Consider the following 72,089-nt stretch of genomic DNA (forward strand, 5'->3'; position numbering starts at 1 on the left):
AAATGGGGTATCTCGCAGGACGCCCACTATAGCCCAGCATCTGTCTCTAATCATCAGTGGGTAAAAAATTTTGAGGATCAGTTTAAGTGTCATACAGTTGAAGTGACTATACCCTACTGTCTTGAGCCCGTCGAGCCGTTAATATTCTCAGTTACTGAAGTTATAAATTGCCTGCAAAACATTCCCAAAGGGAGGGCCCCTGGCCCTGATGGTATTCCAGCTGACATTTTTTTGGAAGACCAGGACCTGTGGGTACCTTATATACTCCACCTGGTGAATGCAGTTGCAGCAGGTGCTAAAATTCCTGACTCATGGTATGGGGCAGAAATCCTTCCTATACACAAGAAAGGCGATCGCTCAGTACCCTCAAATTACCGGCCCATCAGCCTTATTGATGCGATCCAAAAAATCATAGCGCGCCTCATTTTAGGGAGGATACAGGAATGGATAAAAGACTCAGATATTTTGACTCCGTTGCAGGCGGGTTTTAGACCTCATGTAAGCACCCTTGATCAAGCCTTTCGTTTTGCCCTTTTATATTGGAAAACAGTTTTTTTGGGTAAGGGCAAGTTGTATGCAGCTTTTGTGGATCTAAGATCTGCATTCGATTTGGTCCCTAGGTCTAAATTATGGGATTGCATACTGGAACAGGGAATGCCCAGGGCTCTAGTGCGACTCTTAATGAATCTTCATGCACACACTTATGCCCAAGTCCGCTGGGGTAAGCCTGGCGAGGTTACGGACAGGTTCCATGTTTTGAAAGGTGTTAGACAAGGATGCGTCCTGGCTCCCACTTTGTTTTCCCTGTTTATTAACGGGGTTACCAAATATTTTGCAACACATCCCACGGATGCTCCCCAGATAGCGGGAATGAAAGTACCATTGCTCATGTTCGCGGATGATACCTTGTTATTATCAAAGACAAGGTAAGGGCTCCAGCAGGCCCTACTCAGATTTGAGTTATTTTGTGATGAGCATGAGCTAGAAGTAAATGTTTCTAAAACAAAATTCATGGTACTAAGAGGTCGAACACAAACTGTGGCAAGGGTTAAAATGGGTGGTGCTTTTTGGAGCAAACTAATGTATTTACATATCTGGGTGTGAATTTTAGTGATAATTTTAATTGGAAACCTCAGATCGATATCCAAGCACTTAAACATGTTCAACTAGGTGGTGCCCTTCTTAAGGAATATAAAAGATCATTTACCCGCCCGATGTCCCCACTTATGGAAATCTATGGGTCAAAAATTCTTCCCTCAGTCTTGTATGGGGCAGAGCTTTGGGGTTATAGCAATCTGGACCGACTGATGCTGGCCCAAAATAGATTTACAAGAGGGGCGGTTGGTCTTCCGAGGTCATCCCCACGTATCCCGCTCCTTTATGACCTTGGGCTCCAACCGGTGGAAGATCAAGCCAGATTTCGGCCCTTGGCCTTCTGGCGGAGGTTGTGTTCTACCCCAGAGCTGTTATTATATGCGAAAGCATGCCTCGAGGTAAGGGACACCCTAGGATCCGATAAGATTGGTTGGTTTAAGGGTGTTAGAACCACCCTTTGTGCCATGGGTCTAGGTGCCCTTTGGCACAATCCAGACTCAGCTACTTTTCCTTCAAAAAAAGAGCTGAAACAACTATATTGGGAATGAGTGGTAGGCATAAGACACTCATCCCTTATAGGTAGTTCCCTTACAACAACCTTTGTACACATGAAAGATGTCTCTGCAATTGAAAAGTACTGGGATGTTATTACAAAACCTCTGGACCGCAAATTATATCACCAAGTTAGAGTGGGCTCAATACCTTTAAGGTGTTTAACCTCAACCTGGGGCACTGGAGGCCCAGATAAATGCCCATTGTGTACTGAAATGCGGGAAAATGTGAGCCATTTGTTCTTTGTCTGTCCATTATATGCTGCCCCAAGGAAGAAGTGGTTGGTACCCCTATGCAAAAGTCTGGGCACACAATCGGCCGAGACTGCTTGTAGGATCCTTAAAACAGATCTTTCACCTACTATAGCAATAGGGGTGGCCAAATTCCTGGGGTGGGCATGGATAATTCGTTCTGAACTACTAAAACAGCTATATGTTTTAGATAAGTAAATTATCTTGAACTTTAGAACTGAGTTTTTAAAGTAATGTTCTTCTTTTTTTTTTTTTTTTTATATGTTATAATATTTAACAAATGAAGCATTAGATAGATTTAATAAGTTTTTAGTAGCTTTTATGAAATATTGTATTTAGTATTTTAATCGTTAGCACCAATAATTTTATGAGTATTATGACGTGTAGCATGTCTTTTATGATGAAATATCGAATAAAGACTTCATTGACTGATTGACTGACTGTTATTTGTGCTTAAAAATAGTCATAAATGGGATTGGTTCTCTCCAGGATCCACCTGGGTCTACATTTAAAACATGAATAAAGTGACATGTGCTTTTCAAATTGCAAAAAATATAAACAGGCAAAAATATTATTTATATTATTTCTCCATATTACTAAATATGTCTAAAAATGAGAATTTGTTAAATAGGAATTGTTTACATTTTATTCAAAACCAGAAATTGATATTCTATAAAAGGCATGTAGTGAGTAAGGTGCTGTATGTATACATTTGCTACCCATATGCTGTTCTCGTACTTCGCATATGTGCATCACATGAATGTGCTCCTGATGTGTAGTCAAATTGATGTTATACAATCTTTGGTCTCATCTCAAACATCTTTATTAGTCTATCTCAGTAAAGAGCAATAACTTGATAAAACAACATAAATACACGTTTATGTGCAAAATTCACAGTTTTTCATCGTCATTGTGATCACATTAATAGTTCACTGGTTTTGCCAACCGACAGGGACTTCCATACTCAGGTCTGTAATATGTACAATAAGGTTCCATTTCTCATATATTTCTCATTATTGGATGCGAGTTGCCCTTGTATCAAACATCTCTAATTTAAAGGGTTTAGTTTCTTTTTAATTTCATTCTCTCTTTCTAAGAGATGCACATGCATCTCAGCATTCAAATTAATACCCCACGCTTTCCCCGTTCCGAATGTAAAAATAATTCTGGATTCTGCTCTTCTGAGATCTGATGTTCTGTCTCCCATCCTGGGACCCTACTTGATCTGTTTGATCCCATAAAAAGTTAATCTACTGCAATTTCCTTCATGAACCTCCCAAAAATGTTTAGCTAGTGGGTATGTTCTATCATGATTTTAAATTGCTCGAAGATGTTGCAGGAGCCTAATCTTTAACTTGTGGATGGTACTACTCACATATTTTTTCTGACAACCATATTGTATGATATAAATTACAAAATCTGTTTCACATGTAATTCTTTCTGTGATTGTGATCTTCTTCCCCTCCATCTTCTTCTCCATCGACTGCGCTGATCCAAACACCACTGCTCTACTCAGCAACCTTGCCACCCTCAGCCTCAAACAGCTGGTTTCCGCACCCACACACATTGCAGGACACACACTGGACCCCATATTCACCTCAAGCAACCGGATCCCCATCAAGACCATCTCCACCCAAGACCATCGGTGCATACACTTCACAATCACTGCATCCAGCAGCCACACCCACACCCCAAGGACCCCCACCCCAAGGACCCCCACCCCAAGGACCCCCACAGGAAATTGAACAAAATCACAAATGAGAAAGTCACCTCATCCCTCGCCAAATCCCTCCCTCCGATGATGCCAACACAGCAGCGCAATCTCAACGCCTGGATCACTGAATGCGCCAACACTCTAGCCCCACTTCGGCTGACATCGGCCAAACACGTACCTAAGAAAGCCAGTTGGTTCACCACCGAACTCCAAGAATCAAAGTGTACCCACAGATGTTTAGAGAGAAAATGGAGGAACAGCCAAACCAGTGAAGACCTCACCTCCTTAAGAGCCGCAACCACAGCCTACCACCGAAAAATCAAGAAAACAAGGTAGAATGCACTCTGGGAGTGCATCAACTCCTACACACATAACTCTAAGGAACTCTTCTCAGTCTTCAATGAGTTCACAGATTCCTCCATTCAAAGCCACCAGTATCCCCCGTCACAGGACCTCTGCGACAAAATTGCCACCTTTTTCCACCACAAGATCCAGGACATCCATGAAAGTTTCCTCCTGGAAAATCCTGGTAGCAGAACCTGTGACTGACTCCCCCCCTGAACCCACCCAGACATTCCACAGCTGGTCCACGCTCACCATGGAGGAAACAGTCAGCATCATGAACAGCACCTACTCTGAAGCCCCCACAGACATCAGAGCCAGCGAGCTCCGAAACACAATCAACTGCTCCATCAACACTGACAACTTCCCCGAGGACTGGAAACACGCCAAAATACGCCCTCTCCTGAAGAATCCTTTGGGCCATCCATCAGAACTAAAGAATTTCTGGCCCATTTCTCGCTACCCTACCCCACCAAAGTAATGGAGAAAGCAATCAATGCACAACTACGGAATTTCATTGAGGCCAACAACTTCCTGGACAGCTCCCAGTCCTGCTTCCGCAGCAACCACACCACAGAGGCAGCCCTCCTGGCAGCCACCGACAACATCTGATTACTTCTAGACCCTGGCCACACTTCATCGCTCATGCTCCTCAACCTCTCAGCAGCCTTCAACACGTTCTCCCACAGCACTCTACACACCAGACTCCATGACATAGGAATGCGCAGAAGAGCCCTGCAATAGATCCACTCCTTCCTCTCTGGGAGAATGCAGAGGGTCAAACTCCTACCCTACACATCTAAACCCACAAGAGTCCCCCAAGGATCATCACTGAGTACCACACTGTTCAATGTATGCATGGCCCCTCTCGCAACCATTGTCAGAAGCCATGGTATGAACATTCTGTCATGCCGATGACACACAACTCATCATTTCCTTCACCGAAGACCCGGACACCGTGTCTCCTTCCACACCCCCGTCAGATCCCTCTGCTCTGCAGAGATGACCCTGGCCACCATCCATCACATCCACAAAACCACCATCGGAGGATGATCCTTCACCTACATTGCAGCAAAGATCTGGTACAACCTCCCCCTGCACCTCAGACAAAGCCCGTTGCTTACCATCTTCAGGAAGAACCTCAAGATGTGGCTCTTGGATGAGGCCCCTCCCCTTCCCCACAGCGCCTTTAGACCCTCATGGGTGAGTAGCCGCCCTATACAAAAACTGATTGATTGATTGTTGGCATATTTACAGGCTTTGCAGTGCCCAAGTCCCCAGAAACCTAGGCTATTCCTTGTTGACCAAATCATTTTGTCCTTTTCGATAAATAAACTCTGTGTTAAAAGGTTTCCTAACAATTTTGTTTTACAATACATTATTCTTGGATGTTGAGCAATGTTGGTTTTAATATGTTGGCAACTGTACTGCAAAAACAACCTGGGACCAGATTGTTCATCATTTTCATTTTTTGCTTTTTTTGTGTGTGCACTGCAGAGTTTGTGTTTTTGAAGTAGAACCTCCCTTCTCTTACATTTGACTCTCTCATATGCATAAGTGAGGACCTGTTGTAGATATCCTCCCTCTGGAAAGCTTTTTATCATTGCTGATATTTCACTTTCAAAGGTGTGATCATCAGAACAGATCCTACGAGCACGTAAGAACAGACTGTAAGGCATACTCCTCTTTAGTGCTTTTGGATGTCCACTGTTGCCATGTAATAATAAGTTGCATGCTGTTGATTTCTGATATACAGTGGTTTCAAGCTTTTCTCCCTTAAACTCCAGCAGGACATCCAGGAACTCAATTCTGGTTCTATTCCATGTTGCAACCAAATGAATATTCCGGTTGTTTGTATTCAGTGCATTAATATATTCCTGTAGTTTATGCTCATGTCTGTCCCAGATAATAAATAGATCATCTATAAATCTGACCCACAGCACTACATTTTCTATGTAAACATTCATCTTGTCAGTCAGGCCACTTCTTTTTCCCACCAGCCCATAAAAAGGTTGATGTATGTTGGTGCAAATGCTGCTCCCATTGCTGTGCCTTGTTTGTGAATAAAAAATGAGTGATTGAATATAAAAGTTGTGTGGGTCAGACAGAATGATAACATAGTCACCAACATTTGCATATGTTGTACAAATTCAATCGGACGTGTTTGTAGAAAGTACTTGCAAGCTTCAATGCTAAATTGGTGTCTGATGTATGTTTACAATTATGAAACATCCATTGGTACTAAAAAGTAATTTGTTTGCCATGGGATATTGTCAATCTTTGACAGAAAATAGGTAGTGTCCCGCAGATATGATGGTAATTCTGTGAGATATGGACAAAAGAAAAGATCTAAGTATCTGGGGATGTTTTCCAGAAGAGAACCTATCACACTCACAATCGGTCTGCCAGGCAGACATTCTTTGTCTTTATGAATCTTGGGTAAAAAGTAAATACATGGAATCCTTGGGGAATATGATTTCAAATATTGATATCATTTATACTCTATAAGTTGGTTCTCCAGCCACTCAAATCCTATGGTACCTCTTTTGGTGATTCATGATTGGGTTACCTCTTAATTTCTCGTGATGGTCACAATTGTACAATTGATTCTGGGCCTCTTTAATGTATTGATCTTGATCCATAATTACAAGATTGCTACCTTTATCTGAGGATTTAATAATTATAGAGTTGTTGTTTTTGAGTGAATTGATCTCTCTCCAATCTTTGGGAGTAAAATTTCTAAAATTCTTACTCTTGTAGAAAATATTTTTCTTCATCTGTAACTTGTCAATATCTCCTACTGCTAACTCATGAAATGAGATTGCCATTCGGTAATTGTGGATTAAGTTTACTTGGTGGCTTAGATTTGCTGGCAATTGAATGATCTGTGGCAAATCCAGTTTTTCAATCTCCATGTTGACACCCCTCTCTTGATCATTGTGAGAAAACAGGGCTGATTGAAGAGGCCCCCTGACTTTTTCCCCATTTACACTTTTTGCTGGTGTTTTCCTGACTCTGATGGTGCCCTGGGTACTGATAACCAGTCCCAGGGCCTGTGCTCTGTGTAAAATCAGTATGCAAATTAGACTAAATATAATTGGCTATGCCAACCTACCTATAAGTCCCTAGTATATGGCAAGGCATGTAGTTTTATGGACCCCAGCATAGTTAGTGCACCCATAGGTGCACTGCTTAGGTGCCCAGTGTCATTTTAAATGCAAAAAGAACAGATGATAGACGGAATGCTGAACAATGCTAACGTTCACCCCAGTCACAAAGATCTGGGTTTAATCCATCATTTTTTTGCTCACCACTTCACCCCAGTTTGGACCCAGCCATATGCAAATCAGTCTTGACCCTGTTCCCCATGGGAACAGTCCAGCCCGAACTGCCAAGCTAGGTCCTCTCTGGACCGGAAACAAGCATCCTATGACTGGTTTTAGGGATTCACCCTTCATCAGCTAGGCTAGCTTGAATCCAGTGGTGCAGTGAACACAGGACCCAGGTCTGGGCATTCCCTTCCCACTTGGGGTGACAAATGCAAAAAGAACAGATGATGGACGGAATGCTGAACAATGCAAACATTCACCCCCAGTCACAAAGATCTGGGTTTATTCCATCATTTTTTGTTCACCACACCACTCCAGTTTAGACCCAGCCAAATGCAAATCAGTCTTGACTCTTTTCCCCATGGGAACAGTCCAGCCCGAACTGCCAAGCCTGGTCCTCCCTGGACCGGAAACAAGAGTCCTAGGACCGGCTTCAGGGTATCACCCTTCATCAGCTAGGCTAGCTTGTATCCAGTGGTGCAATGAGCACGGGACCCACGTCTGGACATTCCCTTCCCACTTGGGGCAACAAATGCAAAAAGAACAGATGATGGATGGAATGCTGAACAATGCAAACATTCACCCCAGATCTGGGTTTTATCCATTGTTTTTTATCTCACCACACCACCCCAGTTTTGACCCAGCCATATGCAAATCAGTCTTGACCCTGTTCCCCATGGGAACAGTCCAGGGATGTCGGATCAAGATTCAGGTTTGGAGGGCTCCCGCGACATGTATTCGAGTAATAGTTCCAGGAGGTCGGATTGGACTGGCGACTTGGTCCCGCTTGAAAAAATTATTTTGGTGTCATTTTAAAGATAAAGATATAGGGCCTGATTACAACTTTGGAGGAGATGTTAATCCTCCAAAGTTGTAATCAGGCCCATAATCTATTGTTATAAATTGGTGTTGGATTTTTATTGTGTTTTGTGTTTTACTTATTTACTGTTTTGTGATTTTTAAATGCTTTACACATCTGTCTCCTCAGTTAAGCCTTGTCGCTCGTTGCAAGCTACCATGGGTTGAGCTGGGTTTCATTTGTTGAGACCTAACTGGCCCTAAGTAGAGGTTAGTGGCATATTGCTAATTGTAGGTACTTACCTGCCCTTACCATTAATCCATTGTCCAACAATCACCATGTGGATTTTCAAGTCATTGATGGCCATCAGATCCGGAATATCCCTAATATCAAAGTCTGAATTAGCTGTTCTTCTAGTGACTTGCATATCTTGCTCCATGGGAGGATTTATAGCAAAGTACTTCTACAGGGGAAGCTTTCTTACAAATGTATAAATCTCAATCCTTGTCTCAGCATAGCTCCACTTCATAGATGAACAAAAATTTAGGCCTAAGTTTAGGATTCTGTCTTGATCAACTTGTAACATTGTATGAGAGATGTTAACAACCCTGGTGTTTGTTGCGGTCTCAATGGATAGTGCAGGGGGGGCTAATTATTCTTGGTTCATTATTTTTCTTCTTCCCCCACTTCATTTTGTACATCCACAGCCAAGCCCCCGCCATTGCTTGACTGTGGCATGGCCATTTGTATTTATCTCACCTCCTCTTGAAAATCCAGCTTGTTTCACAGTGCTTCATCAGCTGATGATCCTGGATCTGAGCTCACATCTGGACTACTATGAAATGGCAGCCAATTCATTTTCTCTTTTGCTCTTAGAACATTGTATTTGGGAGCAAATGTGTAGATCCTACCATGTTCATAAGCTCGTATTGTCTCTGTTGACTTTGTGTGCTTTTCTAGATTTAATTTCTTCCTCCTGTTTGGTGATATGTTCTTCCATTTTACCTAACAATATTTTAACCTCCTCTTGGTTGGATATCTTCTCTTGATCTTTCATGAGCTTCTCAATAATTTCAGTCTGTTGCTCCATCTGCCTTTTGGCATGTGTTGCTCAAGTGCCCATGAGTTTTGAGCAACATGTGCCCGCGTGCATTCTCCACTCCTCTAGTAGGTCTGGATCCATAACCCCAAACATGGGCAAAATTAGAATGCTGAGTCCTCATGGTACTCCTCTACACTCCATGTATTTAGTCAATGATGTCATTTTCCACCATTTCTTCAATTCTGAAATTCGTGCTTTTATCAAGCGCTTTCATAATATTTTATATTGATTTTATTTGTTTATTGCTTATTTGCCTCACATCCAATGGCCCTTTGTTGACCTCAAACACACTCATCGCTGCTTTTTCCCACATAGCTATGCGTTCCACCATCTTTGACAAATATTTAACAGTTTGGATAACAATGTGAAATGGGTAAATGGAAACGACCTCAAAGATGTTTTTAGAGTTCTCCAGTTCCTATCCTTTCTATAAATGTATATGTCCAATTACTTGTGACCTTTCTGTATCCCTCGTTGTTGTAACTTCTTCTAACCAGAACAGAATTATATCATAGATTATATCATTAATATTCTCTACAGCTTTTGAATTGTCAATAATGTGTACTCATGGTGAGTTTCAAATGATCACATTGGGGTGCTTTGGAGAGCATATTAATATCTATGAAATTCTATCACCAAAATCATATTTCTCCCTTTTATTGGTGAGCTGTTATTCAATAAACACAGTCTGGTATTTTCATATATCCATAGACCCGTGTTATTGGGTTCTGTATGCCGGTCCAACCACTATTGTCAACTCAGCTTCCATGACAGAATCTGGCATTTTACCTAAAAGCCCTGGGCGCCATCTGACTCCCGAGAAAACCGGGGTACTCACTGATCCGTCGATTTGCGTTGTATCCGTCTCATGGCTTAGCGTAGTGCTGCGTCTCTCCCTCAATCCGCTGTATAATTGCTCCTGATGTCGATGACGTGCACTCTTCATGGAGTGCTAGCTGTTTTGTGTACAAGGCAGATGCACATAAGCTTCTTCACATCAATGAAAATCCACTTCATCCACAAGCTGCAACCTCTTGCGCACATTCACGGCACAAATTTACTTAGGAGAAAATGACCATCAGCCAGGTGATTGTTTCAAGAATTCATTTATTTATTCAGGGATGCCCCCTGTAAGTGAAAGACAAGAAGTGTTGACGCGTTTCGGCTGTCGCCTTCCACTGGACACTGATGCTATTCACATAACTGCTACATAAAGATTTCAAGTCCTTTGTTTGTTTTCACTAGTAAAGTGTTAGGAGTCTTGTTTTGGCCATCTTTGAATGGAGAGTATAATGTCAACAACCTAAATCTCTAAGGTAACTAAGAGTATTACCTAGTGGTAGTCACCACTAGGTAGTTATAGTATATATATATATATATATATATATATATATTCTCCATGCAAAGTAAGATTCACCACACTCCAAAAGACCCAATTGATGTCAGGTTGACAAATGCCGAAACTCATTCTTGTTTGGATTGAATAAATGGCATTAGTTCACTTGCTTTCGGAGGGCCTGTCTTTGTTACAGTATGAGAAGAGTGTTTATTTCTAGATGCGATGGCTCACGTTACCGTACAGGCACCGCTGGCATTTAGGTGTGGAGAGGCAACGCCGACCTAGTGATTATGTGGATATATATATATATATATATATATATATATATATATATATATATATATATATATATAGAGAGAGAGAGAGAGAGAGATATATATATGTATATATATATATATATTTATTTATTTTTTATTTGTATTTTACCTAGTGGCAGTCGCCATTAGGTAGTTATAGTTAGGACTATGTTTCCCTTTTTGACTAGCCTATATCTTTGGCACCGCTTGACGAATCTTCACAAGAGTTTTTTTTAAAGTGCCTCTGTGACTGTTGTTGCACACAGGAAAGTTTTGGGGTGATCCGTCAAGCAGAGGCCGAGAATAAGGGGGCGGTCAAAAAAGTTGTGTTTCCAATGTTAATTCCCACATGACCTTTAGCCATGACTACAGCCCGAACCACCGGATGTAATTACACCAAATTTGGCAGAAAATTAGCTATTGGTACACAGGTTATGCTTTTGCTTATTTGGTGTAAATCCATTCAGTAATTTACAAGAAATTAAAGACATTCCAAATTTGTACATCACTGTCCGCAAATACATTGTGAATATTTGCAAATGCACGCTTGAATGAAAGTGCTGTAATTGGTTGGCCCCAACCTGCACAGAAAATTGTGTCCAACATTTTATGTTATTGGAGAGGGTCCCTGGGGCTGAAAAACTAAATGAAAAGTAGCACAAGGTGTCAGGATGAAGGGTCACATTATGGGTTTAAAATGATTTTTCTTCACCAAGCACAATATCTGTGATTACTTGAGATTAACTGAGATTAATCACAAGAAAGCAAAACAAGTTAAAAACATTTCACAGACTCATTTATACACTAATTCATGCACTCATACATGTACTCAGAGACTCACGCGCCCACTCACATACCCACTCAGACACTCATATACCCACTCAGATCCACTGATAGACTCCCACACTCACTTTCAGACCCTCTCAGGCACTCATGCACCCAATCACAAACCCACTCAGACCCTCATGCACCCACTCACAGACCCACTCAGCCAAAGACACACCCACTCACAGACCCACTCAGACACTGAGACACCCAGTCATAGACCCTCACACACCCTCAAGCACTCACTCATAAACTCACTCAGACCCTTATGCACCTACTCAGAGACCCACATAGACCTTCACACACACACTCAAACATCCACTCATACACCCCCCTCACAGACCAACTCAGACTCTCACACACCCACTCAGAGACACCCTCAGACACTGACGCACTAACTCACAGACCCACTCAGACACTGCTAAATCCACTCACAGACCCACTCAGATATCACACATCCACTCACTGAACCACTCAGACACTCATGCACCCACTCAAAGACCCCCTCAAACCCTCATGCACTCACTCACAGACCACTCAGAATCTGATGCACTCATTCACAGACTCACTCAGACACTGACGCACCCACTCACACAATCACTCAGACCCTCACACACCCACATTCACACCCAGACAGACACTCTCACACCCAGAGGCACCCTCTCACACCTGTTCTCACATGAAGAGAGTCAGACTGTTTGGCTGTGTATGGTATGGGGTTGGGTGGTTATGGTGGATAGCAGTAGGGTTCAGCCTGCAAGCCAACTCCACTTGAGCATGGACTAAGTACAATTCTCCCCCCTGCCAACAGTAACATGTACCCTGTGAGAAAACAGGGCTAATTGCAGAGGCCCCCTAACTTTTTGCCCCTATTTTTCACTTTTTGCTGGTGTTTTCCTGACCCTAATGGTGCCCTGGGTAATGAATTTGGTTATTTTCCCTCACAAGGGCTTATAAAACATCTTTTATAAAGTCCCTGCATAAAATTACACTGCACCTAACCCTGGGGAACTTAGGGCATACCTTAGCATGCCATATGTATAAAAATAAGGTACCCTAGGACTTTGGAAGTACTTTTAAGTACAAAGTTGAATTTGGAGTTAACTTTAACTGAAAAGCAGCCAGCTGTTTAGCAGTGCCCAGTGTACCACCAAAGTCAAAAGAACACCAGTATGAGTGAAAAATGGGGGCAGAAAGTAAGGGGGATTCAGCAATCATCACAGTTTTCCCACAACATGAGTGTTGCATTTCACAACAAAGTGGTCCTTAATCTAAGGAAGTTATACCCCATTGGGAGCAGACTAAGGATGAGCATCACTTGGTCTGAGAAGAGAGCCATAAATACACTAGTGAAAGACAGCACCTTAATAATTTTCCCCATCGATATGGGCAGAAATACAGCGGATATGCCAACAGTTGTGTATTTAGTGGAGCACATAGACAGCTTAATGACAAAAGTTGTTTCATGGCTATCATTCACGCTGAATACAGGAAAACCATACATCAATTTTGGGATAAATTGAACATTGGAAAATAAGGGCTTAATAAAAATGGCAGAATAGCAGTTTCTTAAGAATTTCCATCCAAGAACACAAGTACTCTAACTTCTCCCAATGATACATAAATCTACCACTAAGGTCCCAGGCAGGCCCATAGTGTTGTCCATCAGTAGTCTGCTAGAAAATACATCTAAATACATTTGGCCACTTTCTACTCCCCTTAGTTAGGACATTACCTTCTCACATTGATGACACCAAGGATTTTCTCTGGAGAATTGAGGGTATCTCTTAGGGGCCTGATTTTCTCCTGGTGATCCCTGATGTCAAGGTGCTATATCCTAGCATTCAAACGGGGATGGTGTAAAAGCATGTGAGCAATTGTTTTGAGAGCAAAACCACTCTGTTACTTTCCTTACATACAGATGCTCCTGGAAATTATGACATTTTGCCTGACTAACAATATCTTCATTTTTAATAACACCTTAAATAAATAGTTGCAGGGGACTTTTATGGGTACCCGCTTTACCCCTAGCTACGAGAATCTTCTTCTGGGCTGGTGGGAGGAACAGGTGTCAAACGCACCAGAGTTCAGGGATGATAAGACCAAGATTATTCTCTGGGTATGATTCATTGACAATCTCTTTTTGATCTGGCAGGGTAGTGAGTGTGAAGCTGTCACCTCTGTAACATCTCTAAAGAGTAATGATTTAAATTTAGTATTTTCATGTAGTTTGAGCAAAGAACATATCATTCTTTTGACATAGAAACATGTATGGTGAACAATACGGTTGTTACCAAAGTGCACAGAAAACCTACACCAGGCAACTGCCTCCTATAAACCTTGAGTAGTAATCCAAGCCAGCTTAAATGGAGTTTCCCTTACGGGTAGCTAGTTCATGCCAAAGGGAGCTGTAGTGATGACAACACTTTTCAGATTGAGCAGAAGATTATGATTTAATTCTTCAGGGTGTGGCGTTACCCAGAGTGGGTCCTCAAGATTGCCTTGAGTTAAGTTAAGACACAGTCAAGAAATAAAACCCTTTTTAGTGCCAATAAGGGGGCCCTAAACATGGTAACATTGGATCCTACCCAATTGGCATATTTAATTTACTTCTAAGCCCCTAGTAAAGTGTACTATGTGTGCCCAGGGCCTGTAAATTAAATGTTACTGGTGGGCATGCAGCACTGATTGTGCCACCCACATAAGTAGCCCCTTAACCATATTTCAGTCCGGCCTTTGCAAGGCCAGTGATTTCAGTTTCACTGCCACTTTGACTTGGGATTTAAATCTACTTGCCAAGCCTAAACTCCCCCTTTTCTACATATAAGTGACTCATGAGGTAGACCCAGGTAACTCATAGGGCAGGGTTCTATGTAGGTAAAAGGCAGGACACGTTCTTATGTGTTTTACATGTCCAGGTAGTGAAAAACTCATAAATTATATTTCTACTACCGTGAGGCCTGCTCCTCTCATAGTTTAAGTGGTAGATCCTGATCTGGAAGGAGTTCGGTGTCCAATACTCTGCGCTCTCTCCACTGGCTCCCTGTGCAGCAGAGGATTAGATTTAAGGTTCTCTGTTTTACATTTAAAATCTTAAAGGGTACTTCCCCGCAAATCATGGAGAAATTGCTGATTCCTTATGTTCCCTCTCGCACTCTTAGATCGTTAGGCCAGAACTTAGCAGTGGTTCCGCGCTTTAAGCTGAGCAGAATTGGGGGCCGCTCCTTTCGAGTCCTGGCAGCGAGTTGGTGGAATTCTCTTCCTCCACAAATCCGGGCCATTGATGAGCTCCTTCAGTTTAGGCGGGCTATTAAGACCTTTTTATTTGTCTAAGCTTATCTGTTGTGTTTTGTCTTCTTTTGCCCGCTTTTAGTGCTGTGTTGTGTTTACCTTCTCAAAGCGCCGGGACGCCCCTTTGCTGGGGCAGCTGTGCGCGGTACAAATAAAAATAACATAACATAACATAACATAACATATTTAGTATGACCAGAATGGTAATAGAAAGTCCTCCTTATTGGTGAAGTTGGATCTACTATTACTATTTAAAAATGCCACTTTTAGGAAGTGGGCATTTTCTTCTATTACTACCATCTGTTCCTTAGAGCCTGTCTTCAATCCATGTCTGTTTATGCTGGTTGACAGCTCCCCTTGTACATTCCACCCAGACAACCACAAACACAGGACACCCAGTCACATTTGCATTCTTCTGCATACTGAATGAGTCTTCCTGGGCAGGAAGGGTGGAGGGGCTCACACTTACATTTCAAGGCCAGTGGCCTGCCCTCACACAAAGGACTGATAACCCCCCACTAAGATCCTGGCAGACAGGACTGGGCTGAAAGTGGAACTAATGCACTTCAAAACCACTCTTTGAAGTTTCTCCCACTTCAAAGGCATTTTCGGTATATAAACTGAAATCAAACACTTGTTGACCTAAACCCACACTTTGCCAGAGGAACTGCCTGGCTGCCCAAAGGACTCATCGCCGACCGGAGCAACACAGCACCAACTTCTTAACAGAAAATTTGATGCAGCACCTGCCTTGCGACGGGAAATTCAAACCATGGCCTACCGGATCAACGCAGCACCTGCAACTTTCTATCATCATGTCAAGGATTTTCAGCCTATTGTCCCTAGGTGTCGCATTGCAGTGAGGAACCAAGATTGCGTGCCTGAAAAGCGATGCAACCCCTTGCAGTCTGGAAAGAAATGATGCATCCTCTGTGCCGTACTGGAAAATCTGACACAACACCTTATGTTTCCATGCATCCCCTCCTCTGCGATCCACTTGCGTTGGTATTTTTGATGCATCCCAGGTACTGTGTGTAACAAAGAAACAAATATTGACTTCTAAGGATTGAGCTCCTTTTAAACCTTTTAGAAGTTTTATTTCAACTTGTGCTTATAAGATTTTTGTTGTTTTTACCTCATTTTATTCAGATTATATATTATCTATTTCGGTAAACCTGTGTTTTTTTTGTGGAGTTTTCAGTGTTACTGTATGATTTATTGCACAAATCCTTTACACATTGTCTTCTAAGTTAAGCCTAACTGCTCAGTGCCAAGCTATCAGAAGGTGGGCACAGGATAATTTGGATTGTGTTGTGACTTACCCTGACTAGGATTGTGGTCCATACTTGGACGAGAGTGCATACCTCTGCCAACTAGAGACCCCATTTCTAACATAAGTTCGATCCATTCTTGAACATACCAGGGCTATCACTTTCCAAGAAAAAACATTATCTGGTAGCTCATCATTTTGCTACATGTCATTTCAGTGACTGGAAACAACTACATTTTTGGTATAAAACATGTGAGATTAGTTCCTAGTGGTGGTGATTTGGTGGTCACACTTAGAAAACAAGAATCCAATCTCATAATTGAATTGAAAAATTAGAACAGGACCATCAGCGTTGACGTGTTCTGTACCAGGGCGTTGCTCCACTGTAAAGTCCATTCCCTGTAGGGAGATGAACCACCTCTACAGCTTTGGTTTCTCACCCCTCATCTGCATTAACCATCTGGGGGGCCTGTGGTCTGTCTTAAACTTGAAGTGAGTCCCAAACAGGTAGGGGCATCAGCTTCTGCAGTTCCCAGACAACAGCAAAAGCTTAACGCTCAATTCTACTCCACCTCCGTTCCCAGGGAAGTAGCCTCCTGCTAATGAAAGATACAGGCTGGTCTAGGCCCTCTTCATTTAGCTGTTCAAGGACTGCTCCCACACCATGCTCAGTCTGCACAACAAATTCCTGCAAATTCGGCCTGTCAGCATATGCATCACAGTCTGACTGGGTATCTCAGTGTATGTATGATTGTGTGTTTGGGAATCTCAGAGTATGCATGAGTGTATACCTGGATGAGTCAGTGTATACATGATGGTTCTCCTCAGAGTGTTTTTGCATGGATTTGTTTTGGAGTAGCTATATTAGTCGTTATATTAATGTATGCCTGGGTGTTGTTAGTCTTTACAAAGTTTTCTTTCACATGTACTGATCCTTATTTGCATCACATACATTTTTACTGTTTGAGAACATGCTTCTCACTTTCATCCATCTCACATACACTCATACCTTTCCTAACCTATTTTTGCTTGCATACCAGTTAAATGTGTTTGTTGGTCTGTATCTTTATCTCTCAGTGTCACTTAGAATTTCTTCTCACAGAAAATGTGACAAACCAAGCAGACGAATGGTACACCACTCTCACACAAAGCAACCAATAAAGACAACCTTTTGAACTTTGCTTTCAAGGTTACTCAATCAGAAAACCAATCAAATTCTCCCTTTCATATTTAACTCATTATACACCACTTCTGAATAGCCACTATAGTTAACCCTTTCTAACACTTCCCTAAACAAAAGCAAAATTCCATAGGTTTTTCCGTTGGATTCGCGGATCTGCCGTGGCACTCAGCACAGCTCCCTATGTTTCTTAACCGCAGATCCACACGGGAATATAAAAATAATTTTGATATCTGTTCCCAGACAATGGCCCTCATTACAACATTGGCGGTAAAAGCCGCTTACCGCCGTGCAGAAGACCGCCAATACACCGATATGGCAGCGGAAATCCACCACAACTATTATGACCCACATACGGGAATCCGCCGAAATTCAGACACCCACACAAGTCCGCCACACCAAAGGTCAGTGATAAACTGGCGATAACAAAACCTCCACCGTCACGCCAACAGAAACACGCCCATGCTATCACGACCCACGAATCCACGCGGCGATCTTTCAACCGCAGTATTCCATTGGTGGTACACACCGCCGCGCTCAAAATACACACACATCTCCAAAACACCGCCACATTGGACAATTCGAATTACACACACCTGATTCACATACAAACACCACTCCCACACACCCAACACAATATAAAACACACACCCACATCGCCCACAAACCCCTACGACCCAAAATTATTGACGAAGGCCAGAGAGAGAGCACAGAATAGACAACCCCTCCACACAGAGGCACACAACACCATCACCCACACAACATCCATGCACAAAACACCACACACCACTACACATCACCACACTTATCACCACATACACCACCCCACACATCACCTACACCATCCCATGGCACGGCAAAGACACCCCAGGTTCTCCGAGGAGGAGCTCAGGGTCATGGTGGAGGAAATCGTACGGGTAGAGCCACAGCTATTTGGAGCACAGGTGCAGCACACCTCCATAGGTAGGAAGATGGAGCTATGGCGAAGAATAGTCAACAGGGTCAACGCAGTGGGACAGCACCCAAGAAATCGGGACGACATCAGGAAGAGGTGGAACGACCTACGGGGGAAGGTGCGTTCCGTGGTCTCCAGGCACAACATCGCGGTACAGCGGACTGGCGGCAGACCCCCACCTCCTCCCCCACAAATAACAACATGGGAGGAGCAGGTCTTGACCATTATGCATCCTGAGGGCCTCGGAGGAGTCGCTGGAGGAATGGACACTGGTAAGTCAAATCTTAACTATCATATCCCCCACCCTACCTGCATGCTATCACACACCCCCACCCTCACCCCTCCCCTATCACTCCAACTCCTCACTAATGTACTAATAACACAAACCACCCATCCCAAAACCAAGCCCTCCATGACACAACAAAGCATGGACACCCCTCACTAAAGCATGCCCACGGCACATACCCATAACACCCCCCCAACCATCATCACACAAGCCCCCACACAGGAATGCTAGCACTGGCGTACACGCTCACCCACCCATTGCACACCATGACACACACACATGCAATAATCATGCTTTTACACCCCTGCAGGACCACTACCTAACGTCACCAGACAGGAGGGTCGAGACATCTCTACCCCACCCACAGAAGAGGCCTACAGTGATGACAGCAGCTCTGGCCAACTGGATCCAGATGACCAGCCCGGACCATCGTGGGCCTCGGGACAGTCGGTTCCACTCACACAGGCACAGCCCAACACAGACCTTCCACCCTCTGGAAACACAAGCACAGCACCCACCCAGCGGGCCCATACCTCCGTACCCAGGACACGTCAATCAGCTGTGTGTCCACCACTACAGGGAACCCTGGATAACCCACCGCCCCAACAACAACAGGGACCTGGGGACAGTGGTAGTGGGCACACGGTCCAGGGGACGGAGGCACAGGAACACAGGGGAACTGGGAGGGCTACCGTGTGACAGGGGGCGGACAGGCCAAGGGAACCAACTCTCCACGAGGCCCTCTCCTCCATCATGGGAGCATACCACCACTCCCAGGAGACGATGGCTACGGTCCTGGCCAAGTTTCAGGAGACCCAGCGCCTGCAGTAGGAACAGTATTTGGGCTTCAGGGAGGAACTCAGAACCATCAGCTCCGCCCTGGGCACCATCGTAGGGGTGCTGAAGGACATACAGAACACCATGAGGGACACCGTGGCACTCCAAGGGGCCCCTGACACTAGCATGGACGATGAACTGCCCACCACCTCCGCTGGCGCTAGTGGACAGGACGCCCCGCCACAGGACCACCACACCAGCACCCCACCCCCTGCAGACAGAGAACCACCCCGCAAGCGGTCCCTGAGATCCAGGAACAGGACAGAGCAGGATGGCAAGAACCCCACCAAGAAATTAGACCACCCTGATTGTCATCCCACTGTCCCACTTTGTAACCCTGTCCATATTGGAACTGCCCCAGCTCCACTTCCTATGCCCATATGGGCAGTGCACCTGTGAGAGTAATAGACTGTACTCTGCCATGGACATTCCTCCACCATCACCATCACCATGTTACCACCCCCTCCAATAATTAGTACTTAAATAAACACTCTTGAACCACAAAACAATCTGGAGTCAGTCGGTGATTTTGAAAATGTGTATTAGCTATGACAATGACAAAATCCGTTCTCAATAGTAATGTCAACATGCCTATGTCACACATCACAAGTCCATGAAGGATGCAAGCAGATGACACACGTTGGTAACCACACCTGTGAAACCGTAAGGGAAATGTACAACTCAGTTACCAAATTCTGATTGAAATTGACAGACAGGACAGAGGTAGAAGTGTGAAAGTACTTGTAGTAGTCAAGAAAGTGTTCTCACCTGTGTGTCACTGGAAATATTGCTGTATGACAGAGTCCCTGTTGTCAATGTCTTCTTACTCTGCTTCCTCCTCATCACTGTCCACAGGCTCCACAGCTGCCACAACACCGTCATCTGGACCATCCTCCTGCAGAAAAGGCACCTGGCGTCGCAAAGCAAGATTGTGAAGCATACAGCAGGCGATGATGATCTGGCACACCTTCCTTGGTGAGTAGAATACGGAACCACCTGTCATATGGAGGCACCTGAACCTGGCCTTCAGGAGGCCGAAGGTGCGTTCGATCACCCTCCTAGTCCGCCCATGGGCCTCATTGTAGCGTTCCTCTGCCCTGGTCCTGGGATTCCTCACTGGGGTCAGTAGCCATGACAGGTTGGGGTAACCAGAGTCCCCTAATAGCCACACCCAGTGCCTCTGGAGTTGACCCATCACATAAGGGATGCTGCTATTCCGCAGGATGTAGGCGTCATGCACAGAGCCAGGGAACAAAGCATTTACCTGGGAGATGTACTGGTCTGCCAAACATACCATCTGTACATTCATCGAATGATAACTCTTCCGGTTCCTGTACACCTGTTCACTCCTGTGGAGGGGGGACCAGAGCTACATGGGTCCCATCAATGGCACCTATGATGTTGGGGATATGTCCAAGGGCATAGAATTCACCTTTAACTGTAGCCAAATCCTCCACCTGAGGGAAAACTGATGTAGATCCTCATGTGTTTCAGCAGGGCAGACAACACTCTGGACAACACGTTGGAAAACAGAGGCTGGGACATCCCTGATGCCATGGCCACTGTTGTTTGAAATGACCCACTTGCAAGGAAATGGAGCACTGATAGCACCTGCACTTGAGGGGGGATTCCTGTGGGATGGAAGATTGCTGACATCAGGTCTGGCTCCAAATGGGTACACAGTTCCTGGATTGTGGCACGGTCAAACCTGTAGGTGATGATTAAAATGTCGCTCCTCCATTGTCAACAGGTCCACCAGCGGTCGGTACACCGGAGGATTCCGCCATCTCCTCACATGTCCCAGCTGACGGTGCCTAGGAAGGACAAAAGCGACCACAGAGTCAAGCAAATCAGAGGTATGTACCCACAGCTACACAGAACACAAAACATAATCCAAAAAGTTGTCTGTAGGAGTGTTGAGTCCAGGCCTAGGTATGTGTGACGCATTTGAAAATGAAGCCATGTGGGCCCCTGAAATGGCGGCTGCCTGACCTCTAAAGTGGGACAATGGGATGTGAGGCAACTGCGCTGGCGTTGTACACCGTCGCGGTAGGCGGTCGAAGACCGCGGCGCAATGCTGTATTGGTTAACATTGAACCCTATGGGTCCCAGGAGCCAATGAGGAAGTGCGCCGGTGATGATGATACGCACCGCCGCGGACGTCACCGCCGCGGATGTGACCACCATTTTCGATCTGTTGAATCACTCGATACCTGATCTTCGACTGGAGAGGACCTATACTGCAAGTGCTGCTGTGACCTCGGTCTGGAAGAGACAATGGCACGTGCGTCTGGGGAAAGGGCCCCTGCCTTCACTGCACAGGAGTTGGAGAAGCTCGTGGACGGGGTCCTCCCCCAGTACATGCTACTCTACGGTCCTCCAGACCAACAGGTGAGTACACAGGGTGCAAGTTGTATGGGCTATGCCTGGGCGGAGAGGGCTGGTCGTAAGAAGGAAGGGGGCAGAGTTCTGTGAGCATGAAGGACTGTGAATGCATGTGCCACATGGCAAGGGCAGGGATGTGGGCCACTCATTTCGACGGTGCAGTTGGTAATGACTTCTCTTCTTCCCCTGTCCATGTCATGTAGGTCAGCGCCCACCAGAAGAAGGATATTTGGCGTGCCATCGCCAAGGACGTCCGGACCTTGGGGGTCCACCAGAGACGAAGCACCCACTGCCTTAAAAGATGGGAGGACATTCGCCGCTGGAGCAAGAAGACGGTGGAGGCTCAGCTGGGGATGGCCTCCCAATGTGGGAGGGGTGCCCGTCGCACCATGACCCCCCTGATGTTCCGGATCCTGGCGGTGGCCTACCCTGAGTTGGATGGGCGCTTGAGGGCATCACAGCAGACACAAGGGGGTGAGTACACTCTCATTCAGCTGACTTTGCGCGCAGTGGAGGGGTCTGGGTGGGGGAGGAGGGCTGTGGGTTTCCTTAGGCCAGGGCGAGTTCCGCAGGCTAGGCCCCTCCGTAATGCAGGCCATGTGCCACTCCACCCCACCTCTGTAGAGTGCCAAGTACAGGTATACATGCCCCTGTGTCATCTAAGTGTGCAGATGTCCACCATAGCCATGTAGGCCATATCCCAGGAACTGCATCTGTAGAGCCCAACAGCGCGGCGTAGTGCAAGGGGATGCTGTGTCTGTATTGTCCACCAATGGTAGCGGTAAGCCATGCACTCAACCTGCCTTTCTTCTGTCCCCCCCCCCCTGATCTTTTGTGCATCAGCATCTTCAGGCGGAGGTACAGTGGCACCGGAGCGCGAGGGGGCTGCAGCCCACATGGCCATGGAGGGCCACACCATGGACTCCGAATACACCAGTGGGATGGAGGGCGAGGGGAGCTTCACGGCGGTCACCGGATCAGCAACCAGCGACACGGACTCATCCTCCGATGGGAGCTCCCTTGTGGTGGCGGCAAAATCTGTGCCCCCCACTTCTACGGGTACAGCCGCCACCCTCCACTACCAGCACCACCCTCCCAGCAGCCCCTCAGCGTCTGCCCTGTGCCCGCTCACCCAGGAGGGTGGGCATCACCTTCGCCCCAGGCACCTCAGCCCCTGTCACCTCTGCTGCCCTCTGTGAGGAGGCCATTGACCTCCTCAGGTCACTCACTGTTGGGCAGTCTACCATTGTGAATGCCATCCAGGGTGTAGAGAGGGAGTTGCAACACACTAATGCATTCCTGGAGGGCATTCATTCTGGTCAGGCTGCCCATCATCGAACCCTGCAATCTCTGGCCTCAGCACTGATGGCAGCCATTGTCCCTGTGTCTAGCCTCCCCCCTCCAACTTCCTCCACCCAGACCCAGACCCAATCCCCTGTACCTCTGCCTATCCCAAGCACACCATCAGACCAGCCTGCACACACGTCAACACACAAGGGAAGCTCAGGCAAACATAGGCACCACACATCCCACAGGCACTCACACAAGCATCACCCACATACAGACACAGCAACATCCACTGCCTCCACTGTGTCCCCCTCCTCGTCGTCTCCCTCCTCCCCCCCAGTGTCGTCTACACTCTCGCCTGCATGCACTACCAGTACAGCCACTAGGGCTCGCACCAGCACAACCACCAGCACACCCCACTCACCTGCACTCACCACCCCCACTACCATTTACACGTCCCCTGTGTCCTCTCCCAGTGTGTCTGTGACGCCCCCTCCCAAAGTACACAAACGCGGGCACACACACACCCAACATCCATCCACCTCACGACAGCCTCCAGAACATGCACCTGCACCCAAATCATCCAAAGTTACACCTCCTACAACCACCTCCTCTTCCTCCACTCCCAGACCCCCTCCAGCTACCCGTCCCAGTGTTCGTCAGAAACTTTTCCTGAGCAACGTTGACCTCTTTCCCACCACCCCACCCTCCGATTCATAGGTCCCGTACTAGCACCTCAGCCAAAAAATCTCCGGGACCAGTGGTGCCTGTTAGAGGTATGTGGAGTGCACCGGGCACCAGGGCAGCCAGTGTGACACGGAGCCAAAGCACAGCCAGTCCCCCCCCTTTGAAGCACCAGAAGTTGGACAGTGCCCGGCGGGATAGGGGGAAGATTCCAACCGGCAAAGCCGCTCACAAGGGTCCCAGGGGGAGTGTCGACTCAGCTGTGACTCCTCCCAAGGTGGGGAAGGGGCAGAAGAAAGCGCCAAAGTCTGAAAGAGCAGCACGGCGGAGAAGGTCCCCATCATCCCTGCTGCCCAGGAGGCCTCTGCCAGCCCCATCGTCAGTGGTCAGGAGACCACCGCCAGAGTCAGTGCCCAGGAGGGCAGTCCCATCGTCAGTGGTCAGGAGACCACCGCCAGAGTCAGTGCCCAGGAGGGCCCCGGCAGCCACAGCCCCGCTGGGCAATGAGGGACCGCCATGGTAAACACTGCTGCACAGGTCAGAGACAGCAAAGTCAAGCACCGCAGAACAGGGCAAAGACCGCCATGGCAAGCACAGATGAACAGGTCAAAAACTGCAAAGTCAAGCACCGTTGAACAGGGCAAGCACCGCAGAACAGGGCAAAGACCGCCATGGCAAGCACCGCTGAACAGGGCAAGCACCGCTAAACAGGGCAAAGACCGCCATGGCAAGCACCGCTGCACAGGTCAGAGACAGCAAAGTCAGGCACCGCTGAACAGGGCAAGCACCGCTGAACAGGGCAAAGACCGCCATGGCAAGCACCGCTGAACAGGGCAAGCACCGCTAAACAGGGCAACGACCGCCATGGCAAGCACCGCTGCACAGGTCAGAGACAGCAAAGTCAGGCACCGCTGAACAGAGCAAGCACCGCTGAACAGGGAAAGCACGCCAACTCAAGCACCGCTAGCCTATGTGCGGCAGGGGCAGTGACAGAACCAGTGGTCCACAGACATTGAATGGTGCATACCTGCACTACTAATCGTGATGTATATTTTGTTGAATGTGTATATATATCTGTATATATTAGCTTACTGTATTTTTATACATTACAATGGTTGCACTCATTTCCTTTTGTCTTTGCATTCTTCCGGGGGGGTTGGGGGTTGTTACTGTGTTGTTTGGATATGCATTGGTGTGTGTGTTGTAGTGGGTGAGGGTCGGGGTGGGGGTGGGGGTGTTGCATGTTTGTGTCCCTTACTTTTGCCTCCCCTATGTCGTAGGTGCAGTAGTCACCGTTGTCTTCGGCGCCGGAGTTGATGGTCATCGTACAGGAGCAGGAACACTATCGCGGGGAGTATTTGGAGTTCCGGCTCCAAGGTGCCCTCCTTCCTCGTGGAGTGTTTGAGCTGAGCGTTTTCCCTTTGAAATGGCTGTTTCCGCCGTGTTTTTATCTACGATGAATCTGCCCTGGAAAAGGTGGCAGATTGGTAGGTTGTGATACTGTGGGCGGTACTTTGTCTCCCGCCTGTCTGTTGATGGTGATCGCTGCGCTGCTTGTCTGTAACGCCGTGGCGGTCGGAGTGTTAAAGTGGCTGTCTTTGTTGGCGGTTTCCGCCACGGTCATAATTCCCTTTTTTTTCTGCCGGCCTGTTTGCGGTCTTACCGCCACTTTAACACCGTCCGCCAGGGTTGTAATGATCCCCAATGTCTTTAACACTCCACTTTGTATACATGTGTAAATTTGCACCCAAGCACTCCTTATTCAGCATTTATTCTACTGGCACTATGACTTCACATTCATTGCAGTCTTTTTTGCTCCCTTTTCCCCATGCTCCTGTAGCTCTGTTACCATGGTGAATAGTTTTGAAACATTTTCTTCTAGCAGTAGGCCACAAGTTCACGACAGTTTCTGAGAGCAACATGCTAACTTATAATCAACTGTAGCAGCTGTGGTTCAGTGTTTGTAATTATAAGTGTTGGAAAATGGGTTATTGGTAAGGGCAGGTAGGTACCTACACTTAGCAATAGGCCACTAACCTCCACTTAGGCCCAGTTAGGTCTCAGTAAGTTAAACCCAGCTCAACCCTTGGTAGCTTGGCAACGAGCGTCAAGGCTTAACTTAGGAGACAGAGTGTAAAGCATTCAAATATCACAAAACAGTAATCAAATAAAACACAGGAAACAGTTTAAAAATCCAGAACCAATTTATAAAAATAGATTATATTTTTATCTTTAAAATGACACAAAAACGAATAAAATCAGATAAGGGGAACCGGAGATATGAATTTTTAAAGAATTATTATTTTTTTAGCGCCTAGAAACAAAAAGCGCCAATCGGGTCATCTGGTTGCACCTCGACCAGGGCAAAGTCAAAGTTTAAGGCCGACCGCGATGGAGCCCTGCTCGGCTACAGGCCGCGGGAGGCCTCGGTTAAAAGTTTACCTTCACACTTAGTCCCTTTTTCGAAGATTTTCTTCAGCGGGACGAACCTGCCAGTCCAATCCGACCTCCTGGAGCCCTTCTTCGGATACGCGATGCGGGAATCCTCGGTGGAGATTTTTTACCTTCGGACTTAGTCATTTTTTCGAGGTGAAAATCCTTCGACCGGGGTAAACCTGGATCTTGATCCGACGTCCCTGGAGCCCTCCTCGGATACGCTGGCTGGGAGGTCCCGGTCCACTTTTTACCTTCGGACTTAGTCTCTTTTTCTGAGATTTTCTTTACCGGGATGAACCAGCAAATCAGGCCGGGTCGCGGTTGAGGCAAGCCAGCTAGAGTTGCCGCGGTGGGTCGGTCCCTCTATGGAGCTTTTTTTCAAAAGTTCTCCAAACATCTCCAAACTTCTGGGGCTTCTCCCAGATGTCCTTTTAAGGTTATTTTGAGGTCCACAGCTCACCCCAAGGGTCCAGAAGTTCTGAGATGGTCCTTGGGGGTGCGGACTACAGCTCCCAGAATGCACCTGGCGCAAACTCCTTTTTGGCCACTGGGTAGTGGCCAGCTGGTTGATTTCTTCAGGAGTTGGTGCAGGGGACTCTGTTTAGCAATTTTTCACCTGTAGCAAACAGGGAGTCCCTCCTTGAACCAGTTGAAGCCAGGCAAAGTCCTTCTTATGGTGAAGCCCAAGTGTGCAGCTGGTGCAGTCCTTCTGAGTGCAGGTTCCAGGTGCAGGCCAGGGGTCCAGCAGGGCAGTCCTTCTTCTCCTTTGGTTCTTCCTTGTTGGAATCTGATGGGGATCTGAGGTGTGGGTGCAGGTCTGCCAGTTTTATCCTTGCTCCTGGGTGAAAAGCAGGGGGGTCCTGGTTCTCCAATCAGGTGGAGGGTCCTTCCCCCTGTGATGACCACTTCCTGGGAAGTGTGGCAAAAATCAGTCCCAGGAGGCAACATTCTCCAAAAATCCATCATGGCTGAATCTGATTTTTGGAGGTTACATCTGGCTGAGCCCACCCACTGGTGTGGCTAAAAATCATAAACACACCCCTCTCCTGCCCTCTCCGAATCAAATCAAGGGGGCACCTAGTTGTCTGGGGTTGCAGGATGTGGGGGTGTTGCTGGTTGCTCCAAATGTCCTTCTCTGCCCTTGAAGACCAGTTTGGCAGCCCTCCCCCTTCCTGCCTCACCATCTGCTGAGGGGAGATTCCCTCCCACAGGCACATTCCTTTGTGTGAAGGCAGGCCACATCACACCTCATCCATGCAGCCTGGCCAGGCTGCTAGAGGCTGGCAAATCAGAGCACAGCAGCAAAAACAATGCAGGGCTGAAATTGGCAACTTTTCAGGTAAAGTTTTAAACTCTTTACCTGAACAAGTTATATTAAATCCCACAACTGGAAGTTGTGGGATTTATTATAACAATTAATTTGATACCAAACTCTTGGTATCCATCATTTAAGGGGACTTAAAATAAAGTCTCCCCATTCTAGCCTATGAAGGCCATTTACTACAATGAGGGAAAAACAAATTTTAAAGCAGCCAGCAAGACAGGCCTGCCTTTAAAATGACACTGGGCACCTCAGCAGTGCACCTATGGGTACACTACCTATGCTGTGGTCCCTAAACCCTCATGTCCTACCATATACTAGGGACTTATAGGTAGGTTAACTTAGCCAATTATAATTAGCCTAATTTGCATATTGATGTTACACAGAGCACAGGCCCTGGGACTGGTTAGCAGTACCCAGGGCACCATCAGAGTCAGGAAAACACCAGCAAAAAGTGGAAAATGGGAGCAAAAAGATAGGGGGCCTCTGCAATCAGCCCTGTTTTCTCACAATAAGCATATCCCAAACACCAATACGTTTAGTTATTTCTCCAAAGCCAATCAGACATCTACTTACTTTTATCACATTATAATTGCTTACTTTTAAGAAACAGTATATTTACAATAACAAATATAGGCCCTCATTCTGACCTTGGCGGGCGGCGGAGGCCGCCCGCCAAAGTCCCGCCGTCAGGTTACCGTTCCGCGGTCGAAAGACCGCGGCGGTAATTCTGACTTTCCCGCTGGGCTGGCGGGCGGTCGCCTTCAGACCGCCAGCCAGCCCAGCGGGAAAGAGGCTTCCACGATGAAGCCGGCTCGGAATCGAGCCGGCGGAGTGGAAGCTGTGCGACGGGTGCAGTTGCACCCGTCGCGTATTTCACTGTCTGCACAGCAGACAGTGAAATACATGTAGGGGCCCTCTTACGGGGGCCCCTGCAATGCCCATGCCAGTGGCATGGGCACTGCAGGGGCCCCCAGGGGCCCCGCGACCCCCCCTACCGCCATCCGGATCTCGGCGGTCCGACCGCCGGGATCTGGATGGCGGTAGGGGGGGTCGGAATCCCCGCGGCGGTGCAGCAAGCTGCGCCACCGCGGAGGATTCAATGGGGCCGCGGTACACTGGCGGGACCCCGCCAGTGGTGCCGGTCCGACCGCGGCTTTACCGCCGCGGTCGGAATCCCCATTGGAGCACCGCCGGCCTGTCGGCGGTGCTCCCGCGGTCCTCCGCCCTGGCGGTCAAAGACCGCCAGGGTCAGAATGACCACCATAATGTGTTCTTTTGAATTCTTGCTAGTAGCCTCCATTTTAACTGCATTTCATTTCAAATCTGCCTCATTCAATTGCAGCCTTCTTCTCTGTGGCACTCCAGATTCCCTCCAAAACGCTCAGAGTGTGGATGTAGGTTATAACTTTGTGTTTTGTGCCAGCAAAAGTGCTACAAAGAGTGCCATTGACAGGGAACTGAGCTTTTCTAATATGGATATTCCTTGGGTTGGCCACAGAGGCTTAAAGTGGCATCAATTGCTCCCTTTGGTTGAAAGCATTAAGAATTACCAACTTTCACAACTTATGATTGTGCATTGTGGTGGCAAGACCTGAGCACAGTTACTGGGGTAGGATTGGAAATACTTTTGAAAGATTCCCTTGGAAAAGTAATGGTACTCTTCCCACACACTGCCTTTGTTTTTTCTAACATTTTCCAAAGGCAAACTGTTCCTGCATTCCTCAGGGACTATAACATAGGCTTAATATACCACAATATTTTACCCCTTGATATGGATGGTATACATATGAATGATGAAGTTCACCTGACAGATAAAGGTAACAGGGTGTTCATCCAGAACTTGAAAGACTTCGGCCCTCATTATGACAGTGGCGGTAAGTCCCGCTTACCGTCATGCCGACTGTCGCCAACATACCGCGACCGCAGTGGTATACTGCTATCCATATTATGACACACACATAGCAATCCGTCACTACAAAGACACACACACAAGTCCGCCAGGCCAGAGGTCAGTGATAAACTGGCTGTATCCAAACCCACACCGTTACGCCAACAGAACTACGCCCACAACATTATGACCCAAAAATCACTGCGGCGGACATTCAACCACGGTAAACCATTGGTGGTACATACCGCCGCCCTCAAAATACACACAGCCTAACAAAACAACACCACATTGGACAATTCAAACTACACACACCTGACACACATACACACACCACACTCACACACCCACACCACTATAAAACACACACCCACACTACCCACATCCATTTACGACTAACAAAATTTGCCACTAGAGAGAGATACAGCAAGAGTAACCACACAACCAGAGCTACAGTACCATTACCCATACACCATCCACACACCTCACAGCACACACCCCAATACATCACCCCACACCTTCACACACACCACTCACACTACACCCATGGCACCACAAAGACACCCCAGGTTCTCAGAGGAGGAGCTAAGGGTCATGGTGGGGGAAATCATCAGTGTAGAGCCACAGCTATTTGGATCACAGGTGCAGCAGACATCCATTGCTAGGAAGATGGAGCTCTGGCAGAGACTCGTGGTCAGGGTCAACACCGTGGGACAGCACCCAAAAACAAGGGATGACATCAGGAAGAGGTGGAATGACCTACGGGGAAAGTTATACTCTGTGGTTGAAAGACAACAGATAGCTATACACAGGATTGGCGGTGGACCCCCACCTCCTCCCCCACAACTAACAACATGGGAGGTGCAGGTCTTGGAAATACTGCATCCTGAGGGCCTAGCCGGAATAGCAGGAGGACTGGTCTCTGGTGATTACTATCACTCCCCTACCTGCATGCCATAACATGCCCCCACCCTCACCCTCACTCCCATCACTCCACCATCTCCCACACACCCCACCATCACAACCCACCCATTCCAATACCCAGCACTGCATGCAACAATAATGCATGGACACCACTCACAGCCCTGTATGGACACCCATCACCACAGCATGCACACTAGAGAGAGTCACCTAGCCCACAAAAGAACTACTCACACAAGGCAAAGCTGACAGGGTACTCACAACTATAGAGGCCAACATACCCATGCACACGATGTCACAAGCAGAAACAATAACACTGCATTTACATCCCCACAGGTCCCATACCCAACGTCACCGGAGAGGCGGTGCCATCAACAACCAGTCCCACCCCAGAAGAGGCCCACAATGATGACAGCAGCTCTGCTCGTCTTGCTCTGGATGACCAACCTAGCCTATCAGGGACCTCCGGACAGTCAGTTACCCAGGCACAGTCCCATACCACCACAGAGCCTCCCCCTCAGGAAACACCACCACAGCACCCACCCAGCAGGCCCATACATCTGTCCACAGGACACGTCAATCCGCAGTGTGTCCACCACTACAGGGACCCCAGGACACCCCACAAACCCAGGACAATCAGGGACCTGGGGTCAGTGGCAGTGGGCACACGCTTCAGGGAACAGAAGAACAGGACAACAGGGAAACTAGCAGAACTCCTGTGAGACAGGGGGAGGACAGGCCCAGGTAACCGACTCTCCATGAGGCACTCACCAACATCCTGGGAGCATACCAACATTCCCAGGAGACGATGGGCCAGGTACTGGCCAAGTTGCAGGAGACCCAGTGGCTGCAGGAGGGACAGTACCTGGGGATCAGGGAGGACCTGAGGGGTATCCACACCACCATGGTCACCATTGCAGAGGTGCTGGCAGACATGACCAACACCATGAGGGAGGCAGTGGCACACCACCGGGCCCCTGACACTAGCCACACCAATGAACAGCCCTCCAGCTCCGCTGACGCTAGTTGATATGAGGCCCCGCCACAGGAACAACAGCCACCAGCACCCCTCCCCCTGCAGAATGAGAACCACCATGCATACGGTCCCTGCGATCCAGGCAGAAGCCAGGGAACATTGCCAAGACCCCCGCCAGGAAATAAGACTCTATTGAATGTCACCCTTGTGTCCCACTATGTTACTCTGTCCACCTTGAACGGCCATTGCTCCCCTTCCTATGCCCCATTGGACAATGCACCTGTGATACAAATAGACTGGACTCTGTCCTGGACTTTCCTCCACTATCACCCAAACCCATTGCACATCCCCATTTACTTCTCAGCACTTAAATAAACACCCTTTGAAAAAATACAAGTATGTAGTATGTCAAATGATTTAAGTATGTATTCGTTTAACAATCTGTACATATTGCAATTAGACTGTACAGTACTGTATAAATAGGTATGACCTGTATTTTGATGCAGGCAATACACCAGGAGCCAGAGTAGGGCACAGACATCAGTGAATAGACATATCAAAGGGTACAGTAAGTGGCCTTAGTAGTGGGAACAGCAGCCTGCCAGTGAAAATTTACAACCCAAAATTGCAATGGAATGTGAAGTTACAGTATCTTACCTGTGTGTCACTGGAAGTACTGTCAAATGAGTGCAGTTCTGTTGTCCACATCCTTACCTCTGCCTCCTCATCGTCACTATCCACAGGCTCCACTGCTGCCACACACCCATCTCCAGCCTCATCCTTCTGCAGAAAAGTCACCTGGTGACGTAAGGCAAGGTTGTGCAACATGCAACATGCTACGGTCATCTGGCACCCCTTCTTGTGTGAGTAGCACAGGGAGCCACCTGTTATATGGCGGCACCAAAATCAGGCCTTCAGGAGGCCAAAGGTTCAATCAATAATTCTTCTTGTTCGCCCATGTGCCTCATTGTAACGTTCCTATGCCCTTGTCCTGGAATTCCTCACTGGGGTCAGTAGCCTTGAGAGTTTGGGGTAACCAGAGTCACCTGCAAATATCGAGGGACACCTGTTAGCCAGACACTAACCCTTAGGGCCAACCCCACACCCATATACCAACATACACTGGGTGGGAACCATGGGCTCACTTATTAGCCACACCCAGTGCCTCTGGAGTTGAGCCATCACATATGGGATGCTGCTATTCCTCAGGATAAAGGCATCATGCACAGAGACAGAATACTTTGCATTCACATGCGAGATGTACTGGTCCGCCAGGCACACTATCTCCACATTCGTAGAGTGAAAGCTCTTTCAATTTCTGAACACCTGTTCATTTCTCTGGGGGGAACAAAGGCAATATGTGTACCATCTATTGCCCCAATAATGTTGGGGATATGTCCCATTGCATAGAAATCAGCTTTCACTGTGGCCAAATCCTCCATCTGGGGGAAAACGATGTAGCTGAGCATGTGTTTCATCAGGGCACACAACACTCTGGTCAGCATGTTTGAGAACATTGGCTGTGACAATCCTGCTGCCAAGGCCACTGTCACTTAGAAGGAGCCTCTTGCCTGGAAATGGAGCACAGACAGGACTTGCACAAGAGGGGGGATCCTAGTGGGCTGACAGATAGCTGAGATCAGGTCTCGCTCCAATTGGGCACAGAGCTCTTGGATTGTGGCCCTATCAAGTCTGTAGGTGAGGATAATGTACCTGTCCTCCATTGTTGCCAAGCCCACTAGGGGCCTGTACACGGGGATGTCTCCATCGCCTATTCATCCTCAGCAGTTGTAATCTAGGGGGCAAAACAACGAGCATCTGGTCAGTTTCTGACATTTCCAAAATGTACAATGCATTGCATGTTGTGACAGAAACAGTATGTTGATATTTAGCCCCAAAATGTGCCTATGCCTGCTTTATTCCAGTTAGGTGCCATGGCCTGCTCCCCCCCTGAAATGGCGGAAACCTGTCCTGTGTGGATGGACAGGTGGAAATGAGTTAATGCGGCTGACATTGTGCACCGTTGTTGGAGGCGGTCGAGTACCCCTGTGCAACTCCTCATTGGTTAACATTGGGCCCTATTGGTTACAGTAGCCAATGGGGATGTATGCCGGAGGTGACGGTACGCACCGCCGCGGACGTGACAGCTATTTTCTATCTGTTCACTCACTTGCTAACTGACCTTCAGCAGGAGAGGACCCACACTGCAAGTGCTGCTGTTACCTGTGTCTGGAACCAACCATGGCTCGAGTCACTGGGGAAAGGGCCCCTGCCTTCACCGCTGTGGAGTTGGAGAGACTAGTGGTTGGGGTCCTACCCCACTACTGAATGCTGTATGGGCCTCCAGACCAACAGGTGAGTACACTGTGAGCGCGATGCATGGGGCATGAAAGTATGTAGTGCTGTGTGTGAAGGCCTCGTGTAAGGTGAGGTTGTTGAGGGGACCTGGGCAGCATGCTGCCTGTATGGTGGGCAATGTATGTGCGTAAGGGGATGTGAGGGATATGGTGGGCCATGAGTGGAACAGTACGGACGGTATGACTGATACCATTGTCTATTTTTATTTTTCTGCAGGTCAGCGCCCATCAGAAAAAGGGTATATGGCATGCCATCGCCAAGGTTATGCGGACCCTGGGGGTCTAGAGCAGACGGAGCACCCACTGTCGCAAACGCTGGGAGGACCTGAGATGCTGGGCAGTGAAGACGGCGTAGGCCCAGGTGGGGATGGCCTCCCAACGAGGAAGGGGTGCCCATCGAACCCTGACCCCCCTGATGTTCCGCATACTTGCGGTGGCCTATCCGGAGCCCGGATGGGTGCTTGAGGGCATCACAGCAGACACAAGGGGGTGAGTACAGTTCCCAATATAGTACTTGCGGGTGGTGTGGTGGTCTCTGGGTGGGGGATGTGTGCATGTTGGTGCCCCTAGGCCAGGCCGACATTGCAGGGTAGGTTCCATGTTGGGCAGGGGCTGATTAACTCCACCTCCAAACAAGCTAGTGGGCATCCACTACTGGGCAGGGCTCTGTGAGTCTCAGGTATGCTGCAATTGGCCTTAGTTATTACTGTCCATGGCCTGGTGACTAGCAGTGTGACGGGTGGTGCATCGCCTAGTGCATAGGGCTGTCCCCTTGTGTTGTGTACGCCAACTGTGGTGTTGTTGCTGGAATTGACCAAGTGTATCCTCTGTCTCTTCCCCCCTTTTTGTTTTGTCACCCTGTGCATTAGCATCATCTGGCAGAGGAGCAGAGGCACCGGCAACAGAGGGAGCTGCATCCCACAGGGCTCAGGAGCCCGAATCCACCGACGGTGAGGCCACCAGCGGGATGGAGGGCAAGGGAAGCACCACGGCGGAGACAAGATGGGATAGTTCTGAAAGTGATACCTCCTCCAATGGAAGCTCCCTGGTGGTGGTGGACACCTCTGTGGCCACCCCAACTACAGAAACAGCCACCACCCATGTACCAGCAGCGTCCTCCCAGCATCCCCTCAGAGTGTTTCCCGTGACCTCTCACCCAGGAGGGTGGGCATCTCCTTCAACCCAGGCACCTCAGGCCCTGCCCCAGTTAGCCCTGCTGCCCTGACTGAGGAGGCTATTGACCTCCTGTGATCCATCTCTGTTGGGAAGTCAACCATTGTGAATGCCATCCAGGGCCTGGCAGCGCATTTGCAACATACAAATGCACTCCTGGAGGGCATTCCCTTAGGCGTGGCGGTCCAACAGAGATCGTTCCAGGCTCTGGCCTCCTCCCTGATGGCAGCCATTTTTCCTGTCTCTAGCCTCCCCCTCCAACTTCTTCTGCCCAGTCCCCTTCCCCTCAACCCCAACCTATCCCAAGCACACATTCAGACCAGCATGCACCCAGGACAACACACAGGAGTGGCTCAGGCAAACACAAGCACCACACATCATCCTACAGGTACTCACACAAACACCATCCAGATGCAGAAATACCAACATCCACTGCCTTCAATGTGTCCCCCTCCTCCTCGTCGTCCACCTCCCCCCCCAGTAGCATCTCCACTCATACCTGCAGGTACTACATCCACACCCACTGCCTCCATCACCATCACGCCTATCAGTACACACCCCTCATTGGTAGTCACCACCCCTACATCCATGCACACGTCCCCTGTGTCCTCTCCCACTGTGTCTGTGGCCCCTCCTCCTAAAGTACACAAAAGAAAGCACTCAGACACCCAACAGCCATCCATCTCACAACAGCATCTAGCACCTGCACCCAAACAGAGCAGACAGACACCTCCTACAACCACTCCCTCTTCCTCCACTTCCAAACCTTCACCCTCTTCCCGCCCCAGTGTCCCTAAGAAGCTTTTCCTCTCCACCCTTGACCTCTTCCCTACCCACCCCCCATCCTTTATGTCGTGCCAGTGTGGGCAGCACCCAGGCCAGCACCTCACCCAACCAGTCCACGGTCACTGTAGTTTCGGCAGCTACTGCAGGTGTGAGAGATTCCAAGGAGACACCCATCAGCACTGGCAGTGTGCCTGCACCAGCTGCCAAGGGGAAGGGCAAGGATGTACCATCAGCTGCCAAGGGCAAGGAGGCATCACCACACTGCAAGGGCAAGGGGCACCACCACACGGCAAGGGAAAGGAGGCACCACTACCTGCCAAGGGCAAGGGCAAAGGGCCTGCCCCTGCAGACAGGAGGGACAGGAGGCCTGGTGCTGTGAAAGAATCTGAGCCCCCAACACCAAGCATGGTGCTTCAGCCATCCGAAGCTGCAGGGGAAGGGATGGAGCCTCCCCCCACCACTAGCAGCACCGCCACCTGCACCCCCATCAGCACCACCACATGCACCAGCATCACTGGCAGCAGCCCCAGTAGGCAGCCGTCTGAGGCTACAGGGGAAGGGCTGGAGCCTCCCCCCACCACTGGCAGCACTGACGCCAGTACCGGCACTGCCACCACTGTGCAGCCATCGCCATTGGCAGATGGACTGTAGTCCTGCCTCCATGGAGTGTTATGCATCCTGCCCACAGCAAATCTTGTGGGTCTGACACCCAGGTGAGAGACTGTGACCTTGCACTCCCAAAGATATGCGTCACAGGGCACAAAGCCCTGTCCAGAACCAGTGGAAGAAGGCATCCACTCACCCCCTCCTTGCCAGGATGAAGCACACTGGGCACCAATCCCCCTCCAGAACCAGTGGGCAAGCCACCCACGAGACTGAGGCCTTGCACTCCCCAGGACCAAGCAGTGGCCAAACCACCCACTTGGGAGACTGTTGCTTTGCACTCCCCAGGACATCGCACAGGGCATGTAGCACCCCTACAGAACCACTGGTGTTGTATCATCTTCCAGCTGAGGTGCCCCACCTTTCCCCGTCCCCCTGAGGTGCCTGTGTATTTTGGACCTGATGCCCCAGCAGTGTTCTCTCCGTGTTGTGCCTTGGCCTATGTGATGTGGCCCTGTGGCCCACGGACATTATGGACTGGGAAGTTTCCCTTCATTTGTATATCTGGAAATACTGTTTTGATTTTGAGGACGTTTTTCTGGATTTTTATCCTATTACACTCACTTTAATTACTTCCCTTTATTCTTGCACTATTCCAAAGGGGTACAGGGAGGATGTGTAATGTTGTTGCATCTGTTTGTGTGTATGGGGGTGGGGGTGGGGGTGTTGCGTGTTGCGTGTGTGTGTGTCACTCTCTTTTTCCTCCCCCTCCCCTGTGTGCTAGGTGGCAGCACTCACCATGGTCGTCATTGCCGGCGTTCGTATTCCTGGTGTAGGAGGAGGTAGACCAGCATGGGGAAGATCTGCAGTTCGGGCTCCATGGCGGCGTGGTTGTTCCCTTAGTGTCCAGAGGTGAGTCCTTTGACTTCTGAGATCTGTTTCCGCCATGCTTTTGTTGTCGTTGGTACCACCCCAGAAAAGGTGGCAAATAGGCCTGTTGTAATACAGTGGGCAGAACCTTGTCTTCTGCCTGGCTGTTGGCGGTTACTGCTGCGGTGCTTGTTGCTACTGCCATGGCGGTCGGTGTGTTAAAGTGGCTGTCTGTGTTGGCAGTTTCCTCCGTGGTCATAATGCCATTTTTGTTACCGCCGACTTGGCGGTATTGCCACCGCTTTATCACCGCCCGCCAGGGTTGTAATGAGGACCTTCATGCTGTTTCCTGTGTAGTTATCTACACATCATAATCACAATGGCTCTTTTCAAGCCAATCCTTTTAGCAAAGACAGTTGTTTTTATTTTACAATTCATATTTTTTCAATTCATATTTGAATCCGCTGATCCATTGTGGATTCCCAAAGCAAATGCATTCATTCAATACACACCAGCAACACTAAACTATCTCTCAGAGGTTGTCTAACATTTTTATGTGAGTGACTGAAAAGTATCTGCCTGGGTGTGTGAGTGGGTGTGAGAGCGTCTGTCTTGGTGTGTGAGCGGGTGTGAGTGTGTTTATCTAAATGTGTGAATGGGTATGAGAGTGTGTCTGGGTGAGTGAGTGGATGTGCCAGTATCTGTGTAGGTGTATGAGAGTGTTTGTCTGGGTGTGTGACTGGGTGTGAGTGTATCTGTCTGGATATGTGAGTGGATGTGAGAGCGTTTCTCTGGGTGTGTGGGTGGGAATGAGCGAGTATCTGTCTGGGTGTGTGACCGGGTGTGAGAGTTTATGTATGTGTGGTCAGGGTGGGTGTGTGAGTATATATATATATATATATATATATATATATATATATACAAAAGATCCCCAAAAAAATGTTCAGCCATTTTGTGCCCATTATGTATTCGCTTGCCACTTCTAAATCACACATGACATCAGGGATGCTTTATCCTAATCCCTTCATAATAATTACAGTCCACATTTCAGCCCCAGGGACTGGTTCGCGATGCAACAAAATAGTGGCAACAATTCCCTGTCAGGTTGCGGCAAGCCAATCAGATTCTTACATTCCTATATATTTATATATTTATTTTCCTTTAATAGCTCTTAAAGTACTGATTTACACCAAATCATAAAATGGACACTTTTTGGACCAACATTTAGCTTTCTGCTATATTTAGGGTAAAGCTGTCCAGCGGTTCAGACTGTAGTCATGTTCAAAATCAACATGAGAAAATGCATTGGTAATACATGTTTTGGGACTTCCCCTCCTTTTTCGCGTCCCCCACTTGAAGGATCACCCTGAATCACTTTCAAGACAGCAGCTGTACTGACTGCTGAATTAGTATTAAAAATTTTGTAAGGATTTGACAAACAGTGCCAAAGTTACTGACAAAACAAAAAATGTTTTTTTATTATGGACGGAAACTAGGTCCTAACTTTAACTACCTACTGGTGACTGCCAGTAGGTAATATATATATATATATATATATATATATATATATATATATATATATATATATATATATATAGAGAGAGAGAGAGAGAGATAACGCACTCTTGTTGTTCCTTAGAAATCTCTGAGAGGCTAAAGTTGAACACAGTGCAATCAACTAACCACCTGCTCATGTTAGAAGTACATGTTTTACTGAGAATGTCAGACTTCATTCTAATATGCCTGAGAAAGATAGTGTGAATTTACAGAAAATATGCTCTCATTTTAGCTATTGGAGCACCTTCCATAACCTCTATGGAAAAATCATGAGAAAACAGTTTTCTCTTAAACATGATTCATATCTATATATATATTTATATTTATATATATATATTTATATATATATATTTATATAGATATGAATCATGTTTAAGAGAAAAAAAAATTCCATAGAGGTTATGGAAGGTGCTCCAATAGCTAAAATGAGAGCATATTTTCTGTAAATATCTGCGCACAAAATATCCTCCAATAGTAGCCCAAGTACAGCCCAATGACAATAGTGCACAAAACACTTAATTGTTTAGTTTTTTGCAATTTTATGTAGAACAGACTTGACCCAAAAGTACTGGAGTACTTTACATGAGCACCAGTTACATTACACAAGAACACATTCATTTTAGTTTTAGGCATAGGGAGATTAAGGGGGTGATTCGCCCGCCAATGTTCCCCCTCCAAAATACCGCTCCGCGGTCAAAAGACCGCTGAGGGTATATTGGGATTTGCCCTGGGCTGGCGGGCGGCCGCCAAAAGGCCGCCCGCCAGCCCAGGGCAAATCGACCTTCCCACGAGGACGCCGGCTCCGAATGGAGCCGGCGTAGTGGGAAGGTGCGACGGGTGCAGTTGCACCCGTCGCATATTTCAGTGTCTGCTTTGCAGACACTGAAATACTTTGCGGGGCCCTCTTACGGGGGCCCCTGCAGTGCCCATGCCATGGGCATGGGCACTGCAGGGGCCCCCAGGGGCCCCGCAGCACCCCCTACCGCCATCCTGTTCCTGGCGGGAGACCCGCCAGGAACAGGATGGCGGTAGGGGGTGTCAGAATCCCCATGGCTGCGGAGCGCGCTCCGCACCCATGGAGGATTCTGTAGGGCAGTGGTAAACCGGCGGGAGACCGCCGGTTTACCCTTTCTGGCCGCGGCTGAACCGCCGCGGTCAGAATGCCCTTGGGAGCACCGCCAGCCTGTTGGCGTTGCTCCCGTGGTCGGTGACCCTGGCGGTCACCGGCCGCCAGGGTCAGAATGACCCCCTAAGTAGTTTGCCCTGAATAACAGGATGTCGAGTTGACACTGAAACTCAAACCTTGTTTCACAGTTGAAAAATAACAGAGAACAGATGGGAAAGAGGCAAGAGCAGCAGGCTGACCATATCAGACAGACTGGAGGAACAGTTGTAGCACAAACTCATGCATGCCAATCCTAAGCACAAGAAAGATATAAAAATTAATTTTCAAATCATTTATTGAAATTATCGTACTCTTGCAAAGAAAGGATGAGCTGTGGCAATGTCTTCCAAAAATAAATACGTATGCATCACAATCTTGTGATAGTGGAATAATATGTAAAAAGTCACCATCAGAAAAGGTGTCAAGTTAAAAACAAAATTCTAAAATGGAGACTTTATGCAGACCTTACAACAGGGTGAGCTGTGAAGCGAAGACCAAGAAAAAAGGGGTCCCAAAATGCAAAATCCTCGTGCATTTTCATAGACTTTTTTTAGAACCACTTTCTCAAAAACTGCTGAATGCTAGACCTTGGTCTACAGAATGTGCTTTTTGTGATTTCGCATACATCCATTTAATAGTTTGTGTGAAATTAAAGGTTCATTATGTTTGTATATCTGTACAATTGGTTTTGATAAAGAATCTTGCAGGAGTCCTTTGAACACAATTTTAAAAAATAGAGTGTTCTGATTGACCCAGCGAACTTTTTCTGCTCAGGCTAATTTACTCCCGGGGCAGTTCGATTCCCACACGATTGGCTGCCAGCAACATGTGAAAATGTTTTGCTAGAAGCCTTTGGAGTACTGAGGCACTTCGACCTCTGCCCTGATGTTTAAATAAATAAATTATATAAGGGTCCAGGGAAGGATCCCTTGTTCCCCTAGGTCCTATGGGTGGGACCCAGAAGGAACCTCCCTAGGGCTAAAATAAAAAGAAATGGCATGGAAGCAAAAAAACAAATGGCAGCCACCATCTTCTTAAACATATAGATGGGGAGGGTGCTTGAGTAAGGCACCCCTCCCCAAGCTCATTCTGTGCACCAGGGACCCCAAAATAGGGGGATGGGGCCCCATCGCTTTGTCTATGACCCTATAAGATCCCTGAAACCCCATTTCTCGGGCCAAGTAATTAAATGAAGGGAGAAGGCCCCCCCCCCCCACTAATTCCTAGTTAGGCCCTGGGGACCCCATCCTGTGGGTCAAAATGTATATAAACGGGAGGGGGGTGTTGTGCTAATCCCAGGCCTTGAAAAGGTCCCAGGGACCCCATCCACAGGGGCTGTCACACTAATTAAAAGGGAGGGGGCTCTGTGTCCCACTCCTTGAGCCTTTAAAGGTACCCTGGACCCTATCTATCAGGGCCGGCTCAGTGACTATGTCCCAGAGAGCCTATCCGCAGAATAAAGTAAGTTCCCTGCCCACACTAGTGTGGGAAGAAAAACGTATGATTGCTCCCATCTGGCAAGAGTACTTTTATATCTCCCACCAAATGGGGGAAAACATGCAAGTCTACTCCCAGTCAGCCAGGAGCTTTAAACGTACTCCCACAGTGTAGGGACAGACTTCGCTTCTGTTTACCTGCTGGCACTCATGCAGGCAGGAGACCAAAACCCATATTGCTCCCACCCAGAGAGAGCAAGCCGAAAACATCTGTTCCATCTGGGCGGGAGCAATACCTGCTCTAGCACCATGCAGGGAGCTAGCTGAGGCACTGGAGCTTCCCCTGCAGCCCCCAATGTTGTGGCTGACCCGAGTGGGCACTGAGGCACAAACTTATAATTTAAAAATGCCCCAGGCCATTGTGTCCCTAGGGCCAAAATAGGTGTGAGGAGGGGGACAACTCTTCTTTTTTATTATAATTAAACCTGGGGATCGGGTCTCTGGGGCCTCAACACCAACCCTAAGCAGCGCACGCCAAAGGCTATGAGTGACATGGAGTTGGCAGCCTGTTGGGGGTTGGCCACAGGGCTTTGTGGCAGGCCAAGCACTGTAACCAATCCCTTTCTGTGCATGGCCAAAGGGTGCATTCAGAGTGGGGTTGGCTACTTCACGAAGTTGGACTCAGGGCTCCAAGCCTGGCCCTCCTGCCAAACGCATGCCATTCACGATCAAAGGTTGTGCATGGGATGAAGTTGGCTCCCTCCAGGTGTCTGCCTAAGGGGACTTGGAACCAGGACGTGCCTGCAAGCCAGGCCCTGTGGCCAACCCATTGCATACCATGATGAAAGTCTGTGTTCAGAGTGGGCTTAGGTGACTTCGGGTGCTGAGTGCCTCGAGGATGTATTGGCCTGCACTCAGGCCCTTCTGCCAACCCCCCTCTCTGCACAGCCAAAGACCATGGGCAGCACGGGGTTGGCTGCCTGCAGAGGATTGGTTGCAGGGCCTTGACAAGGGATTGGCTTCATGTGTGGTAATAAAATACTACTTTACATTAAAGTAATGTAATAGTTAGGAGAAATGTTCAGTTACTACATAATGTTTTAAAATCTAGCGGCTTTGCATCTCAAATTGTTGATTTTTTCTACTTTGGCCACATGGAGGTCTCCCTGGGCTCCCCATGGGGTCTAGGGGGAAGGGTACCTATATCCTGACCCCTTATAATAAGTCTATTTTCTAACTTCAGGGCAGGGGACTCGGGCATATTTATGAGACACTTGTGTTGCTGTTATTTCATGTTTAGTGACACAGCAGTGGTGCAAACCATTTAACCATATATATAAGGTCACACAATGCCACTTTGCGTGAATATGGATAGCCTCATACATATCATAGACATGGAGTAAGGCAAGGCAGAGCAAGCTGCGTTGCCTTACTCTGTGCCAGGGAGACATTCCATGGGCCTTGTGATGGGTTTTTCCATGCAACACGTATGGGTTTTTATGCATCCTCAGATTTACGAGAGCCTGTAAACCTGGGGATGTGCTAAACTGTTACACCTCACCAGGGGAGGCGCAGCAAGGAGAAATATATTTTTTTGTATTCGTTATTTTTCTCTTTCTAAGTGTGCTGCTTTCTGCAGCATGTGTCACACTTGCCAACAATGAAACTGCAGGACCCCACCAATGACAGGGGAAGGTCCATACTTACCTGTCCAAGATAAAGTATGCATACACATTGTGAATGGCTGGAACAGTGGACGGCAAATGTATGGACTAATTAACATTATTTAGCAGACAATCTGACAGCTCCTTGGTCATTGGAGATGCACTTGGAAATCCTTGGAAATCAAAACAGTAAGCATACCCTAGGACATTCCTCCAACTTGGCCAGTGCACTCATGAGAACTCCCAGACACTCAATCAACTTACAAAACATGTAATCTAATAGAAACAGGGTTTATTGTAACATTTTTTACAACCATATACCTACAACTAAAAACCCTATTCTAAACTAACCTAATAATTTAACTTAACTCACATCTACACCTATCTAACCTTTTCTAAACCTTTCTTACACATGGTAAACCATACTCTAAACATTGTGCCCCACCCCCCTTAAGAGACAAGATAGAAGATACAAGTAGGACAACATAAACTATGACTCCACATGTACTAACCTAACCTATGGCCTAAACAAATACATATATTTTTGGTATTTTTTATACACAAATACCCCAACATGACCCCACACCCAATCCCCACCAATAAAAAATGTAGAAAAACCCACCACCACTATACTTAAACTAACCTATGCTACTCTACACTAACCTAATACTACCCATCTAAAACCCAGTCTAAAACTATGTACAACAGTAAAAGGGAGGGGAAGGAACTGGGAGGCTGTTGAACAAGATAATTTCATTTTTTTTGTTTCTTCAGTTTTTTTCTTTATGTTTTGCAACATTCTTCTGTTGTCAGCACTCCCCTACTCCAATATGTCCAGTCTGGCTAATAGCTTGGCAATGTCCCCGTTCATGTCTAGTTCAAATTGGCTGCTTACTACTGCAGCAGGTGGCTGAACAGGTGCCTGGCTCTTAACAGGTGCAGCTGACATGGAAGGGATTGGACCAGCAGAGGCCCCCTGCACCCAACACTGTGCTTTTTGGCTGTGGCTACTTTGGATGTACCCCATGTGCAAACGCACACCATTCCTCAGTCTCCTTTTCCTTGCGGAATCTCCTTCCCATTTTGCAGTATCCAGCATCTACCTCCACAATGTGCTGGTAGCATTCTGCGCTTTTGTGGAGTGTGTGCCTTTGATCTGGTATCATATTGGCAGCTAAAAAATTAGATAAATCAAGCATCAGATTTAGCATTGGGGGAGGTTGAACAGACATATTATATACACTGAAACTGCAGATAACACATACCATCCACCACACATTCCTCAACAATGACTTACTCCTCAAGTATGGCTATTTCCTACCAGCCATCTAAAGTATCATGTCCATGTCACTGGGATGATGGCTATCCACTGTTGACCATCAGGGCCCCGAGGAGAGTGGGCTAAATTGTCCATGATCAACATTTGTGTCATCAACCTTGTGAGGATCACGTGCCCCAAAACGTCTGGATTTCCTGTGTCCCTGTCCATAAGGGGGGGCTGTGCATGCAATCCACCAACTCGACATATCAGGACTTGCCCAGCTATCATTGATGCAAGGTGGGGGCCATATGATGGGGGGTCTGGAAACTTCCCACCGACTATTCTAAGGTTTGATAAATCATCATTCATGTGTCCTGGTGTAAGACCTGGGCTGAGCATACATTGCAAGGGGGCACACCATTGCCCATGAAGTGCCCGCATGCACAACTAATGCAATGTCCCCAGAAAGTTTGGCCAAAGCCTTACCTGCACATCAAAGTTGTCTACACATTAGAAAAACTAAAGCCCCCAACCCTGTGCTATGTTGTGCTACATGTGTAAAACGGCACACACATGGTAGCTATATGGGTGCCCTTAGGTCCACAGTGAGTTTGGCACTGCACTGATTGCTGCAACAGTATCCTGAGATAATGAACATCATGTGCACATGCATGTCAGACATCATCAAAGTACCAGGTACGCACTCAGCATTCACATCATATGCATATGTGATGTGACCTACATCACTCACAAATATCCTGGTGGCAGGACCATGTTGTGAATACTGCTATGATCATCATCATGGACTTTTCCCACAACCATTTGGAGCTGAATTGTCTCCTAATTGTATACACTACTGACTGTTGTCAAGCACAGTTTGGGTCTTTGCAGTCCTACAGCCTCAATATATATCTGAAGGGAAGTGAGGCACCTGTGGTGCATATGTCTCCTACATATGTCCCCTAGAGACCTTTAAAGATATAACCTACATCTGTACTGTCTCGCGAGTAAGGATAAGCTTTACTTTTTCAGTTTAAAACTGCTCTTACACAAGGAAACTAGACCCTATGAAAGTTGTGATAGACAGGAGGAGACAACTGCTATAAAAATTGCAAAGGACATCTCACAAGTCAGCCAGAGCTCATGGCCTCATTGTCAAGATCCCTTTGGCCAGCCTTTCTTTGAAAATGAGGCATTCCATAGCTATGAATGAAGTAGAAAATGCTATGTGTTAATTGAGGTGTGAGAGCATTGGTTTAGAAAGTTTGATTTCACAACTGAAGATTTTGTTAGCAAATAACAAAATCTGTACAGCGTGGGCTGCTTTATGATAAGTCTGAATGTAGTTGCAAAACATTCAAGCCTACACTTCACTATGTTAGTGGTCAGGCGGGTACAGGGAAACATTTTCCAATAAAAGTGCTCACTGCCTTTGTTCATGAAAATACTGGCTCTGATATTTCATGTGTTGTGACGACTCCTACTGGGCTAGCTGCTCACAAAAGTAAATGAATCCTATTGTACAGATTATTGATGTTGCCTGTGGAACATGACAACAAACTAGAATACCTAAAGTTATCTGGTGATACTTGTTATGAGGCGTCCGGAGTTTCCAAGAAATTGAAAGCTCTAATTATTGATGATGTTACCATGGTATCAAACCATATGCTATCTTGTATTCGTCTGAGGAGACAAGCGGTCCTCAGTACTGACTATCATGGTTTGTTTGGAGGTAAACAAATCATAGTTTTTGGTGACCTTTTAGAGGTGACTTCAGACAAAGGTCAACCAGTTTTTAAAAACGTGTGCTTGAAGAAACTAAAAAGTCACTAGTCAGTTTTGGAAATGTTAACATTTGGTTACATTTTCAGTCTGCTGAGTTAGCACAAACTATGTGACAATCAGCAGATCTAGAGTATGGCAAAATATCAAAAGAGATCAGAATAGGTATAATTAGAAAAGAAGCTAAAAAAGCTATTGCTTCTCACATGGTTACATCTCTATTCCCAACACAAAAAGTCACCGCCTTCCATAATGCAGCACAATATAAACAGATTGTGTGCCTAATGTCAACATTGGACAAGTAATCACAATTTAATTTAGAAATGCTTACTTTGGAGACAGAAGAAGTAGTGATGCCATAGTAAAGACAAAATGGGGCATCAAGGTTTACACTTACTACTATGTCAAACAGTGGTAAAGAAACTGGAATCATTAAAGAAAACAGTTTCACATACTGCAGGATTAGCGAAGACTCTAAGCCTTTGTAAAAAATGCAGAATCATTTTGTAATAAATCTGAACATTGAGGAGGGATTAGTGACTGTTGCAACGGGGTGCCATAGACTTCACTATACATCTCAACATAACAGAACATGAATATGTCCTCATTAAATTTGATCACATTGAGGAAGGAAAAAAATTGGAAGGTGCACTGCCAGATTTCCCCTTGTAAAAGATCTGTATGTAAAATGGTGACAGTTTCCTATGTGCATCGTCTATTCAGTCACTATTCACAAATCTCAAGGATTCAGTTTGGATGCAGCAATGATAAATAAAGATCACACAGTCTTTAAAAAGAAGGAATGTCTTATGTAGCTTTATAGAGGATGAGGACATTGGCAGGGTTGTTTCTTCTTTATTTTGAAGAGAGCAGAGTAAATGCTGACGTGTTTGGTGTTTTAGAGTACAATCACTTGTGAGAGAACTAATGCTCCTCATCTGAGCTTCTATCCTGTTGTTGACAGGCAGCAAACTTACAGAAAGCAAAACAGGTTTGAGATTGTAGTTTTGCAAAAGTTTCAAAACAAACTGAAATATCTACAAAGTTACAAAAAGACAAAAACTAAAGAAGACAGTTATGTAATATGTTTTCCATTTTCTAACACTTCTGGAGTTTCATAATACTGTAATGCAGTAGTCAATGTTTTATTCCACCTGCAAACAGGTGATTGAAAACATTGTTATACAAAAAGAGAAAGCTTTGACAACTCATTTTAATTCACTAGGCACCGAAAAACACAGATAAAATTCTACTTCATTCTGCTTGATAGGGTTGACAACTGTAACAGTGATACACATTTCACTTTGAACGTGCAAGAAGATGCACAGGGTTTTTAATGGTAGTTCTAATTGTGTTAGAAAAAGAGGGGATTAACAATACTTTTGCTGCAACAAACTATTCATGGAACCAATTGTCACTTTTCAGGCAGAACAGATATTCAGACTGAGTGATTTGTTTACCTTACAGTTCCTGATAGCAAGTCAGTGTGATTTGAAACAGTATTTGTGAGAACTGTATAGAACAACTGTCCAGACTGCAGATCAGAGCTGGTTTGTTGTAGACATTGTTCAAAATATCTCATTCTCATGCCACAAATATGCAGAGCTGATGGTAACAAAATCAGTGCTGATATCACCAACGTTAAAACTGGTCAAATATCAATTTATAAGAAAACATACACTATTGTGGATATTATTTTCCATCATGGACACTCAATCAACTCTGGTCATGCCACAGTCTGCCTTACAAACTCATCAGGCTGGACTGAATGTTATGATGCTTCTCTTATAATAAAGCAAAGATTACCCTGGAAACTTCCAAAGTACTTTTTTGTAGTTCGATCACCAGCGTTCTAGAACAAAACATTTTTACAAACATGAATATAGATATAAATATTCAGAATAACATTAAAGTTCATTTTCAGTGTGGTTATGTGGCCTATGAAGGATAGCATCTATTTAAAAAATTGAATTTTTCCTAATCTTAATAAAAAGGCCTTTGGGCAAGCAATTTAGTATAAATCTGTGCTATGTAAAGATGCTGATCTCATGCATGTAAAGCATGTGAGGTTTTTTCAGTAATATATTTTTTTCCTCAAAATTATATAATGGATTGCATTCTATTGAAACTAAACACACTGTTAGTATTTTATTTTATGTACATTTTATATACTAAATCAGGATATATTCAGTGTAAATGCAAATTCCATTATAAAAAGTCCAATCTCGCAGGAGGCTTGCAAGAACAAACCAGGAAGCACTGCTCCCTCAGACTGTAAGAGAGGGATTGCCACTCTGGTTCTCATGAGTGGTCGCGAACTCTCACAAGAGGGTCATGAGAGCCACCGATTATGGTGGGGTTCTCGCCAATTATGGTGGGGTTCTCTAGCTCTGGTGAGAGTCTTGCGAAGTGACTTCAAGAACAAAAAAAAGGGATACATTGCAAAGTAATACACATGATAAAACCAGAGGGTAGCTCTCAAAAGACTTGTTTTAGTTAACAGGTCAGAGGCTCTCGTGTGAATTATGGCATCTTAAAAATAGATTGCTGCTATCATGTATCCATATGAGAGCTAGAAGAACTGAGCAGATACATATTTATTAATGAAATATTGAATATTTATCTGTTTAATACTCACACGTATTTTACAAATGTTTTGCAAAGCATGAACCATACCATGTTACATTCCAACAAAAGAACCTTCTCTTTATATAAAATCTAACCAGTACATATATTACAAAATCATGCTACCAATCCATAGACACACATAAATGATTAATCTAATTATAAGAAAACCCTGGAAATTCACTGAAAAAACAAAGGTTAAAGTAACAATATGTTTAGGTGTAATAAAAATGTCTGTTTTTAAATAAAAAAAAAACATGGAAATTCACTGAAAAAAACAAAGGTTAAAGTAATGTTAGAGTTAGGTTAATTTCTCATCAGTAATGTTAATGTTTCGAAGTAAAATAAAAACAAAGAAATTCACTAGTTATAGTTAGCAGCACTAACTATAACTTGTGACCCTGAATGTACTGCTTATGACCTCACATAGGACATTTCTCATGGCAGGTTCAATGACAACATTTATGGCATCACCAATGACATCTCAAATGGCATAATAGATGATATCACTGATGATATCCCTGATGACATCTCAAATGACATCATCCAAACTTTGTTTTCCAGCATACAGGAATATAAATTACCATAACATTACAGGTCCAATGGTAAGTACAAAATGGCTTAGGACACAATCAGGCATTGTTTTTCCAAACACAAAAACAACTCCCTTAGGTGTTGAAAGCAAGCATTATGTGGTACTTTGACCATATAATACAAACTTTACATGATGCATAGTCTACATTATCAATCAATCACAGATATATGTGAAAACTTCATTGCACAAGTTGTTCAATATTTATACAACTGGTCAAAGAAAGCTAAAATAGTGAAGGCCAATTGTTGGAAAGTGGATTATTGGTAAGGGCAGGTAAATACCTACACTTAGCAGCAGGCCACTAACCTCCAGTTAGGTCTCAATAAATTAAACCAAGCTTAACCCATGGTAGCTTGGCAACGAACGACAAGTCTTAACTTAGGAGACAAGTGTATAAAGCATCTAAAAATCACAAAACAGTAAATAAGTAAAACACAACACACAATAAAAATCCAACAATTATAAAAATAGATTATATTTTTATAGTTAAAATCACATAAAATTAATTAAAATAGGATAAGGGGAACAGGAGATATGATTTTTTAAAGAATTAATGTTTTCTAGCGCATAGAAGCAACTAGCACTCAAAGGGTTAAAAAAGGTAAAACTGGAAAGGGGCAAAGTTTAGAGTTCAGGCCACCCACGAGGTAACACTGTCACGCTTACTTTCAGAAGTCCACAACTTGATCCAAGGTTCCTGAAGCTCTGAGTTTCTCCTTGGGAGTTGAGACTACAATTCACAGAATGCACCTGGTCAGAATCCTCAAATGGCCACCTGACGCTGGTCAGTTGGGTTCTACATGCAGGACTTGATGGAGGGGACTCTGGGCAGCTCCTTTGTACCTGTAGCGAACAGGGAGTCTCTTCTTGAAGCAGTAGAAGACAGGAAAAGTCTTTTAAATGGCGAAGCCCAAGTGTGCAGCTGGTGCAGTCCTTTCAGAGTGCAATGCCCAGATGCAGGTCAGGGGTTCAGCAGGGCAGTCCTTCTTCTTCTTTGTCTTGTTCCTTGTAGGGTTCTGAGGTACGGGTGCAGCCATATTTATCCTTGTCCCTGAGTGAAAAACAGGGGTGTCCTGGGTATCCAATCACAGGAAGGCTCCTTCCCCCTTTGACAACCACTTCCTGGGAAGTGTGGCAAAAATCAATCTTAGGGAGCAACATTCCTAAAAAATGTAACATAGCTGAAAGTGCTTTTGGAGGTTAGATCTGTCTGAGCCCACCCACTGGTGTAGCTGAAAATCCTAAATACAGGATTGAGGGAGGTGCTTGGCTGCTCCAAATGTCCTTCCTTGCCTTTGAAGACCAGTTTGGCTGCCCTCCCCCTTCCTGCCTCCCCATCTACTGCGGCAGATCTCCTCCCCCAGGCACATCCTATGTGTTCAACTCAGGCTACTTCAAACCTCATCAAAGCAGCCTGCCCAGGCTGCCAGAGGCTGGTCAATCAGAGAAGGGCACTACAGAGCTGAGATTGGCAACTTTCAGGTAGAGTTTGAAAAACTCTTTACCTGAACTAGTTATATTAAGTCCAATAATTGAAAGTTGTAGGATTCATTATAACAATTCATTTGATACCAAACTCAAGGTATCTGACACTTACAGGGACTTTGTTAATTAAAATAAAGTCTCCCCATTTTAGCCTATTGAGGCCATTCACTACAGTGAAGGAAAAAACAAATGTTGCTGTTTTACCTCACCAGGGCTTATAAAACATTTTTTATAAGGTCCCTGCTTATAGTTACCTGGCATCCAACCCTAGGGGAACATAGGGCACACATTAGGGGTGACGTTTGTAAAAATAAGGCAGTTTAAGACTCTGGAAGTACTTTTAATTTCAAAGTCGAATTTGCATATAACTTTAGTTTAAAAGCAGCCAGCAAGGCAGGCCTGCCTTTAAAATGACACTGGCCACCTCCGCAGTGAACCTACGGGGGTACTACCTATGCTGTGGTCCCTAAACCTACACGCCCTATCATATACTAGGGACTTATAGGTAGGTTAATACTGCAAATTATAATTAGCCTATTTTGCAAACTCATTTTATACGGACCCTGGGACTGGTTAGCAGTATCCAGGGCACCATCAGAGTCGGGAGAACCCCAGCAAAAAGTGATAAATGGGGCAAAAGGTTAGAGGGCCTCTGTAATCAGCCCTGTTTTCTCACATCAATTTCAAAGCAAATGCCCTCCTAGGGACAGACTGTGTCTGTATCATACCACAGACACACACTGAAGCTACTTTAAAAAATAAAGGGATGGCGATGGGCACCTGCTTCACTCCCAGGTGTGCAAAACTACATACAGGCTGGTGGGAGGAGCAGGTGCTCAATAGCCCTCCCCTAAATGTCTGGGGCACCCATATAACCTTATGAGTCAAATTCATGGATGATATTTTGTCAACTGGAAAGCACACAAAAAGAATGCTGAGCAGTTTGTGGAGGATAAATCCGAACGTTTGAATCTAAGCTTCACCAGTAGTATCAGCGATGTGGAAATTAAATTTCTGGATGTAAAAGTTAGAGTACAACAACAGAGATTGAAGGCTAGATTGTTCAGAAAACACAGTGTGGGCAATAGCATTTTGCATGCTACTAGTTTCCATCCAGTACCCTTAAAATAGAGTATCCCTTATAGAGAGCTCCTCAGGGCCAAAAGAAATTGTAGAACCACAGAAAGCTTCAGTAGAGTAAAAGGTGACCTGCTACAGAGGTTGAAACAGAGAGGCTATAAGGATAATACTGTAGTTACAGCCAGCAGTAAAGTTTAGAAAGGTAATAGAGGCAATATTTTGTTCACAGGGAGGAAGAAGTAAGATTCTACATAGACTCGAAAGAGATTTATAACCACATACAACAGAGCACACAAGGAAGTCAGACTAGCTCTCAGTAGACATTGGCACCTTCTAAAAAGTGATCCCATAGATAATAATGAAATGCCTAGACTTCCAGAATTAACAGTCCAAAAAGGTAAATTCATGAATGACATGTTGGTTAGGAGTGATCTCAGGATGGAGAAGGGAAAACTTGGTTGAAACCTACAGAGGAGGTTGTGAATTGGTCCAGGTGTAAAGAATGTAGAAATGGAGAAAACATCACTGAAATAAAACAAGGGAAGAAAATAAGTCACAGGATCATGGGCACTACACTTGTAAGAGTGTGTTTGTAGTATGCATATTAAAGTGTATTTGTTCTAAAGTGTATGTAGGGAGCACCATGTTACAGGCCCACAAAAGGATACTGCAACAACTTAGAGCCATATAGAACAGAGACACAGCCAAGATCAAGATCAAGACATGTTCAGAAAGATCATGGAGGTGAAATAGCTAAACTAAAGTACAGTGACATAGATGGCATAGCCAAGGATGCTAGAGGAGGTAACAGGAAGAAGAGATTAAGAATTTTGGAGTCAAAATATATACTAGCACTTGACAGTAGAGAATCAAATGAATTAAATTATGGAGAAGAGTTGAACAGGCATCTTTGAGAAGTTGTAGTTGAACCAAAAGGTCAGGTTGTCTTGTGAAGAAGTGTTTTATTGGTGAGCTGAAAAATTATACAGTGTTCTTTGTAAAAATGCAGAATGACGAGTCATTTTGCTGACTTTAAGGATGTTTTTGATGTTTTTCAGAGATGAAGGAAGTCGGCATCCAGAAAGGGCAAAGGAGATTTTTATATATCGTGGGGATTTGGGTTATTGAGATGGAGGCAGTGCAACAATGTCTCCAATCTGGTTGCCACACTCTGGGCAGGACATTGAAGTACATTAGTGCTCATAAACTCAAAAAGAGAAATTTACTGTGTTTAACATTTTGAGGGATGATATGGTGCTCTGAAAATATTTGATGTATTTTCTATTACTTGCCAGGGTTTCAGCCCACATGGGCAGGATACTGACAAAGATGAGTGAGTCAGCAAAAACAACATGAAGTAATTGCCATCAGGAGAGGAGAATGTGTAAAAGATCAACATTGTTATGTGCAATTTATGTTGAAATGCCAGAGAAATGTAGATAGAGAACATTGACTGTGTATATACTGATTTTGCAACACAAACTCTGCCAGCTGAGAATAGTATAAAGATATGGAATAATTTGCTTTAATGTTCACAATAGTTTTTGTTGAACACGTTATGTTTTGGTGGATGAATGACTGTTTAAAATTAGAGGCTAAATGGCGTTTTGCAGGTAAAGAAAGGCACGCCAATGCTGAAATTCACTCTGTTTCCCATCTAATAATTAAAGCTACTGCTAAGCATGAATTCTGAGTGCCTGTTTCTTCCTAGAGGAAACAGAAGGAGTGTGTGTGTGTGTGTGTTTCTCCCATGGTATCCTCTGTCCCCAAATTGCAGCATGTGTACGGGTATGGGAACCCATCTAATCTACACAAACACCCTCCCACATTCCAGGGAGAAAACTCATGCAAACTCCCAGTGTAATAATGCCTTCATATATTTCACATATTTCCTGTTGGCAACAAAGCCAACGTGTTTCGACACTCACTGGTATTTTGTTCATGAGTGAAAAGTGGAGATTGACAAAGGACTTTACTTACACATAGTTAGTGAATGACATAAATAAATGACAAATGCAGATCTGTCAGTGATGTAATTCCTCCAGCCATCTTTGTGGGGTGATATCACCACATGTATTGATCGAGCCCACCATAATTATCTGGTTGCACAGTTATATAACAAAGCAGTATGCCATTAATATTGAATATAAAATAGGCAACAATCTTATTAACATGTTGGCACCCTCCAATATTAAAACATTGTGACTGCTCAAGTGGGCTAACATAATAGCTATGCACAAACCAGATATATACGCAGACTCATGAGGCTACATGGGTGAAATTTACAACTTATACAATGAGGGAGAACATTCCAATGTAATACTCACATTCTCACACTACTTAATGTTTTAACCATAAACATTATATAACAATTTATCCAGAAGAAGACTAGGCAATAAAAATCTTGAAAACCATTTTATCCAAAGCATAAATGTTATGGCAAGATTTCGTACAAATTGACATATACTTTTGAACACCAAATCCAATGCCCACACATAATCCCTTTGCCTCAGTCAGTCCATCTAAAAAACAATGTTTGAAGACCATCCCTCATATTAAAAAAAAGATACAAAATAAAAAATACACTTAGCTTCTTGAATCCACTGACATGTCTGCTATTCGAACCCCAAACACTTGTGTGAAAAATAAGATATCAGATAAAACTCCACAAATATATTGCAAAAGAGAAACGCAGCATCATAAAATCAGCTGTCAAATAACCTATTGACCCAGGTATCCAGACACTTCCTCTTCCGTAATTAACCCCCGCCCAGATAGGTTGTTAAATCTAATAATATAATTAGATTCCAGCCTTCTCAAGGCAAGTAATCTATCACCTCCCCTGAGATTGTATGAGACTTGTTCAAATACAAACAACTGTAATAAGCCACTGTTTCCATACTGGCATTCACCAAAGTGCCTAGCCACAGAGTATTGAACGAGTAATGGCTCACTTATGCACCAAATTCATTTTTTCGCTCTATGGATTGTACTCCCAAAGTAGTACATATCACATGGACACTTTACAGCATATGTATACATTAATCTAAATTACTAGACAATCCCTTTCTGATTGAGAATTCCTGATTACTCTCAGGAATGCCGAATGATCTCACATGTTTGCTAAACTTACATGCCTTACAATTTTTGCATGTAACAAACTCAGGTGTTCATATCATGCTAATTTGACCTTCTGTTTTAGAAATCATGTTGCTACAAAGCATATCTTTCAGAGTCTTACTCTTCCTGAAAGTGATACTAGGCTGAGGTGATACATTTTTTAAACAATGTCACCAGTGAGGAGAATATTCCAACATGTTTTTAGTATTCCCCTCAACTTATTGCCCTGTCAATTGTATGTTGTTATAAATATGATGTGTCCTTCCTTTGCAGGTGGTTTCTGGTATGCAAATCTTCCCTCTTCAATATCTCTACTTTATGAATTGCCTCCTGCAGTATTCCTGCACTATAGCCTCTCTGGCAAAACCTATTAATCATCACTTCCTTTTCTTTTTCAAAGGCTATATTGCTGATACAATTCTGTTTCACTCTTATAAGTTACCCACAGGGGATACTATTTATCAAACTGCTGGGATGACTACTGGCAACATGAGGTTCAGTATTTTTCCAAAGTAACCTGGTCTCAATTTTAGAGTTTGCGATTTCAAATTTAAGATCCAAAACCTTTAATGTGTCTGGATGTATGTTAGTAAGAAAAAGGTTCATAGTATTCTTATTAAGTAAACATACACATTTCTCAGCCAAAGACTGTGTTCCTTTCTGAATGATGAAAATAATGTAACTGTACCTTCCCAGAGTACCATTTGGTCATCACAAAGATGGATGTTGGATAGGACCTCTTCCTCCCACAAGCCTATGCATAAACATGCATAGCTGGGGACAAAACAAGACCCCATCGTGGCGCACTGGGTTTGGTGAAAGTACTGGTTATCAAAGATAAACAATTGTTTTGTAGGCAATAGCTAACCATATCTAAAATCATTTCAGTGTGGAAGAAGTATGACAGAAACTAGCTCTAAAGAAATGCAGACAGGCTTTTATATCCAAATCATGGGGAATACAGGTGTAGGGACTGCAAATATCAAGCCACATAAGAAGATAATCATAATCCATTGTGATATCAATGATTATTCAAAGAAAATCTGTACTTTCCCTAACATATGAGGGAAGAGTTTGCACAAATGGTTTAAAAAAGAAATCTACATACTGGGAAGTGTTCTCCAACAGTCAATTTATAGAAGACCCAATCAGTCTTCCAGAGGGATTCAATTGATCTTTATGTAATTTTGAGAGTAAATATAATATTGAAACTCTAGGATGATTATTCATGACTAATTGTTATTCGTCCTATTCTATCAGTCCCTGATCATTCCAGTCCATTATATGGTCCCAGTAGGTTCGATTGGCCTGATCAATCTTAGATTTCATACAAGATCTGTAACAGTTCTCATTAGCCAATTGCCGATGGCCCTCATCTAGGTATTTCCCTTTAGGCATGATTAAAACATTGCCTTCCTTGTCAGAGTTACAAATGACCATATTTTTCTTATTTCATAATTCAATCAGCGCCACACTTTTACTTTTATAAGGTTGAAAGACTTATTAGTACATTTGAATCTCAACTTTTTCAACTCCTTCTCAAATATATCTATATTGTCAAAGGTTAAAGTTGGCTGTAAAAGTAATTTTGGATGAAACCCACTAGGACAACTCAAATTTAGCGCAATTCCACATTTTCCAGATTTAAGATCATATCCTCATGCCTCTCAAAGAATTCATCCAATTCCCAAAGTGTGTGCAATAAATCAATATTTCCAATACACAATTTAGATAGAACACCAGGTGATTCTTTGTATGTTAACCCCCCAGACTGTCTGGTCTCAAACCACTTTTTGAATTTCAGTTTTCTGGAAAAGTTAACCCTATTAGTTCCCTTTGAAAATCCTTCAGTGCCAAGCCATTTAACGACTTTTTGGAGTGCTTTGCTTTCACATGCTGTTGTATGTCTAATTATGAATATAATGTTGGGAAACTATGGGGGTTATTCCAACTTTGGAGGAAGTGGTAATCCGTCCCAAAAGTGACGGTAAAGTGACGGATATACCAGCAGCCGTATTACGAGTCCATTATATCCTATGGAACTCGTAATACGGCTGGTGGTAAATCCGTCACATTTGGGACGGATTACAACCTCCTCCAAATTTGGAATAACCCCCTATATATTTTTGTTTTCAGTACTTCCTGTACCTTCAATATATATATACAAAACATACATTTATAAAACACCCTGAAGTAATATGGCACAATTCAAGACGGCCGACAGATGACTGTGAAAATCATAAGTGTAAATGACCACGTTTGTAGGGTAATAAAAAAAGTAGTATTTATCAAGAGCAGTTGCACAGAAATATTTATTATTATGTTTATTCTGTAGGTAAAAAGGCAGAGTTTGATTTTCTTTATGTTTTTGTGTGTTTTTTATGGCTATTTGTCATACTATGACGTAGATATAAGGCACACACATTTTTCATGTTGTTCAATTGTTGTGCAGAATCTAAAGTTAACAGTATAGTACAATGTTTGCACAGGAGTAAAATGGGTGTTTCAGAGAGTACGGTCAGTAAAGATATGAAAATACATATTTTTGCTGCTTTTGATACCACTTTACGTACTACAAAATGGCCAACATGCTATTTTGTCTGTTGATGTCTTTCATATAATCATCTCAATCTTATTATTATTGGAGATATGTTCAACATCTCAAAATCTATTTTCTGACTTTTATGTACAGCAGTGATATATCTTTTGTTTTCAGGTGTTGTATGATTTCAGGCATTGCCTACTGAAGGATGCAGTTCTTAACCTTTGACCCCAAATGGTAGCTTCTAAAAGTGTGCAATGAATGTATCTTTGTAACAGTAAAACTGTTTTTCCAAAGTGAGGTGTCATTATAATGGTCAGAGACCTCACAAGTCAACTAATCAAATTGGGTGAGAGGTCAAAAAATTTGACCTTTGACCTCTAAATACAATTTTAAAAAAAATGTTGTTCTGTTTCCTTGGATCAGTTTCTAGATGTGTATTATTGTTGGACTTGGCATGATAAGTACTTTTTTCCTTGTTCAAATTGGTAGAAAGGTCATACAATTTGACCTTTCACCTCTAATTACACTTTTTCTAAGTGTTTGAAGGTGATCATTCAATTATGGTTAGATCATTTGTTACAAGTGTTGCATCATCTGAATTGTCAAGATACATACTTGCATTTGGTTTAATTAGTGGGGGGAGGGGCGGAGTTCATGCAATTTGACCTTTGACCTCTAATTATACTCTTGTGTTTTATGGCCATTAATCAATTACCGTTAGATCATAAGAGGTAACTGATGCATCATTGGAAACATAATGATGAGTACTTACTTTCTCCTTAGTTAAAGTGTTGGAGAGCTCATGCTATTTGACCTTTGTCTATAAGTGGACATTTTCTAAGTCTTTCAAGGTCATTATTCAATTTCTGTTGTATCATTTCTCTCACATGTATCATTATTTGTGTTGTCCTGACAATTAATTGAATTTCTTGGTTAAATTGGGACAGGGGTCATTCCATTTGATCTCTAGCCTCAAGAGTCACATTATTTATGTTTTGAAATGACTTTATTCTGTTATTGTTTATCCCGTTTTTTAAAATGCAGTATTATTGGGATAATCATAATGTGCTCTTCTATTATTATGAGTTCTTGAATTTTACTTGGTCAAATTGGTGGCAGGGTTAATCTAAACTTTGACATACAATACTACTTTCCCAAGTGTTTAAGAGCCTGATTTAGATCTTGGAGTACAAATTACTCCATCACAATGGTGACGGATATCTCATCCACCGAAGTATAAATCCTGTTAGATATTATGTGATTTAAATTTCAGTGGACGAGATATCCATCAGCGTTGTGACAGAATAAGCCGTCCACCATGTTCTAATTCAGACCCTAAGTCTAAGAAATGTCAGGGAAGGAACATGACACCATGACTTTGGTGTATATAGGGGAGAGTTCCTCCAGAGCCAAATCATGATTGCAGTCGATACCCTCAGAATATGACAAAAGGAATCTGCATCTTGATGATTAGGATTCATCAAACACTGACCATAGGAGGTCACTAATCAATGAGACCTACCACAAGCTTATGCATGATCAGATGCAAAGTATAGATGACAAAATCACGGAGGAAGACATAGGGAAAGTGACAGATGACTTTCCCCACAGTATGGTCACAGGTATCAATAGATACCCTGCAGAGTATTACAAAGTAAACAAAGATCTGCTAGTTTCTATACTCTATAAACCCTTAAAGGAGTAACAGGAAAATCACACCCTGCTGAAAGAAAGAAACGAGAAGAAGAAACTGGCGATCTCACTCCACATGGAGAAAAAATAAATTCTGTGTTCAATGGGAATAGCTGTTCCGGAGCATGGAAAAAGTAGGAATAGGAATGCAAATCATGGTGAGAGTTAAATGGTTATACAAACACCATCTCTTACATTTATGTGCAAAGGCTATATATACATCCTCAGCATTCAACATCGAGTGTGGATTTAGACAAGGGTGCCCTCTTTCTCTCTTGCTATTTATACGTAAGCTAGAATCCTTGGCAATGCTACCTGAGATTCTAAAGAAAAACATATTATCCCAATGTCGGGGGGCATACAAGGCACTATTCTATGCAGATGATATACTAGTGACCATAACAAAACTTGCTGGTGTTCCAATTGCCACAATTACTATACATACTCCATAACTGCTCTGGGAACATACCATGTTGAATAACCTTCGGACCATAGAAATAGTAATGAGGGATACAGTGGACATAGTGGCCACCTGGCAGCACAGACAGTTCTTGTATGTCACTTTCACCTGTACACAGAGATTACATATTAATGGACACAACAGACTGCAACAGCATTAGCCACAGCAGTGGTCTGCATCTCTAGACTGTGGAAGACAAAACTTAGCCCTACCCATTGAGTCATGGTTGCATAAAATGTACAATGTTGTCTCTCATGAACATGTGATTTATAGCCTGAATGACTAGTTAGATAAAATCCAGTTTACATGGGTTATTTTTGTGGGTAATCTCTGCCTACTCAAAGGATTAACCTACAATCTGTCCCTAGGTTAAAGATGTGTGTTAGATGGTTGCCGAATTTTCCGGTCAACCTAGAAGGGTAAAAAGAGAAAGAGTGTGCCCACAACCTGTCCCTGAACTAAACATTCTTGGTACAGACAACAGAAACAAAATGAGAGCAAGGTTGCCTTGAACCAACTGTACAAAGTAGTTCTGTGGGTCTACTGCCAGCAAACACACCTCAGTGAGGACATTGGAGGAAGGCAAACTACAAAGAATTACCCTACAAATTGTCCCTAGGCTAAAGATGTGCAGTTGACAGTTGTCGATGTTCCTGGGCCACCTAGAAGGGGAAAAAGAGAGAGAGTGTGCCTACAACCTATACCTGAAATAAACATTATTGGTACAGACAGCAGAAACAAAATGAAAGTGAGGTTGCCTTGAACCAACTGTACAAAGTGGTGCTGTGGGTCTCCTGCTAGCAAACGCACCTCAATGAGGGCTTTGGAGGAAGGCAAACTGCAGAGAATTAACCTATAGACTGTCCCTAGGCTAAAGATGTGTAGTTGATGGTAGTTGAAGTTTCTGGTCCACCTAAAGGGGGAAAAAGAGAGAGAGTGTGCTACAACCTGTCCCTGAAATAAACATTATTGGTACGGACAGGAGAAACAAAATGAGAGCAAGGTTGCCTTTCACCAACTGTACAAAGTGATGCTGTGGGTTTCCTGCCAGCAAAATCACCTCAATGAGGGCATTGGAGGAAGGTAACTGCAAAGAATGACTCCATCAACTGACCCTAAACTAACTGTATGTTTATGCTGCCAAGATTAATGGTCCACCTGCAATAAAAGTATGCCTATAACCTGACCCTATGCTACTCATGTTGAAAGAGTAGGGAATAGATCCAGATTCCCAGAAAGTATAACAAGTTGCTTTTCATAGGCTTCCCAGGAGGTCCACGGATTTGGCATACCTTCTAGTCACCGACTTACCTTGCTGACACGTCTTTGACAAGGGCCAACATTCTTGCCTGCAGGCCCACATGTTTATGCAAGTTCTTCTTCGGTTCGCTTGCAGCACACCCCTTATCACAGTGCTCTCACATGTACAGATTCCACCATGTAAATATAAAAACATACTTTAATGTTAAGCCCAAATAGTCAACAGCTATGCAACAGGTCTTCATCAAATATATGTTTAAATAAAGCTTTATCTGATTGTTTTGTTGAGGTTGCAAACTCCTGTATCTTTTTGACTCCTCAATCAGGGAAAGACTGAAGGTCATCCCTGGCATGAACTTCTTCTTCCCCTTAAACAACAAAATCTGCACTACTAACCCTCACCCTTCCGATTCACCAAATGTAAATGCCCAGGAAGAACAAATCAGCAGACTTTTGTTAAAAAGGCCGTAATTGAATTTCTAAGGATAGCCCTGTCTCAAGCCTCCATTACTAATATGTAGGGGTCTCCACACTCCAGCCACAGAAATGCAGGCAATTTACTAACACTGTCTGAAGAGGATGGGTCCATCCTTACCATTGATGTAGCTGTGACTGTTGTTTAAGAAATTAAACTCATGATTGTCGACAATGGTTTGGTAGTGTAGTAGATTCAATATAGCATTCTATAAGCTATGAATTCAATGGCTGAAGGGGTTTGGGATCCTTTGTGTGGTTTCCCCTAACTTTTTGCCCTCTGACCTCCTGCTTTTCTGAATCATTTGTGTACCTGTTAGTATTCTGGGCATTTTATCAAAGCTGACAGTGCTGCACGGTGGTCTATACTTTAAACATGGTAACATTGCTTATCCACAATTGGCATATTTCATTTACATGCAAGTCCCTAGTAAAGTGCACTATATGTGCCCAGGCCTGTAGATTAAATGCTACTAGTGGGCCTGCAGCACTGATTGTGCCACCCACTACAGTAGCCTTTCAACCATATCTCAGGCCTGCTCCTGCAGCGCATGTGTGAGTTTTAAACTGCCACTTCGACCTGGCAAGTGCATCCACTTGCCAGACACAAACCCTCCTTTTTATTACATATACGTCACTCCTAAGGTAGGCACTGGTTAGCCCCAAGGGCATGGTGCAGTGTATGTAAAATGTTGGGCATGTACTTTTAAGTTTAACATGTCCATGTAGTGATAAGCTGCTAAATTCGTTTTTCACTACTGCAAGATCTATCTCTCTCATAGTACAACATTGGGGTTACCTTTAGGTGTAAATTTCAATGGGGAAGCAATAGAAATATAAAGGCCCTGATGTATACTTTTTTTGCGCCACATTATCGTAATTCTTTGATGCAAAAGTGGCGTAAACTTACAAAATACAATTGTATTTTGTAAGTATGCACCACTTTTTGCCTCAAAACATGATGATAATGTGGCGCAAAAAAGGTATAAATCAGGGCCATAGTTTGGTGTCTCTGGACTCACAATTTAAAATCAAAACTTATGGTAAAGTCGGAGTTTACATTTTAAATCTGAAAGTCAGATTTTAAATTATAAGTTGTCATTTTCTTACTTTAACATTTCTGTGTCTCTGCCTGTGTCTGAATACACATCGGTTGTAGATGACACTCGGGCTTTGTGCATTCCCTCTAGACATTTGCACACAAAGAAAGCTCGATTGTGTAATTTGCATCCTGATAGCCCATCACCTGGCTGATGGGTCTTCCTGGGCCATATGGGGAGGAGGAGCTGAGACTTACACCTGAGTAGGGCTGTGCCTCTCCTCACACAAAGGCCTACATACCCCTCTGTAGAGTGTTTGAAGCCAGGGAAGGAAGGGCAGGGACCTTCTGATCTTCAAAGGCCCCTTTGGAGTTTCCCTCACTTCAAAGGCACATTTGGGTATAAGTACTGGACCCCAAACCCCACCAAACCAGAACTCTACTGGAACCAAGGACATTCTGCATGGAAAAAGGACAGCTGTGCTGCCAGGAGGGACTGCCACTCCACAAATGCATTGCTCTGTTGGCCTACTGCGTGCAGTGTGCTGTAAGAGGGATTGACACTTTGCTACTTGCTTTGCAGTATTGGCCTGCTGGTTCTTGCCTGAAGCGAGAAGGACTAAGCCTATCTCTACATCCTGGAACTAAGATTCTCCAAGGGTTTGTTTGCTTGCACCCTGTTCCCCAAAGTCTCAAGGCCACAAGAGACTTCTTTTGAAATTTCCATGAGATCTGTGTGTGCACAGCTGCTTTGGGCTCATCAAGTGCATCTGCCTTTGTGGTGCACTGATAGGCAGTCATGACTGCCTTCGCTGTGTGATCATCTTGTGCACAGCTGCTTTGGTTCCATCAAGCGCATTTGCCTTTGTGGTGCGCTGATCGGGCAGTTGTGTCTGCCCTTGCCATGTGATCATTGTGTGCAGCAGTGCCCTTTCACCTGACACAATCATCTTCACAACACACTGCTAGAGTGTGCTGTGTCACCTGCAAGACATTGGGTAACTCAACTCTTCCCAAAACACCAACAGGAGGAGAACCAACCCTGGCCGGTTCCCGGTGAGGAGAGACCGCTGCATCCGCTCTGCTCTTCTACCCGTGACGTACTGTACAACGCTTATACCAGCAAGTCTTTGGGCTCAATGGCCTAGAGGGCCCGAACGTAAGTTGTCCGCCACGGACTGGGAAAGCAATTCTGAATTGTCGATGCCCTAGTGAGCGTGAACATATATCTTAGAATAGAAGGGCAAGGGCTACCTCATAGTACGATTTCAAGCCTGAATGACTTTAAATGGATAGATGTGATTCTTCCTGTTACAATCTTGCCTACTTCATGATAAAAAATGCTAACTTAAAACCTGCATTTCTCTAGATCGATTTATTAGATTTTTGTCATTTTTGTCTCATTTTACTAAGATAAATATTCTATATGTTTCTAAACTGGTGTGGAGTCTTTTTGTGGTGTGTTTCACTGTGTTAACCCCTTCACAGACAGATTCAACATCACCCTTGGCATGCTTGGTACAGTAGTTTGCTTTAAATACATACCAGTTCACTGGTGGCTTTATCACCTGAGGCAGCCTTCTGAGGCTAAGACAGGAATAGTCTTGCTCTGTGAAGGAAGGGAGTTGCAGTTTGTAGAACACAATCCCTATGTCATTCCAATGCCATCAGTCCCCATGGCATGTGAAGCTGAGTTGCCTATTTCAGTGGTACTGGAGTGACAGTACAATAATTAAGCTCTCTTCAGTCTCCTCAGAGACACTCAAGTAAACAGACACCCACAAAACACACTCTATACTCATTCCACAGTTAAGATCCTCTCAAAACACCATTCTAATATCATTAAAAGCATCAGACTCCTTCATAATGCCAACAAAACATTCTAATAAACTTCACAAAATGCCTCACAATACACACAGAAACACATGGAGCTCCAGCAGGCACCCTCAAATGTCTCTGTATGCCCTTCTTGTTGCCTCACAAACTCTTCCAAAGCCAATAGACAAGAACATTTCTTTAGAAAATGTATTAAACTCCAACCAGGTATACCCACAAACTGCCAAGCACCAACTGGCACCTGTTTCAAATACACTAAGAATGCCCTCATACACATTCACATCGACCTAAACATGCTGAAAACATCCCTCACACTTACTCAAAAACACAAATATATAAACTCAAAAACAAACTCTGGAATGATCTAAATACACCTTGGACAATCTCCACAACCAAACACCCTCACAACAGAAAGAAGAGAGCAGCACAAACAATTCGCCCTTCAGATATCTTCAACACCTATAAACACCCTCACCATACAACTAAATACAATCAAATTACCATTTCAGACCACAACACCACCAGCCAAACTGGCAACCCCAACAGGCTCTCTCACAAAGCAGCCATAAAGAGCAGAAAATGAACGTCGGAGACATTTAGATCAACCATTAGACAAAATCCTGCCCCAGGCCCCCTGCCACCACACTCCAGACTCTTTCACACTGGCCTTGAATCTGCCCACTTCACTGCACCCAGACATGAGCAGTTTTCCAGGGCATCATTCCATTCTGTAGCAGGGTCAAAAGAGACAGTGGTGAAGCAACGTTGCCACAGCCCCAATGCAAGAATAGAAAATGGAACCCCACATCCTGTTTTGGTAAGTAGAAAAGAGGTATATTATGGTTCCTAGTTGCCTCTTATACTTTGTGGTCATGGTGCTGGTGCACCTGCTGCACTACTGATAGGTATGCTGTAGAAGCCCATAGGCCAGAATAGGGAGATAGGGGTTGCAGGGAACAACTGGCTGCAACTTGACAGGCCACAAACACATCATTTTGAAAAATACACACCCACCCAAAAAATACTCAAAACACCAGAGATACTAGCACATACAAAATTGCCTAGACAAGCACACACTATTTTGATGCTGATATGCAGGGTGCAACTCGGAGGAAAGAATTTCTGGAGCAGTGCAGATCATTATGGCACAATACAGAGAGAAGTGTTTCTTAGAGGACAGGCCAAACTGGGCTTGGGATCTAAATGTTTTGTGGGTCCAGGTTGGGGAAAATGCAGGTGCATCCACAAACTCTTCTCCTTGTCAAATTGAAATTAAACACTTCAGACTTTGACTCAATTCACTGCATCATAAAGATGTACATGCAGAAAAGAAAAATTAAATACATGAAGGGGACAGGTGCAGGTTGGAATCTGCAGAGCTCACAACTGCATTACCTACCAGTAAACGAAAAGGGCCCATCATTGCGAGAGCAAGAAAGTGCAGTATGTTGTGCTCTTGGGGTAATAAGAAGGAAATTTTATTTTTCGAGGGTGCAAGTGAAGTGCCGAAAATGATTCAGAGGGAGTCTCTAAGGGAATAAGAAATGGGTTGTTTATGGTGGGACAATTTTCCTCTTACCTTCCATTCCTTCTCTGCCTGCTGGAAAATGGTAATGCTATTGCCCCCGCTCAGGGAAGCTGTGAAGAGAAATTGATGGCTCAGTGGCTCCCTTCAAATATTTTTTTTCACTATCTAGCACCAGATGATGTTAAAAAGTATGCATTTTGCAAATTATTTACAAACATTCCAAACACTGTCAACCATGTCCAGATAGTGACCCCAAAAATACATTTCAAGCATTTCACAACACATCAAAAAAAAAAAAAATCACAATTGATTCAGGGTTTCCACATCTTCTGAAGGCTGCAGAACAGAGCTCAAAAAGTAATTGGGACAGACTCATGTTCATTTAGGTCAGGTCAAGCTGAGTGGACTAACTCAGAGCATGGAACTGCGACTGACCGTCTACTGAACCCAATCGCACTCTGCCATGCAATCTTGTTCAAACAAGCCTTCTTTCATCAACCTACTCTCCACTTAAAACTCCACTTTCAAACCAGTCTCTTCTAGCACGTGCCATATTTGCTTTCACTTCAAATTCACTGCTCCGGCAGCTTGACCTTCTCTTTTCATACCCTCACTCTACAGTTTCACCTCTCATGTAGCTCTTTGAACAATCTCCTGCACCTCCTTGACTCTCCTTTCCTGCACCTATCTACACCTTCTAACCTCTCCCAGAGAGGGAGAGGAAAGAAGAAGCTATCCATTACGTAACAGACAGAAGAAATAACTGCAAGTAATGATATTGAAGAAAATCTTGTGATAAATCTTTCAGATTATGAACTCTCAAAAGAAGAGAATAAAGTGTTAAATAAAGGTCTTTCTTTCTGTCCTGAGCATCATATGGACAGAGTTGAAACAAAAATTGACATGTATAAATTCATAAGTAAGATTAAATTAGCTAAACATTTTGCGAGACAACCTATTAAAAATAAGGAACCATTAAGATCACATTCGGACACTGAACTTTTGACTGAACAGATACAAGATGTGCAGGTATGTTATGAACTGATGCACAATTTGGAGAACGAGGAAGTCACAACAATGGAAATCATGAATCAGTTGGGTATTTCAACTAATGATCATACATATAGTAATTTCAAGCCCAAATCCAAATTCTGTCCTATTCTTCATCCAGGAAATAAAGTGGATTTGTTTTGTGAAGCTGTAATAGCTGAGTTGGAAATGATACAAAATCAGAAACATGATCATGGGGTCGAAAACATGACTCAATTGTAAAGAAAAGCTCTTAATCAACTAATGAACAATGACAGAATCATTATAAAACCAGCTGATAAAGTGGGTAATATAGTCATTTTGAATTCAAGTGACTATGTTAAAGAAGCTATGCAACAGTTGAATGATATACAAAATTATCCAAAATTGGATACAAATCCTAATTTAGAAATATTGAGTCAGGTTAACATGCAGTGAAGGCAATGGCATCAAGAATTATTGATTAATTCAGAAGAATTGAAATTTCTAAGTCAAGATTTTCCAAATACACCAACAATATATTTTTTACCTAAAATTCATAAAACTCTTAGGAATCCCTCAGGAAGACCAATTATATTGGCTTGTGGTTCAATCTTTGATTACATAACTTGATATGTGGACTATTATTTGGCTCCTATGGTAGCCTCATTGAGTTCATACATAAAAGACACAAGAGACTTTTTAAAGGCAATAGCAGATACATTGTGGCAACCAGATTTTTTCTTGGTAACCACAGATGTGGTGTCATTGTATATGTCAATTCGTCATGAAATTAGTCTATGTCTTATAATATTTTTTGAAACAGAGAAACATAAAAGAAACACATCATTCATTGATGCTGATAGAGACGGTGAAAATGTGTCTCAAAAACAATGTCTTTCTACTAAATCGTCAGGTATATAAGCAAAAACAAGGTACAGCTATGGGAATCTCATTATCTCCAAGTTATGCAAACCTTACTATGGGATGGTGGGAACGAGAAATAGCATGGCAAGATCAATATCTGGAATATGTGAATAGGATTGTCTTGTGACTTCGCTATATTGATGATCTTTTCATAATATGGAGTGGATCTAAGGAAGACTTCACATCATATTTTCAATTACTAAATGATAACATCTATGGTCTTCAATTTGCCTTTGACATCAGCTCAACACAAATACATTTTCTAGATATCAAAGTATATGTGGAAAATAATCAATTGCATACAGCATTATATAGGAAAGAAACATCTATGAATAGCATATTACATGGGAGAAGCTTTCACCCTAATCCACTGTTAAGAAGCATTCCATTTGGGGTAATTTCTGAGAACTAGAAGAAATTGTTCAAATGATGCAGAAATTGATACACAATTCAGCAATGTTAAACATTGATTCATCAAGAGATGATACCCTAAAGTGAACGTAGAATTGGGAACATTAAAAGCCAAAAAGAGAAGTTGTCACCAAACTTTATTTGATAATAAAGTCAAGATCCCTGAGAAACAAGAAGAAAATGAGGGACCGCGACTAATATTAACATACAGTAAAGAAAGTAAGATAGTTGAAAAAATGTTCAAAAGATATTGGAAGATTTTAAGGAGTGATCAAGACTTGAAACAAATAATTGGAACGAGACCACAGATAACTTATAGGAGATCAAAATCTTTAAAGACATGTTGGTCAGAAGTCACTATGTAGAACATCCCAAAACAAACTGTTTAAACAAAAGTGTAACTAGATTCTATAAACATAACAATTGCAAAGCATGTCAAATTGTGAAAAACATGAAATCTTGTGTCGATTACAAAGGAAGAGAAGTACAGATTGTACAAAGATTGACTTGCAATAGCTAATTTGTGGCATATCTGATCCAATGTGAATGTGGACTTCAAAATGTGGGTAGCACAATCTGCCCACTGAAGAAGAGAATACTGGAACATACTAGAGCAATTCAATATCAAGATCAAAGTTTTGCAGTGGCTAGACATCATAATAAATGCCACACCACAGACTGGAAAAGTATATCATTTTTTGGTTTAGCACAGGTAAATAATAAACATGGAGAGAATAGAACATTGCTGTTGAGACAACTTGAAAGCAAGTATATCATTTGACTCCGTACAAAAATCCCATTTGGGTTAAACGTGGATGAATAACTTTTTGTACATTTTCCATTGAACCAACTATACCAACAAAGAATAGTTGAGGGGATTAGTACAATATTGAACTCAATGATTAACAAAAAGTTTTGGATTATTTGTGAGCAATTGCTAAGTTTTCTATCAATTGGAAAATAATCATCATGGAATAAAATTATTGTTCGAATGGGGAGGATATGGATAATATAACACTTAATTTAATGTAAGAACAGATATGATTGAATCTGATATGAAGGATTGATAGTTATAATGTTTAAATAATCAGTTTCCTTGTTGAGGTGATGGTGAAATTTGTTCTGTAAAGGCACTTAGCCGACATTTAATGATTAATAATTGTTGTAATATGTGATAAGCAGCAATGAAAGATCTGAAATTATTTCTATTTTTTTATTTATATGATGAATGATAAGAATATAAAAAGAAATACATATATATAGAAATATGTAAGTAGGTATATGTATAACATTCTCATGATGAAAATTTAGCGATTGCAAAAATGGAGGCAACATATTTAAAATGCAGAAAATAACATTGGTTATAAGTCTCATTTATATAGAAGTAATTGCTGTAATGTAATTTGATTTTTTATTGGACATTCTTTCAACTTTAGGATTCTAATTTGAGTGATATTTTTCATTTTATTTTTTAAATTTCACTTTCATATATGCTTTTGTATAATGTCAAACTACCATAACTAGAATGGAATGGGGTGGTAACAATGACATCACAATATTTAAGTGTGGTATGAAAAAAACGAATTTACCGTGAGCAAGACTCAAGTGGAGTTGAAATGCGTTGGTTTTTGCTGTTCTTATCAATACATCTGCCTAAAGGAATTCTGGAGAGCAGTAAATTACATTTTGGACACAAAATATATTTCTAGGGTGGTAAAAAGAAATAAAATGATTAGGTCAGGCCCCAGGGGAGTGGGTCTTCGGGGCCGCGACCAGCCTGGGGAAGGGGGCTGCGCTGAACCAGTCTCCAAAAAAAACAAATAATGGGCCTCATTTACAAGGCTTTGTGCCACTGTTGTGTCATTTTTGCAGTGGTGCTAAGAAGTGGTTTACATGCTCCAGATTTGCAAATTGCTGCATTGGGCCAAATGTGTCAGTTTGTAAAGCCTTGCATCACATTATACCTGTGCCAGGTACAATGTATACAAGTTAGACTTTGCAGGGCAAAAAGCCATGCAGAACTGAAGCAATGAAATGTACAACATTTTCCTGAGTCATTCTGCTACCTCAATGCATCAAATAGCAAGTGTTAAAGTGACGTAGGGCTTTTCTCTAGGGGAGCCTTCCTCAGATTGCTGGAATAGCTGCATTTATTTACATTAATCCAGAAAGGCATCAGTTTAGTGCCACATATGTATCAGAATTTCTGACACATCTATGGAAATGTGCACCATGGAGCTCTGTATAGTAAATACAGTGCATCCATGGCATTGCTATGAAAACGTTGGGCAGTGCAAGAAATCTGATGCATTGTGTTTGATGAGCCAGTTTCTTGTAAATGAGGCCCAAAGTATTTAGGCCGGGCCCAGGGGAATACTCTAAGGTAACTATAGCTTGCACCCTTGCCATGTATTGCTAATTACTCTACAAATTACGCACTCATTACATCTTTGGTGACATAATTGATGATATCAATGTAATGTTTGCAGTAACATTTTTGATGAACAATCAGTGTCTGACGAGGGCGTGAGTTATAGTTACGTTAGGGCATAAGTTATAGTTGAGATCTAATAGAACTATAACAGGTGAATTTCTATGGTATCTACATTTAAAATGTGAGCCTAACTACAATGTCCCAGTAACCTTTCTTTTTTTAAGTGAAAATACATATTATATATATATATATATCTTTTTTTTTTTTCAATAAAAAAACAAAGGTTACAGGGACATTATAGTTAAGCTCACATTTCACTTGTTCAAAACCAAAGAAATTCTGCAGCTATAGTTACCTGAGCTATCTATAACTTACACCCCGGCAATGCATTGCTTAAACTGCTTATGACCTCACATATTACATCACTCATGACATGTTCTGCAACTGTGCAAAAGAGCCTCTTTTGACATGGCAGCCCCCCACTTTCTGCCAGGAAATTATGTTGTTTCAAACTTTAAGTGCCCTGGGCCTGTGCTAAACAGATTCCCAGGGCCTGATCCCTTTCCCCAAAGCTGTAGTATGTATTGGCACATAAGCTACCCCTGTATGTCCCAAGTAAATTGTACCCCTGGTACATGGGGCATGGGTACTGAAGAGGGCCCACCAGAGTTCCAAAACCAATTATGGCACTCTGAGAGGCCCCACACCAACCGCATGCAGACTGCCATTGCAAGTGCATGAAAAGGTGCATTTAAAAGTTGCAACCTCGACATGACACTCACTGAGAGTGCCATGTCTACTAACACTGTATTCACTATAGGTAAGTCACTCCTCTGGCAGCCATTACAGGCAGGGAGCAATATAATGCATGTGAGGGCAAATGTTTGCATGACCAAATATGCCCCTACTGTGTCTTACAAAACCTTAAAACATAGTAAGTGTACAGGGAAGCCATAGCAAATACCTGTGCTGGACACTGGTCATTATAAGTTCCCTAGATACATGATGGCCTCTCTGAATGCTGGGTTGCTTGGTATCAAACAACTCAGAATAATAAACCCACACTGATGCCAGTGTTGGATTTATTATACCATGTACCTGCAGATCCTACCAGCCCTCGCATGGTTGCTGACTGGTTTCTACCAGCCTGCCACCACCAGACAGAAATCTGGACTCCTGGGGTGGAATCCTCTGCTTTCAGGAGGCAGAACACAAAGCCTTTCATGGGAGGAGGTTCCACACCTGCTATCCCACCCAGACATCCTGCCCCAGCGGTCAGTTTCTAAGACTTTATTGCCTTTGATATCTGACCTCTGACTCTGCTGCTAGCAGCAGGTGGCTGCCCAATGGTTTTTCTCCCACTTTGAATGGGAAAACCAGGGGGAAAACTTAGCCATAGTAGGAGGAGTGGCCACTCCCAGCCTGAACCACCCTTTAGGTGTGGAAGGCAAGGTGACCTCTCCATTTCAATTTCAGGTAAGAATCCAGTGAAGTCCAGATCACTGACCGGCTCCTGATCAACAAATCAGATGCAACAGCACAACCAAAATCAGCC

Source organism: Pleurodeles waltl, chromosome 12 (assembly GCF_031143425.1).
Source record: "Pleurodeles waltl isolate 20211129_DDA chromosome 12, aPleWal1.hap1.20221129, whole genome shotgun sequence".
Classification (NCBI taxonomy): Eukaryota; Metazoa; Chordata; class Amphibia; order Caudata; family Salamandridae; genus Pleurodeles; species Pleurodeles waltl.